The sequence below is a fragment of the Hyperolius riggenbachi genome, chromosome 5 (genome assembly GCF_040937935.1).
Source record: "Hyperolius riggenbachi isolate aHypRig1 chromosome 5, aHypRig1.pri, whole genome shotgun sequence".
NCBI lineage: Eukaryota > Metazoa > Chordata > Amphibia > Anura > Hyperoliidae > Hyperolius > Hyperolius riggenbachi.
This window is the reverse complement of record NC_090650.1, coordinates 26,704,460-26,765,407: the sequence shown is the minus strand read 5'-3', so window position 1 is coordinate 26,765,407 and position 60,948 is coordinate 26,704,460. Positions and strand designations below refer to the sequence as shown.

The following is a 60,948-nucleotide window of genomic DNA, read 5'->3' as shown; positions in this document are numbered from 1 at the left end:
AGGAAATACATGACATATGTATATGTTTTCTTCTGGTCTTCCACCTTCCCTCCCTGTCTCAGCACCATAAAATGGGATCAAACTGTACATTGTTGGGGAAGGTTTAGAGCTGCAACCACACAGGGGCATAACCATCCTGTACAACCACCCAAAATTGCAGTACAACCCCCCCCTCATGGTGCTATGGTTGCGCTGTCCATTAACCCCCCCCTCCTCCCCTTTCTTGCAGATCAGCACTCCGCAACTACTCTGCACCCCAGGACCAGCCACTTCAGCCCGGCAACCACATACATCCTTCAGTTGTGTATCCCTTATTTGGGAATATGCATTTATTTTTTTTTCTTCAAAATCTTATGTACATATATACATATCAGGGAATATCCACTGCACTAGTCTGTTTGGGAATATAACAGTCACCAGCTCAGTGGGAGGGCTTACTCAGATTTCCATCAGTAAGCCCTCCCCTCAATGATTACAACATCCTCAGGAAGGGGTGGAGCCATGAAAGTGGCAGTGGTACAGATGGTGGTGCCTCATGTGACAGACGTCACTGTGGAGCATCTAAAGCCTAAGGCACAAGCTAAGCGCAGAGGTCTTTGGTAAGAGATGGATTGCTAGCTCTTTGGGCCAAGGCAGTTCATGCCGACCCACTGTCCATCCCCATCAGTCACAGTGTTTTGTCCGTATGGAGGATGCCTGGTCTAGTCAGAATCTTCATCCTCCTGCTTCGCAGACTCCACAGCGGTCGCAAGTTGCTCCTCCTGTCCCTTCAAGCGCTCCCCTGTGGCCACAAGACAAACACCAGATTAGATCTACTGGAAGCTATGACAGCAAGTTACAGGATACTTTACAATCCTTGCTGTCCCTATTCCTACGCACATACATGTATATATCAAGGCGCTGGGAAATTTAGTTGCATGTTAACCTATTTTAGTTCCTGGACGTAGAAACTACGTCTAGGAACCATGCGCACTCCCGGCCCGCGGTTCGTTAGCCAGGCAATCAGTGAATCAGGCTATGGTGCCCGGTCACTAATTCCTCTTCCCCCGCTGAAAAAGCGACAGCTTCTCTTGGAAGCTGCGCCTTTTCTGGCTGTTACCTCCCCAATGCGTCTCTCTAAGCATATATTACGCTTAGAGTGAAGTCATGTAAACAAACTCATGGCCGCCATCTTGTGGCCAAAAAGTAAAACTACAACTAAAAGTAAAAAAATAAAATAAAACTCAAGACACATTTACATTATAAAACTATTGTTTACATCCCACCCTCCCAAAAATAAAAATACCCAAATAAAATGTTTAATATAAAAAAAAAATACATTACAATAAAAAAAATGTAAATATTTACCTAAGGGTCTAAACTTTTTAAATATCAATGTAAAGATGAAATATTTCTATATCTTTTTTATTTTAAACTTGTAAATAGTGATCGATGCAAAACGGAAAAAATGCACCTTTATTTCCAAATAAAATGTCGCCATACATTGAGATAGGGACATAATTTTAACGGTGTAATAACCAGGACATATGGGCAAATACAATATGCGAGTTTTAATTATGGAGGCATGTATTATTTTAAAACTATAATGGCTGAAAACTAAGAAAATTTTTTCCGTTTTTTTTCTTATTCTTCCTGTTAAAATGCATTTACAGTAAAGTGGCTCTTAGCAAAATGTACCCCCCAAAGAAAGCCTAATTGGTGGCGGGAAAAACAAGATATAGATCAGTTCATGGTGATAAGTAGTGATAAAGTTATAGGCTAATGAATGGGAGGTAAACATTTCTCAAGTGAAAACAACGGAACGCGAATGGGTTAAAGACGAAAAACTTCTCGCCCTGGTCCTGGAAAAGTCCTGGCAGCGTTATTAATTACTATTGACACTGGAGTAAGACGTAGTTCGCCTTCCAGCTGTTGCTGTCGGCCGAATTATGCTGTTTTATTGTAATAACTGAGCGGTGTTATAGCCGTAATTTACATTACAAGTTATGGCGGCGCCGGCCAAACTCAGCGCCGTTTTTGCCTGACTCATTCTTATGCACACGTACGTGTATAATTACTGCCTACCATCACGGCGATATGTAACGACTCACGTATTAGTTCTGCAATGGCTCGCTGCGTCCTCTTCTCCAACTTCTCCAGTTTCTTGGCTACGTCCCTCTTCAGGTCCCTGCGAGGAAGGAGGAGAGAAGAATTACTGTGCTTCCCTGAAAATAACACACGGTCTTATATTAATTTTATCGCCAAAAGATTATTTTCAGGGAGGGCTTTTATTTGAGTGATATAAAATCTTGTCATCAATGTGCGCCGGGGACACATTAGCACACGCACATTGATTCAGGGCTGTGGAGTCGGTACAAAAAGCATCCGACTCTTCATTTTATGAAATCACCGACTCCAGGTACCCAAAATTGCTCCGACAGACTCCTCGACTCCGAAGTCTAATTTTTACGGAGGCTATGGATTTGGTTCAAAAATCATCAGACTCCCCAGTTTACTAAAACGAACGACTCAGACTCCAGCTACCCAAAATTGCTCCGACTCCACAACCCTGCATTGAATATGACAAGAAGGGAGTGCAGTCACTAAGGAGCAGCATACAGCGCATGTGTGGTGATTGGGTCAAAGGGATTTTCTACCCATATACAGCTAAGGCTTATTTTCGGGGGAAACAGTAGTAAAGTCTGTTTTACTGCTCAGATTTCTCCCAGTCCGGAGAATCATGTTTCTGCTTCACAAATAAACTTTCCTCACCAACTTCTACCAGGGCCGCTGTAATCCCCTTCACACCATTATATTTTTGTTCTACAAAACTCTGCGTTAGAGAGGCCCTGTATTGACATATAGCAGAATGCAGTCAATTATTCGGGATACCCACTTCTACAGTAATTATCCTGGTTTAAGCATCAGAAACACTTCCTGTATCTACCGTATATATTGCAATGTAGCCCCCGCCCACCCTGTGATGCTTAGCCTAGGCTGTTTAGCTATGTAGAATTCTCCTCCTAGAGCATTCTGGGAGACCAGGTATATTTTACTGGCTTCAGAATTCCCAGAAACAAACATTCCCAGAGATCACCTGACAGGTCTAAATTATGTTGCCAGCTGTGATAAATTTCATAATGTAAATCAGGGAGAGCAAAGATTTTACAATGGGCTGACACTGACTAGATCATTTATAAACGAACATTGTAAAACAAATAAGCAATTCACTTATTTCTACTACAGTTCCCTTTTAACAAAACAACCAAGAGCCAATCAGAATCCATGTTGCACTGCTCTGACTTCTATAAAATGTAATGTAACTGGACATGGTGGACATTTGCCCTGTGTCCCTCGCACTGTATTATGTAAGAGCCTAGATCACCATGCAGCTGTGTGTGCTGTATACAACAATCTGCTCCCACTGTTGTGACAATGGTGGGAGAAGGACCCATCATCTCCAGTTTTCAATCCAGTCTAGGGAATAAAGTCGGCATCTGATTGGCTGTAAGAAGCCTATCCATAGTGTATATAGTGTGGAATATATTCAGCTGTAAATATTTACCAGTCAGGTTTTCTTGGAGCCAGATTGGTTAGATCCTGCAAAGAAAACATAGATGATTAGTGGCATGAAATGTAAAACCTTCCCTTCTCTGCAAGCTGGACACCAAGGGGAATAAGGCCAGTTCACGCCAAGTCCCCCACCAGGCTGCTGATAATGGTGGAGTACTGCGATGATTCACTATGGTCAGTTCACGCTATGTCCCCCACCAGGCTACTGATAATGGTGGTGTACTGCCACGATACACTATGGTCAGTTCACGCTATGTCCCCCACCAGGCTACTGATAATGGTGGTGTACTGCCATGATTCACTATAGTCAGTTCACGCTACGTCCCCCACCAGGCTACTGATAATGGTGGTGTACTGCCATGATACACTATGGTCAGTTCACGCTACGTCCCCCACCAGGCTACTGATAATGGTGGTGTACTGCCATGATTCACTATGGTCAGTTCACGCTATGCCCCCCACCAGGCTACTGATAATGGTGGTGTACTGCCATGATTCACTATGGTCAGTTCACGCTATGTCCCCCACCAGGCTACTGATAATGGTGGAGTACTGCCATGATTCACTATGGGCCAGTTCACACTAGGTACCCCACCGGGCTACAGACCATTATCAGCAGAAAAATCACTTTATTCACAAAAATAATCCATCCAAAAATGCAACGCGTTTCACAGGTCTATGCCTGCTTCATCAGGCTATAACAGGAGCAACTGTTGTAGAATCTTGGCCAGCAAAAGTGCCTGTTTTTAAACGGTTTTAAAATACAGTATTTTACTCTATGTTGGCTCCTCTGTTCAAATAGTAATTCAGTATTCCTAGTTCACCCTTGGTGGAGGGGTGTTACCGCTTATCCTATCTACAGTGAGAGAATGTTAACCCCATTGGTGTCAGATTCAATCTCCCCACCTGCCGATACAGTAGTAGCCTCAGGGGGTAACCCACCTTTTGCGAATACCTTTCTGATAGGCCCCGTTCACGTCTGAACGTTTGGCCGGCGATTTCGGCAAAAACGCTCAAGCGCTAGCCCTTACTATATAAGATACACTTCGGTACTGAAATGACTACACTATCAAGGTCTCTCAACCTTTTTTCCTTTGTATTTTTCAAGTTCCCTCAACATATGTACATTTTTGGGGGATCCATTTAAGGGGCCAGAGCTGCACCATCCAGGAAAGGTTAAATCAAATGAACTACTGGGTAAGCGGATGAAGTTGGCCGCATACATTTTACTTTCTAATTCTTGGAGGTGGGAAGGATTGGTTTGATGCACATGGTATGGAGGCCTGGAGCTGCCATTTGGATGTATACATGTAAAGCTTTGCTTGATGCCCCCTACAAAGAGCTTTACAAACATATTTGGGCAATTATAAATGCAGCATAATACTTACAACTTCTTCAATGATGGGCTCTGGCTTGGCTGCTTCAAGCTGTTCTTTTACTTTTTCCTCCACTAGATGGCACAATGGAACAAGACAAAATGTCACTCATTAGCTGGATAGGCCGTTGGATTAGGAAGTGGCAGATATCACTTTGATCAGTACTGTGCAGCGGACGTTTACTAGTGAATCAGATAGAAGAAAACCACATGCACAGATCCCAGATAACATTCACACACAGAGCATACAGGGGAGGAAGCGTGCTGACACTCCCGACTGGCACATCACAGATGACGCCAACTATAGACCATACTGCTGCCTTTCACAAACGAATAATCTTCATTGGCACGAGACAGCGTGGACGTATACCAAATGGGCAGCCCCCTTCCTCACACAACCACCCACCCCAATCTGCTCCTCTGCACAGGCTATGCGCTTGTCTGGACTACTGTATTACACAATGTGAACAATAAGATGCTAATTTTCAGAGCTGATGCAAATTTAATGCAGCATCCCTGGCCTCCAATGCATCCTGGGAGATGTAGTGTCCCCGGCCGCTGCAATGCATGCTGGGAGATGTAGTCATTCTTGAGCCGGCTGTGAGATGTAAACACATGACTGACTACATTTCCCAGCATGCACTAGCGACCAGGTCCTCTAAAGTACAATACAATGCCATTTGTAAAGAACTTTTCTCCCATGGGACTCAAATGCTTGCTGCCCCCCACAAAACACACATCATTCACAACCCTCCCTTAGGTGGAGATTAGTTTTACATATTTTGATGTAGGAGGAGCTCAGTTCACTTTAATGGACAACTGAAGCGAGAGGAATATGGAGGCTGCCATATTTATTTCCCTTTAAACAATACCAGTTGCCTGGCAGCCCTGCTGATCTATTTGGCTGCAGTAGTGTTTGAATCACACCAGAAACAAACATGCAGCTAATCTAGTCAGATCGAACAATGTCAGAAACGATCTGCTGCATGCTTATGCAGGGTCTATGGCTGAAAGTATTAGAGGCAGAGGATCAGCAGGGATGCCCGGCAACTAGTATTGCTTAAAAGGAAAGAAAAAAATATGGCAGCCTCCATATCCCTCTTGCTACAGTTGTCATTTAACATCTCACTGAGCATCCCCAGTTATGACTAGCGATCATTATATATTGGAGAAGTGACAGGTTCTCTTGGCTCTATAATCCATATAATACCTGAAATGGGTTTGGCTTGGGGCACCTGTCGCACCTTCAGCACCTCATCCTGCGGGGTGTAATTCCTCAGCTTCAACTCCCTGTTGAACAAACAAAAGTCACATTACCGATCACAATGACTCAAGTCCAATGCCACCATTTAGTTTTTTGCAATAAACTATGCCTCCCCCCCCCCCCCACACACACACTGACTGACACCTGTGAGGGACTCCATGCCAGTCCATGGAGCTGAAACACCTTCAGGCCATTTTTTCTCAAAGTTACTTGACTTCTCTAACCCCCCCCCCCCCCCCCCCAACATGCATCCCCCAACATCACACCACCACTGCTTGACATACAGCCCCAACCAATCAGCTGCAAAGACTGGGAGACTAGCACAACTGCCATATCCCCTCTCAGGTGATGAAATGGGAGACCAGGCCACTGTGACGTAGAACCAGTCAACCTCCAGAAGATGGAAAAAGAGGATGGAAGATGAAGCATACTACCACTGATGGATGGAGGAGATGGGGGTACGTATAACGGCAGCGATCAAACAAGAGCGAAGGGACTTGGGGGACAATGGTAGCTAGCGAAGGGCTAGCTACAAAGGCTAAAGCAAATTTCATTTAAAAAAATCCCCCCCTGGGCAGAGAAATCCTCTGCGGTGGTTTTTATTGTTCCTCTGAGCTTCAGTTTAGCGTTTTTGTTTACATTCCATTTTTGCTTCTCAGCAGAAAAAAAATGGACACCTTTTTGCTTTTTCTGCATATTGCACATGTATGAATAATATTTTCAAAGTGCTTGTAAAACTCAAACAAAATCCCAACTGCAAAACGCCAAAGAAACAAATCATCCACAATATTGTAGGACAAAAACGTGCACTCTCCCTACATTTTTTATTTTAAAGGGAAGTGGATTTTCCCTTTAAAGGGGACCTGAACTCTTGCACAGGGCAGAAGGAAACCAGAGAGAAATGCACCCTGTATGTATTTAGAGAGTTTAGCCCCTAATATCTGACTAAAGTAGCTGGCTGCCTTGGCACAGCAGCTAATTGGTAAACACAGGATGTTATCCCTATGTCTGCTTCCATGAAAGCAGGAAGTAGACACTGGATATTTATTGCAGGATTTGCATCAGCTGTAACAAAGAAATGTTTTTCTTTAAAGGTTACTAGCGGACCCGCGGCATAGCATACGCCGCATAAGAGGGTAGCGGGCAGGAAGGGGTTATTAGGCACAGCGGCGGGGAGGAGGGGGGGTGTCGGATCCGCCCCCTCCCTCACCTGGGTCCCCCATCCGCGCTCCCCCTCTAGCTAAAGTTCAGCAGCAGCCGCTGCTATTAGTAAGAGGCAGTGGGCGGGGATGACTCACCTCTTCCGCGTTCCAGCGAGTATTCCACGCTCGTCACTTCCTGCAATGCTGTCCACTTACAATACAGTGGGCGGCATTGCAGGAAGTGACGACAGTGGAACGCGTAAGAGGCGAGCCATCCTTGCCCACTGCCTCTTACTAATAGTGGACTTAACCAGTTCACCCCCAAGGGTTTTTACTCTAACGGACGAGAGCAATTTTCACTTGTCAGTGCTCCTCCCTTTTATCCCCTAATAACTTTATTACTACTTATCACAAGAAAATGATCTATACCTCGTTTTTTTCACCACCAATTAGGCTTTCTGTGGGTAGTACATTTTTCTATTCTAAGTGCATTTTAATGAGAAAAAAAAAACAAAAAAAAAAATCGAAAAAAAAATCATTATTTCTCAGTTTTCAGCCATTATAGTTTTAAAATTAAACATTCTCCTGTGGATAAAACAAACACATTGTATTTGCTCAGTTGTCCCGATTATTAAACCATTTAAATTATGTCCCTATCACAATGTATGGCGACAGTATATTATTTTGAAATATAGGTGTTATTTTTCTGTTCTGTTTTTTTTGTTCTGGCCATAACTACAAGCCCCAATGTAATAAATTAAAATTAATTTCCCCCCATAAAATATAGATTAAAAAAAGCTGAGTCCCTAAGGCAAGTATTTATTTATTTATTTTAAGCTGATTTTTTTTTTACAAGTGTTTTCTTTTGGAGGGGGAGTGTTGGAAGTAGAATTTTATTAATTTTATTACTCATGTGTATGTACTTGTATAATAGGGTAAAGCATGACGTATTAATGCGTTAGGATGCCACTAAATGGTTAAGCTAGAGGGGGAGCGCAGATGGGGGACCCAGGTGAGGGGGGGTCCGATCCCCCTCCCTGCCGCTGTGCCCAATACCCCCTTCCTGCCCGCTACCCCCTCCAGCTCGGCGGCAAGTGTAGGACCGCCCCTGGGGGCAGGGCACTGCTACTTCTTGCTTGGACCGGCCCCTTCTTGCTTGGACCGGCCCTGGGGGCAAGGCACTACTTCTTTTTGCTTGAAGGTTGAGGCTGTTGCGTATCTTAGAGCAGAGAGGAAGTTCTGAGTTCAGGTCCGCTTTGAGCAGGCGCCAGCTATATTGTCAGCCTCGCCCGTGTGTGATCTGCGGTCAGTCATCCAGCACAATGCACTTCTCTATGAGGAGGTGTGGAAGTGTTCTATAGGAGGAGGAGTCACACCCTCTAGGTGAGGTTTTACAGGATCACTCATGTGATGACCTCACAGAATAAGGTTTATGTGTTTCCTGGAGAGAAGATACAATTCAGGAATAGAGAGAAGTTACATCCGTAACTAATGCCAAATAACACTAACCCACAAAGCTTTACGGGAAGATAAAGCAGAAGAACAAGTTGGACTGATTCTTACGGAACTAAGTCAAACTAATTATACAAAATAAATCTATAAAAGTTCATATAAAGGATTCGTTTTATCTGCAGTGTTACTCATCCGCTTGTGAGTCGCACAGCCCTGCCACAAGTTCCGGCCAGCTTTTAAGAGACATGTTACTTTTGTTTAAGGGAATCTGAAGTAAGAGAGATATAGCAGCTGACATTTCCTTTTGAAGGGAACCCAAGGTGGGAGACCACATTTTATTTCCTTTTGAACAATACAAGTTGCCTGGCTGTCCTTCTGGTCAGACTAACCAGCAAGCTCATGGTGACCCAGAACTCATAGGAGTGTGTGAGGGACTACAATGGTCCTAAAAGCCCCCTTACTAAGATGTTAAAAAAACAAAAGTTTGCTTTCTTAAAACAGAAAGCATTTGCGATAATTCAGGTTGGAGTGAGCTTGAGATGTCTCCCAGGGCATGACTGCTGAATATATGCAAATTAACCATTCTACCCTTAGAAGCTAACACACACCTCCAGAACCGCTGGAATGCAATGATGTGTCAGTTAATTCGTACAGAGCCATAATAATCCAACATGCATACAGACATGTTTGTTTGCATACAGATTGTTTGATCCTCATCAGTGCATGGCATGGATTAATTTGGCCAAATTAATCCATGCCATGCACTGATGAGGATCAAAACAATCCGAAACAGTCTGTATGCTTCTGGTCAGTAGAGTCTAAATAACACACCTGAAACAAACATGCAGCTAATCTGGTCAGACATCTGATCTGCATGCTTGGTTAGGGGTCTATGGCTTAAAGAGACTCCGTAACAAAAATTGCATCCTGTTTTTTATCATCCTACAAGTTCCAAAAGCTATTCTAATGTGTTCTGGCTTACTGCAGCACTTTCTGCTATCACAGTCTCTGTAATAAATCAATGTATCTTTCCTCTGTCAGACTTGTCAGCCTGTGTCTGGAAGGCTGCCAAGTTCTTCAGTGTTGTGGTTCTGCTATGAACTCCCCCTTTCAGGCCCCTCTCTGCACACTGCCTGTGTGATATTTAGGATTAGAGCAGCTTCTCTCTTCTCTCTTACAAGCTGGATAAGTAGTCCTCTGAGCTGGCTGGGCTTTCACATACTGAAGAATTATAGACAAGGGCAAAGCTGTTTGCAGGAAGAAAAGAGCAGCCTGAAACTTCAGTGCATGAGAACAGGGGGAAAGAAACACACAAATGATCTCTTGAGATTCAAAAGGAAGGCTGTATACAGCCTGCTTGTGTATGGATGTATTTTCTATGTGTGGACATACTGTACATCAACCTACTTCCTGTTTTGGTGGCCATTTTGTTTGTTTATAAACAAACTTTTTAAAACTGTTTTTAACCACTTTTAATGCGGCGAGGAGCGGCGAAATTGTGACAGAGGGCAATAGGAGATGTCCCCTAACGCACTGGTATGTTTACTTTTGTGCGATTTTAACAATACAGATTCTCTTTAAAGTATTACAGGTAGATGATCAGCAGCACAGCCAGGCAATGTGCATTATTTAAAAGGGAAATAAACCTGTCATGCTCCACATCCTTCTCCTCTTGGATTCCCTTTAAACAATGCAAATTGCCTGGCTGTCCTGCTGAACCTCGGCCGCATCACACAAAAAGACAAAACAAAAAAAAACAAACAAAAAAAACCCTAAACCCAAACATACTACCTGCTCCACGATGCATCCTCGCCGCTCTCCGTGGCCACGTTCACCCTCCAACCACCAGACAAATTAAAAATGGCCACGACCCGGAAGTACTTCTGGTGTCACGGCTTACTGCAGATTGTGGGAGCGATGCAGGGGAGGCGGGGTAAGAATTTTGATTGGCAGCAGGTAAATAGCAGGCTAGCGACGATTAGATTGTCGCTAGTCTGCCGCTCATTTGGGGGGGGGGGGGGGGGGGCACAGCAGAGCCCGGGGGGGGGGGGGGGGGGCTGGCAGCGGCACCAGAAGAACACGGGCATGTCACTGAGCAGAGAACATGCCTCTGTGTCCTGTAATTTATTGTGCGATCCGCCTCGATTACTCTTAAAGGTATAGTTCCCACTCTTAAAGGATACCCGAAGTGACATGTGACATGATGAGAAAGACATGTGTATGTACAGTGCCTAGCACACAAATAACTATGCAATGCTTCTTTTTTTCTTTCTCTGTCTGAAAGAGTTAAATATCAGGTATGTAAGTGGCTGACTCAGACAGGAAGTGACTGCAGTATGACCCTCACTGATAAGAAATCCCCCTTTTTAATCTCTTTCTTGCTCTCAGAAGCCATTTTCTGCTAAGAAAGTGTTTTATAGTTGGAATTTCTTATCAGTCAGGGTCATACTGTATTCACTTCCTGGCTGAGTCAGCCACTTACATACCTGATATTTAACTCTTTCAGACAGAGAAAGAAAAAAGAAGAAGCACAGCATAGTTATTTGTGTGCTAGGCACTGTACATACACGTCTTTCGCATGTCACTTCAGGTATCATTTAATGGGTTGGTTTAGCACAGAGCAGAGCAAACAGTTCAGTCTCCACTCCGTTTTCACATCACTTGAGATGAATGCATTAGCACAATAGGTAGCGATGACAATGAATCCGCTTGTCTTAAAAACGGAGCCGGTCGGGACTCTGCGTTCCGTTTGTAGCAATCCATTTTTAGTTTACTGAGTAAAATTGGAAACAACACGACAGCTTAATGATTGTTTCACGACCTGGCATAAGAAAGCTAAGAAACTGACACTTCACAACCATTGCAAGAGAACAAAAGAAATAAACAATTCCAGCAATCTCAGGTAATGCTATTATGTGGCAGACGAAGATACATCTCATGGTGCGTACACACCTTTGACGGATGTCGCCCATCTGGGATTGGCATTGCAGGGGGTGAGTAGATCTGCCAGGCAGATCGCTTGTAGAGCCAGAATATTGGCCACTTCAGCAGACTTAAGTCAGGCGTATGTACGCACTTTTACAAACTATAAACACACAAATAGTTTCAGAACCCTATAAGGATTCCAATCTGACCAGTAAATGAATCCATTTTTAATTACAAGTAGAAGCAGACCCCATTTTTAATAATAGGATTCTTGCATTGCTTGGCTCTGCAGAAAACTTACTGAATGGGTACATTTACTGCTCAAGTGGGAACAGCGTCTAATACTTACAGACTTCCCTACTGCAGCAAAGGTGTGACAATAGCCACACAGCACCACCATCCCTGTATGTCACGTGACACGCAGGGGAGAGAGATGCATGGAGCTGTCCGCAGTACAGCACCACCATCCCTGTATGTCACGTGACACGCAGGGAAGAGACGCATGGAGCTGTCCGCAGTACAGCACCACCATCCCTGTATGTCACGTGACACGCAAGGGAGAGACGCATGGAGCTGTCCGCAGTACAGCACCACCATCCCGGTATGTCACGTGACACGCAGGGGAGAGACGCATGGAGCTGTCCGCAGTACAGCACCACCATCCCGGTATGTCACGTGACACGCAGGGGAGAGAGACGCATGGTGCTGTGCGCAGTACAGCACCACCATCCCTGTATGTCACGTGACACGCAGGGGAGAGACGCATGGAGCTGTCCGCAGTACAGCACCACCATCCCTGTATGTCACGTGACACGCAGGGGAGAGACGCATGGAGCTGTCCGCAGTACAGCACCACCATCCCGGTATGTCACGTGACACGCAGGGGAGAGACGCATGGAGCTGTCCGCAGTACAGCACCACCATCCCTGTATGTCACGTGACACGCAGGGGAGAGACGCATGGAGCTGTCCGCAGTACAGCACCACCATCCCTGTATGTCACGTGACACGCAGGGGAGAGAGACGCATGGTGCTGTCCGCAGTACAGCACCACCATCCCTGTATGTCACGTGACACGCAGGGGAGAGAGACGCATGGTGCTGTCCGCAGTACAGCACCACCATCCCTGTATGTCACGTGACACGCAAGGGAGAGACGCATGGAGCTGTCCGCAGTACAGCACCACCATCCCTGTATGTCACGTGACACGCAGGGGAGAGACGCACGGTGCTGTCCGCAGTACAGCACCACCATCCCTGTATGTCACGTGACACGCAGGGGAGAGACGCACGGTGCTGTCCGCAGTACAGCACCACCATCCCTGTATGTCACGTGACACGCAAGGGAGAGACGCATGGAGCTGTCCGCAGTACAGCACCACCATCCCGGTATGTCACGTGACACGCAGGGGAGAGACGCATGGAGCTGTCCGCAGTACAGCACCACCATCCCGGTATGTCACGTGACACGCAGGGGAGAGAGACGCATGGTGCTGTCCGCAGTACAGCACCACCATCCCTGTATGTCACGTGACACGCAGGGGAGAGAGACGCATGGTGCTGTCCGCAGTACAGCACCACCATCCCTGTATGTCACGTGACACGCAGGGGAGAGACGCACGGTGCTGTCCGCAGTACAGCACCACTATCGATGTATGTCATGTGACACGCGGGGGGGGGGGGGGGGACGCATGGTGCTGTCCACCCATCTCTAGTGATGAGAAAGCAAAATATATGGAGTTTGTCTTTAGGAGCAAGCTCCTCCCCAGCCCCCCCAACAATACCTACTGACCTGTGCTTCTCCTCTTGAACATCCGCTTCAACATCTTCTCTGGCCTGCAAGACAAAAACACACATTGGTCACTTTATCAGTTACCCGCCAGTGCTGGAGCAAAGTGTAAAGAAGACCTGTCACCACTAGTGAAGATTTCACATTTTCACATTGCCACGAAGAAAAACTGAGGCCAACAAAGTCAGCAGCTGCTTATAAATAAGATGGAAACTCACTCATTAATAAGCAGCTACATGCATCCATAACCTAAATTGAACAGGTTAGATATCTAGGCGATTTCAACTTGAGATTTATTTAGATTGTCCTATTTAGCGTCAAGGTGTAACCCTGAAAAAAAAATGTTAAACAGTGTAGAATAAAGCACCTCAATGAAAATATTCATTTTGGCGTTCAGAAGATTGTCTTGACCAGAACCACACCCCTAAATGCATTGAAGCAACTGCCATGTGATTGGTTGATTAGATAATTGCATTCATGAGAAATTGAACAGGTGTTCCTAATAATCCTTTAGGTGAGTGTAGTTCTGCATTTTTAATATGACTTATGTGTGAGGTTACATAGTTACTATGTAACTATGTAACCTCACACATAAGTCATATTAAAAATGTAACTATGTAACCTCACACATAAGTCATATTAAAAATGCAGAACTACACTCACCTAAAGGATTATTAGGAACACCTGTTCAATTTCTCATGAATGCAATTATCTAATCAACCAATCACATGGCAGTTGCTTCAATGCATTTAGGGGTGTGGTTCTGGTCAAGACAATCTTCTGAACGCCAAAATGAATATCAGAATGGGAAAGAACAGTGATTTAACCACTTCAGGACCACAGTCTTTTCGCCCCTTAAGGACCAGAGCCTTTTTCTCCATTCAGACCACTGCAGCTTTCACGGTTTATTGCTCGGTCATACAACCTACCACCTAAATGAATTTTACCTCCTTTTCTTGTCACTTATACAGCTTTCTTTTGCTGCTATTTGATTGCTGCTGCGAGTTTTAGTTATTATATTCATCAAAAAAGACATGAATTTTGGCAAAAAAATGACTTTAACTTGCTGTGCTGACATTTTTCAAATAAAGTAAAATTTCCTATACATTTGAGCGCGAAAGTTATTCTGCTACATGTCTTTGATAAAAAAAAAAACATTCAGTGTATATTTATTGGATTGGGTAAAAGTTATAGCGTTTACAAACTATGGTGCCAAAAGTGAATTTTCCCATTTTCAAGCATCTCTGACTTTTCTGCGCACCTGTCAGGTTTCATGAGGGGCTAAAATTCCAGGATAGTACAAATACCCCCCAAATGACCCCATTTTGGAAAGAAGACATCCCAAAGTATTCAGTGAGAGGCATGGTGAGTTCATAGAAGATTTTATTTTTTGTGACAAGTTAGCGGAAAATGACACTTTCTGACAAAAAAAAGAAAAAAAAAAAAAAAAGTTTCCATTTCTTCTAACTTGCGACAAAAAAAAATGAAATCTGCCACGGACTCACTATGCTCCTCTCTGAATACCTTGAAGTGTCTACTTTCCAAAATGGGGTCATTTGTGGGGTGTGTTCACTGTCCTGGCATTTTGGAGGGTGCCTAATTGTAAGCACCCCTGTAAAGCCTAAAGATGCTCATTGGACTTTTGGCCCCTTAGCGCAGTTAGGCTGCAAAAAAGTGCCACACATGTGGTATTGCCGTACTCAGGAGAAGTAGTATAATGTGTTTTGGGGTGTATTTTTACACATACCCATGCTGGGTGGGAGAAATATCTCCGTAAATGACAATTGTTTTATTTTTTTTTTACACACAATTGTCTATTTATAGAGATATTTCTCCCACTTAGCATGGGTATGTGGAAAAATACACCCCAAAACACATTATACTACTTCTCCTGAGTACGGCGATACCACATGTGTGGCACTTTTTTTGCACCCTAACTGCGCTAAGGGGCCCAAAGTTCAATGAGTACCTTTAGGATTTCACAGGTCATTTTGAGAAATTTCGTTTCAAGACTACTCCTCACGCTTTAGGGCCCCTAAAATGCCAGGACAGTATAGGAACCCCACAAATTACCCTATTTTAAAAAGAAGACACCCCAAGGTATTCCGTTAGGAGGATGGTGAGTTCATAGAAGATTTTTTTTTTTTGTCACAAGTTAGCGGAAATTGATTTTATTTGTTTTTTTTCACAAAGTGTCATTTTCCGCTAACTTGTGACAAAAAATAAAATCTTCTATGAACTCACCATACTCCTAACGGAATACCTTGGGGTGTCTTCTTTCTAAAATGGGGTCATTTGTGGGGTTCCTATACTGCCCTGGCAATTTAGGGGCCCTAAACCGTGAGGAGTAGTCTTGAAACCAAATGTCGCAAAATGACCTGTGAAATCCTAAAGGTACTCATTGGACTTTGGGCCTCTTAGCGCACTTAGGGTGCAAAAAAGTGCCACACATGTGGTACCGCCGTACTCAGGAGAAGTAGTATAATGTGTTTTGGGGTGTATTTTTACACATACCCATGCTGGGTGGGAGAAATATCTCTGTAAATGACAATTGTTTGATTTTTTTTTACACACAATTGTCCTTTTACAGAGATATTTCTCCCACCCAGCATGGGTATGTGTAAAAATACACCCCAAAACACAATATACTACTTCTTTTGAGTACGGCGATACCACATGTGTGACACTTTTTTGCAACCTAGGTGCGCTAAGGGGCCTAACGTCCTATTCACAGGTCATTTTGAGGCATTTGGATTCTAGACTACTGCTCACGGTTTAGGGCCCCTAAAATGCCAGGGCAGTATAGGAACCCCACAAGTGACCCCATTTTAGAAAGAAGACACCCCAAGGTATTCTGTTAGGAGTATGGTGAGTTCATAGAAGATTTTTTTTTTTTTGTCACAAGTTAGCGGAAAATGACACTTTGTGAAAAAAAAAAACAATACATATCAATTTCCGCTAACTTGTGACAAAAAATAAAATCTTCTATGAACTCATCATACACCTAACAGAATACCTTGGGGTGTCTTCTTTCTAAAATGGGGTCACTTGTGGGGTTCCTATACTGCCCTGGCATTTTAGGGGCCCTAAACCGTGAGGAGTAGTCTTGAACCCAAATGTCTCAAAATGACCTGTGAAATCCTAAAGGTACTCATTGGACTTTGGGCCCCTTAGCACAGTTAGGCTGCAAAAAAGTGTCACACATGTGGTATCGCCGTACTCAGAAGAAGTAGTATAATGTGTTTTGTGGTGTATTTTTACATATAACCATGCTGGGTGGGAGAAATATCTCTGTAAATGACACATTTTTGATTTTTTTTTTTACACACAATTGTCCATTTACAGAGAGATTTCTCCCACCCAGCATGGGTATGTGTAAAAATACACCACAAAACACATTATACTACTTCTCCTGAGTATGGCGATACCACATGTGTGACACTTTTTTGCAGCCTAGGTGCGCTAAGGGGCCCAACGTCCTATTCACAGGTCATTTTAAGGCATTTGTTTTCTAGACTACTCCTCACGGTTTAGGGCCCCTAAAATGCCAGGGCAGTATAGGAACCCCACAAGTGACCCCATTTTAGAAAGAAGACACCCCAAGGTATTATGTTAGGTGTATGATGAGTTCATAGAAGATTTTATTTTTTGTCAAAAGTTAGTGGAAATTGGATTTTTATTGTTTTTTTCACAAACTTTTGACAAAAAATAAAATCTTCTATGAACTCATCATACACCTAACAGAATACCTTGGGGTGTCTTCTTTCTAAAATGGGGTCACTTGTGGGGTTCCTATACTGCCCTGGCATTTTACGGGCCCAAAACTGTGAGTAGTCTGGAAACCAAATTTCTCAAAATGACTGATCAGGGGTATAAGCATCTGCAAATTTTGATGACAGGTGGTCTATGAGGGGGCAAATTTTGTGGAACCGGTCATAAGCAGGGTGGCCTCTTAGATGACAGGATGTTTTGGGCCTGATCTGATGGATAGGAGTGCTAGGGGGGTGACAGGAGGTGATTGATGGGTGTCTCAGGGGGCGGTTAGAGGGGAAAATAGATGCAATCAATGCACTGGGGAGGTGATCGGAAGGGGGTCTGAGGGGGATCTGAGGGTTTGGCCGAGTGATCAGGAGCCCACACGGGGCAAATTAGGGCCTGATCTGATGGGTAGGTGTGCTAGGGGGTGACAGGAGGTGATTGATGGGTGTCTCAAGGTGTGATTAGAGGGGGAAAATAGATGCAAGCAATGCACTAGCGAGGTGATCAGGGCTGGGGTCTGAGGACGTTCTGAGGTGTGGGCGGGTGATTGGGTGCCCGCAAGGGGCAGATTAGGGTCTTATCTGATGGGTAACCGTGACAGGTGGTGATAGGGGGTGATTGATGGGTAATTAGTGGGTGTTTAGAGGAGAGAAGAGATGTAAACACTGCACTTGGGAGGTGATCTGATGTCGGATCTGCGGGCGATCTATTGGTGTGGGTGGGTGATCAGATTGCCCGCAAGGGGCAAGTTAGGGGCTGATTGATGGGTGGCAGTGACAGGGGGTGATTGATGGGTGGCAGTGACAGGGGGTGATTGACAGATGATCAGTGGGTTATTACAGGGAATAACAGATGTAAATATTGCACTGGCGAATTGATAAAGGGGGGTCTGAGGGCAATCTGAGTGTGTGGGCGGGTGATTGGGTGCCCGCAAGGGGCAGATTAGGGTCTAATCTGATGGATAACAGTGACAGGTGGTGATAGGGGGTGATTGATGGGTAATTAGTGGGTGTTTAGAGGAGAGAAGAGATGTAAACGATGGATTTGGGAGGTGATCTGATGTCGGATCTGCGGGCGATCTATTGGTGTGGGTGGGTGATCAGATTGCCCGCAAGGGGCAGGTTAGGGGCTGATTGATGGGTGGCAGTGACGGGGTGATTGATGGGTGGCAGTGACAGGGGGTGATTGATAGGTGATTGACAGGTGATCAGTGGGTTATTACAGGGAATAACAGATGTAAATATTGCACTGGCGAATTGATAAAGGGGGGTCTGAGGGCAATCTGAGCGTGTGGGCGGGTGATTGGGTGCCCGCAAGGGGTAGATTAGGGTCTAATCTGATGGGTAACAGTGACAGGTGGTGATAGGGGGTGATTGATGGGTAATTAGTGGGTGTTTAGAGGAGAGAAGAGATGTAAACACTGCACTTGGGAGGTGATCTGATGTCGGATCTGCGGGCGATCTATTGGTGTGGGTGGGTGATCAGATTGCCTGCAAGGGGCAGGTTAGGGGCTGATTGATGGGTAGCAGTGACAGGGGGTGATTGACGGGTGATCAGGGGGGATAGATGCATACAGTACACGGGGGGAGGGGGGGTCTGGGGAGAATCTGAGGGGTGGGGGGTGATCAGGAGGGGGCAGTGGGGGGATAAAAAAAAAAAAATAGCGTTGACAGATAGTGACAGGGAGTGATTGATGGGTGATTAGGGGGGTGACTGGGTGCAAACAGTGGTCTGGGGGGGGGGGTCTGAGGGGTGCTGTGGGCGATCAGGGGGCAGGGGGGGGGGGAAATCAGTGTGCTTTGGTGCAGACTAGGGTGGCTGCAGCCTGCCCTGGTGGTCCCTCGGACACTGGGACCACCAGGGCAGGAGGCAGCCAGTATAATAGGCTTTGTATACATTACAAAGCCTATTATACTATGTACATGCGGCGATCCGGGTGCTAGTAACCCGCCGGCGCTTCCGAACGGCCGGCGGGTTACTACGAGCGGTGGGCGGAGCCAGTCCCCGGCGGCTGATCGCGTCACGAATGACGCGATCGCCGCATAGCCACTCCCGCAGCCGCCCCCGCTGATGGGCGTATTGCGGTCGTTTGGGCCCAGTCTTTGCCGCCGCCCATCGGCTGGGGGCGGTCCTCTAGTGGTTAAAGTGAACCTTAAGGCAGAAAAAAAAAAATGAGTTTTACTCACCTGGGGCTTCTACCAGCCCCCTGCAGCAGTCCTGTGCCCTTGCAGCCACTCACTAATCCTCTGGTCCCCCGCTGCCAGCTAGTTTAATTTTTGCCGACAGGCCCATCAGGACTGGCCACGCGTAGCTTTTTTCGCATTCCCGACTGTAATTAGAGCTATTGCGGGGCGCAATGTGTACAAAATACGCGTTGCTACATATCTATGCGTTCATAATGCGGCAACGCGTATTTTTGTACGCGTTGCGGCCCGCAACAGCGCTAATTACAGTCGGGAATGCGGAAAAAGCTACGTGTGGCCAGTCCTGCCGGCAAAAACAAAACTAGCTGGCAGCGGGGGACCAGAGGATTAGTGAGGGGCTGTGAGGGCACAGGACTGCTGCAGGGGGCTAGTAGAAGCCCCAGGTGAGTAAAAAAATTTTCTGGCTTAAGTGTCCCTTTAAGCAATTTTGAGCGTGACATGGTTGTTGGTGCTAGATAGGCCGGTCCTAATATTTCACAATCTGCTCAGTTACTTGGATTTTCACACACAACCATTTCTAGGGTTTACAAAGAATGATGTGAAAAGGGAAAACATTCAGCAGTCCTGTGGGCAAAAATACCTTGTTGATGCTAGAGGTCAGAGGAGAATGGGCCGACTGATTCAAGCTGATAGAAGAGCAATGTTGACTGAAAAAGCCACTCATTACAACCGAGGTATGCAGCAAAGCATTTGTGAAGTCACAACACGCACAACCTTGAGGCGGATTGGCTACAACAGCAGAAGACCCCACCGGGTACCACTCATCTCCACTACAAATAGGAAAATAGAGGCTACAATTTGCACGAGCTCACCAAAATCGGACAGTTGAAGACTGGAAAAATGTTGCTGGTCTGATGAGTCTCGAGAGAGTCAGAATTTGGCGTAAACAGAATGAGAACATGGATCAATCATGCCTTGTTACCACTGTGCAGGCTGGTGTAATGGTGGTGGTGTAATGGTGTGGGGAAGGTTTTCTTGGTACACTTTAGGCCCCTTAGTGCCAACTGGGCATCATTTAAATGCCACGGGCTACCTGAGCATTGTTTCTGACCATGTCCATTCCTTTATGACCACCATGTAACCATCCTCTGATGGCTACTTCCAGCAGGATAATGCACCATGTCACAAAGCTCGAATCATTTCAAATTGGTTTCTTGACATGACAATGAGATCACTGTACTAAAATGGCCCCCACAGTCACCAGATCTCAACAAAATAGAGCATCTTTACGATGTGATGGAATGGGAGCTTCATGCCCTGGATGTGCAGCCCACAAATCTCCATCAACTGCAAGATGCTATCCTATCAATATTTGCCAACATTTCTAAAGAATGCTCCCAGCACCTTGTTGAATCAATGCCACATAGAATAAAGGCAGTTCTGAAAGCGAAAGGAGGTCAAACACTGTATTAGTATGGTGCTCCTAATAATCCGTTAGTTGAGTGGAAGTGTGACATAATTCTATGTCTGCAACATCTAAATACTCCATTCAATGTTTAACTATTTAAATAAAGTGACTGTGCATATGCTTGGCAAATTCACACAGATGTGCTAGAGTAAAAATCGCCTCCACAAAGTTTCTATCAAGTGTGTTTCTACTTGTCTCAGACCAAGGCAATTGTCTGTTCATGCCTCTGGCCAACCACTGGGCCACCCTGCTTCATCTTTATATTGTGGCTTGACAGGAGGAGGCATAGGTAGCAACATAACCTGAGCAGCAGAGAAAAATGCCTCAGCTTTATTACCACTGTCCTGCAAAAGACTCTTTTTTTGAGTTGGGAAAACACATTAGAGCTGGAAAGGGCTTCACTATAAAGCTCCAACCAACCAAAAGTGATTCTTTATCAGGGTGTGGCTAACTGGCTACACGGTGATGTCATTCCAGTTATACTGTATATGTTAAGACTTTGCCTGTCAAGGTTATTATTTATGCTACAAAGTTCCACGAAGCTATAGGTGGATCTTTCACTGACCTTAAAGGTAACCTGAAGTGAGAGAGATATGGAGGCTTCCATATTTATTTCCTTTTAAACCATGCACATTGCCTGGCTGTCCTGCTGATCCTTCTGGCTGCAGTAGTGGCTGAATCACACACCTGAAACAAGCATGCAGCTAATGTAGTCAGACTTCAGTCAGAGCACCTGATCTGCATGCTTGTTCAGGTTCTATGGCTCAAAGTATTATGGGCAGAGAATCAGCAGGGTGCCAGACGGTGTGTATTATTTATAAGGAAATAAATGTGTCAGCCTCCATATCCCTCTCACGTCAGGTGTGCATTTTTATATCTGCGTAACCTTGCCAAGCATCTACAGGTCTACACACAGCAGCCCAGGCTATGAGGCCCAGCCGGCCCCGCCTCCCCAGGGACTCACCCGCTTCTTCCTCAGCTGCAGAAGCCGCTCCTTTCTCTTCAAAGCTTCCTCCTCCAATCTACCCACACTATCCGCCATCTTCCCAGCCTGCACTGCACCCGGCACGGACTTTTCTCGTCACTTCCTTCTAACCCCGCAGCTTCATTCTGCGTCTCGTCCCGCCCCCTCTAGCTTTCCACACGGCCGGTGACATCATCAGCCCGCGCCTGGATCAAATCTTCTGCTGGTCAGGTTACCATAGCGACGGGTTTCCAGTCACGCCCCTTTTCTGGCTCTCCACCTGGTGGTTGTAACTGTTGCCCCGACCTTAGGAAAGGAAATCAGCCCACTAGCGAGGAAAGAAGAGAAACGCCCCGCCCACAGCGTCTCTGTCTGAAAGCTGGAGCAGGCAGTGGAGCTTGTTGCTAGGACACAGAGTGGTGTCAGTTAGGTGTGTGTCAGGGGTTTCAGTTTGGTCTTATCATGTCACTGAGCGGCTTCCTAAAGGGCCAGGTGTCTTTAGATTCCTCTCTTCACCTCATGTCAGAGACAGAGCTTATGGGAGGGAAACCAACTGCGGTATGTTCCAATGTGATGCCTCACAATGAGCAATTTAGCGCTTTTCTTTTTTGTGGCAGTGTACGCTATGCCCTGCTGATCTTTTCAATTTATCAGTCAGGGTCCTTTTAGGGCTGCTTCACACTAAGTGTGCTTTCTGAACGCTTTCAAAAGCGCTAGAGTTTCGAAAAGCGCTTGGCTAATGTGTTTTTATAGGTAAGGGCCCGTTTCCACTACATGCAGTGCAATGCGGCTACATAGCCGCATTGCACCGCAGCCGAACTGAAACCAAAGCACGGCAACAGAACAGTTTCCATTGCGTGCTGGCTTTCCGGAGTGGTGAGGAGCAATCAGAGAATCTGCAGCATCTCCTCCATTCGGGGGATGTGGAAGTGACGCGAATGGGTGCGAAAGTGATGCGTAGCCGCATCGCATCCCTTCGGCTCCCATTCGCAAATGGAAATAGGCCCTTAGCTCACACCAGAGAGATGGGATTTTTTTTTTTCCCCAAACGCAAATGTGGGTCCGGTAGCATTTCGGAGGTAATTACGCCTATAGAAAAACTGTAAAAACACTTTAAAAATCGCTGAATTTTCAAAGTGTTTTTTTTTTACCCAAAAGCTGTTCACTTCCAGGTCAAAGAGTTCAAAAACTACAAAATCGCTAAACTCAAAGTCCCAAAATTGCTAGGCATAAAATAGGAAATCGCTAGGCGCATGCCCGGAATCGCTACTGCAAATCACTGCAAAACAGCGCTAAGCTTTTGCGATTAAGCGTAGCAATTTGTGGTGTGAATTGGGCTTTACACTTACCGCATTGTGTTGCGGTAATCTCGCCTACCGCAGCTTGTTGCATTGCCCATTACAGGCTATGGAACATGATGCACTGCCTGCGATGCAATGCAACGGAAGTGCTCCGGGAACGCAGAAGCTGCCATGCATCCCGGAAGTGCCATGTTAATCTTTTTTTTCCGCACCGCAGCTATAATACGTGGTTTGACTTTTCAGCTGCGGTGCGATTGTTCCAAATCACACTGCCCTGTACCAAGTGTAAAAAGACCACATAGTTATCAGGCAGAATAGATAATCTTTTCATGCTGTTCATGGACAGAATTGCCATCAATATTGCAGGCAGTCTATCGTTCTGATTGATTTCCTGATCAGCGATTGGTCAGACGGTAATGCCATATGAGAACACTTTTGTAGGGGGAAGCCAATTAAATTAAATCTGTATGTTTTGGGGATGCGGGAGGAAACCACATTGCCCAGACGAAACACACACAGATACGGGGAGAACATACAAACTCCTTCTGTGCTGCTAATTTTTATGTTTCTTATATACACCTGTTCATGGCATCCTTAGGTTTCACAGCGCCCTGAGCAAAACTAGATAATAATTGGAAGAGACACACCCAACTGCGGTGGGGGGTCCCCCTAGCACCAACCCACCCCCACAGCAAAATCCCCACCCACGGCCCTCCAGCTGAATGCCAGGCCCCATTCTCAGTCACACAATATAAGGTGTCCATCATATGTCCCCAAAAGCATTGTTCGGGATCCCCATTATTCCCTTTCTCTTTCACCCTACACATGCAGAGTGTACACAGAGTAGAGTCTAATGCAGGCAGGACGTAGGAGGCAGCTCTATGCTCTGGACTTCATCTCTTCCTTGTTCCCTGCAGGCATGTATAGGGTCACCATAGCTGTAGAGAAGGGGGGAGACACCTTGGGGGGGGGGGCCCTACAGGCTCTGGGGCCCTGTGGCAAATGCCCCCTTTGCCACTATGGAAGCGCCAGGCCCTGAGCCAAGCGCTGGGGCTTAGTTTGGGTGTCCCAAGATTTGGCTACAGCAGACGTTTGGCCATAGGATAGCTGAGCACGGGTGGGAGCAGAAAAGCATATGACAACCTTCGGCGGCGCTTCCCGTTGTTCGGTCATTGCGGCATATTTGATCTCTGCGGGGGGACACGGAAGTGCCAAGAGTCGCCGATCCTGGATGCTACATAGCGTCCAGGACGAAATGAGATGTTGGGATTGCACACGGCCTTTGTGCAAACGCCAGGAAGCAATGGTACCGACGTTTAAAGCCTCAGGGACAGCCATAATATCCCCGGAAAAAAAAACAACAACACATATATAAGTAGATAAATACTTTATGTATTGTACTGTCCACATGTTGATTTCAGTCAATTTTATATAGTAAATAAACAGAAAACTATTTCAGGCATTTTCCATCTTTTCTGCCTCTGACTGAAGCCAGTCCTGATGTCATTTCCTCCCCTATTCTTTTTTTTCCTCCTAGAAACTGCACTGTCATATGTAGCTTGCTTTTGTAAACACATGAGCACAGGATAGATTGTATTTCCGCAGCTTCTGCAGAGGCATGAGGTGTTTTTACCCTTCTCAGCCTGTCACAGGTCACAGTGAACTACCCTCAGACAATCAGAGAGGAGCATGAATGTGAGAGGAGAGACAACAAGCTTCCCTCTCCCCGGCAGTGTGCCAGAACAGAGCAAGGCTGACTGAAATAAGATTTATTACAGCAGAAACATTTATGATTAAATCGGAATGCTTGCAATGCAGGGTCAGGTTGTAGACTGCATAATAAACACAGAGCAGTGGGTAAATGGAATTTGAAATTATGGCTGACAATCCCGCTTTAACAAGTGCAGTCCATTCATTTTAATGGACAGCGCTTGAGCAATGAACGCTGCGACCGTCGTTTAATGCTCGTGTGAACCGGCCCTAAGCCTGGTCCTCTGGCTTCAGCCCTTTGTGGGAACAGGAATGCAGATCTGGTGTTCTGACACCCCTTTCCATCATGCTTGTTCCAGGGTGACCCAGACAGTAATGCAGCTGGAGAACAAGCCTGACGTATGCAGAGAAGTCACATTTTCTGGAGGTCAGCGGTGACCGTTCCCAGACGTCTCCGGTGACTGACGTTGTGGAAGGTAAGTGGAGCTGACTTTTGGCGTAGTCGCAGTGCTTCTTGGAATGTTTTAGAAGTTCTCTGTTGGATTTTACTCGCTGTCTGAACTTGCCCTTTCACTAACTGGAAATACGGGTTCCTCGCCCTGCGGAGAGCACAGCCGGTCAAACATTTCTAATCCTATCACTGAGAACATTGTGTAGCCGCAGGACACCAACTCACCTATCTGCAACATGTTCTGTCTGTGCTGCGAATGTGCTGGGACCAGAGCTGTGACCAGTTCACATGGGATCCTGACATCATTGTGTCATCATAGCTGCACTGCTTAGGCTCTGTTCACATCTGAGCGAGAATCGCGCGATTCCCGCTCAAGACAAACCGCTAGCACATGTAACACTATGGCAGTGTTCTCACTGCTGCGTTTGCGGTTAGCGTTAACCGCAAACGTGTTACATGCAGCTGTTTGACGGCGACGAGCGCTCGCGATTAGCATGCATAGCACCGGTAATCGCGATCGCTCCTAAAACGCTGCAGTGTCCAGTGATTTTTCCGTGGTAATCACAGAAAAATCACTCCAGCAAAACGCTAGCAGTAATCGCCGGCGTTTTGTGGTTTTAGGTGTGAACGGGCCTTAAGGTCATTGGGAATGGTATAAAAATAAAATACCTAAGGAGAGGGAAGGCTCTTGGTCCTATAGAGCCTCCCCTCCCCTCTCCCGGTCCCTTTGTTGCAGCAGCAGCTCCTCCATTTAAATCCTCCGCCGCGGTGGACTTTGGAAGTCTTCAGGAGCCGAGTCCCCCGCTCCATACTGCGTCTGCGGGATCACACGACAGAGGGCGTTCGCGTGTGCGCAGTTTGGAGGGACCGTCTTTGGGAGCACTCGGGCTCCTGAAGACGTCTGAAGCCTCCTTTCGGCAGCAGAGAAAGTAGTATTTGACCAAATTGGTCAAATACTGGTACCAGGGAGCCAGCGCTGAAACGGGGACCAGGAGAGGAGCGGGGAAGCTCTATAAGACCCACAGCCTTCCCTCTCCTTAGGTAAGTATCTGGCTTAATTTTTTTTACATCGACTTCCATTTACTTTAAAGGGTAAATGTAGTCTGGGTCCATCCAGAGCAGGGGTAGGGAACCTATGGCTCAGGACCAGATGTGGCTCTTTTGATGGCTAAATCTGGCTCACAGACAAATCAGTAGGGGTTGATTCACTAAGCTACACTGCTCAAGCAGCACAGCTTAGTGTTGCAGCGCAGCTTAGTGTGGCAGCGCAAGTAACATTTTCAAAGTAGGCACGTTACTGCTGTAGCATGCACTACTACTAACTTACTCACGCTACCCCCAAAACAAACGGCTGCTCCAATTATCCCACCTTGCACCCTGTCAGGTCCAGTGACTTTGTAGGACGAAACCACATTTTAATTGGCCCAATAGGCTTTCTGTCACTTGCCAGGCAGCCTATTGAGCCAAAGTGCGGGGATCTCGTCCTACAAAGTGAATCAACCCCCAAGTCAGCTAGCTAATTGTACAAGCTGTTAGTCGGTATTTCTCCTGTCTGGCTCTCGGGGAAATTGCTAATGTTGCTGATACCCAAGAGAATCTCAAGACGTATCTGAGACTTCCGCTGCCCGGAGCATCAACTGTATACACATCACTATGGCAACAGGGAAGGGAGCCCTCTGCTGCGCATGCGCACTGTGCCAGTTTGAAACATATTGTATGGCTCTCACAGGATTACATTTTAAAATATGTGGCGTTTATGGCTCCCTCAGCCAAAAAGGTTTCTGACCCCCGATCCAGAGGCTTCCCTGGTCTCTCTAGCCCCCTCTGTTGCTGGTTAGGGACCCTCTGTACGATATTTGACATTGATGTGAAATATTGCTTGCGGCCACCCTTCCCTTTGTTTATGAGTGTGGCCGCACTGCACAATAGAGCGGATCTGCTTGTGTGCAGGATTTTTCTCCATGCATGAGCGGCTCCGTGCTACCGTGCAGGCAGGAACCCACTAGCGCCTGCGCCGTGCAGCCACATTCATACAGTATGATCCAGGGCAGATCTATAAATTTTAGCCTCCCTAATACCTGACACTTTTTCCCCCAGAGGTTACGTCAGTGCCTGTATTACAGTGTGAATGATAGTTTATGTTCTGCAATGCTCTATAAACATTCTGCTACTGCTGCTCAGATTAATGACGTCAATGTGTGACGTCTGGTGAGCCTGTCCCACGTGCCCCTCCTATCTGCCTGCCATTTACACAACTCCTGACCTGCATACGACTCCCCTGCATCGGGGGAGCGGTGCAGTCACTCCTTTATGACAGCAGTGTCTGGGGTATGATGCGGGTCTCTGAGTCATTCCACCTGCCTGATGACATTTACTTATTTCCAAACACTTCTTCATGCTTTGTAAAAACCAGGCACATGTGCAGAGAGTCTATATTTAGCTCCAGCAGGGGTTAACTAGAGGGACTGAGGGGGCCCAGAGCTGTGGGGGGCCTCTACTATCAACCTTCCTTTCCTCTGATACAGGGGTCCATCCTCGAGATCTGGTGTTTTTGTGGCTACATTTATTACGAGTGTGAAGGTCACTCTTGTTTCATGACCCTTGTAAGATGGGCTCCCAGCCTTTGAAGTACACAAAGGGGAGGCAAGGAAAGAGGTGTGAACCCTATCATGGGGGGGGGGGGGGGTGTCTTGCGGGGGGACCACATAAGTTGTAGTTACGCCTCTCCAGCATGCCACCAAGGCAAGTCAAATAACATTTATATCGCGCTTTTCTCCTGGCGGACTCAAGGCGCCAGAGCTGCAGCCACTAGAGTGCGCTCTATAGGCAGTAGCAGTGTTAGGGAGACTTGCCAAAGGTCTCCTACTGAATAGGTGCTCGCTTACTGAACAGGCAGAGCTGAGATTCGAACCCTGGTCTCCTGTGTCAGAGGCAGAGCCCTTAACCATTACACCACCAGTCTTTCTCTTCACTATATGTAATTTTGCCTTCTTAAAGCAGAAGGTATTTACGTTAATTCAGCTTTAATGTGTACCAGAGCTGTGGATAAAAGAAGATTTAATACTCACCCGCGACTTCCTCCTGCTTCATAAACACATCTGTGTCCCACGCCATCCTCCCGTGGTCTGCTGTTCAGCCCCGATCAGCCCCGGTAACAGAATCAGTTGGGTCCAGTCTGGGTCTTCTGAGCATGCGCAGTAGACCCAGACTGACGCGACTGAGCAACTTACTAGAGCTGATTGCGGCTGATTGGCAGACCGCAGGAGGACGGCGTGGGACACAGATGGATTTATGCAGCAGGAGGAAGCTGCGGGTGAGTATCAAATCTCTTTTATCCACAGCTCTGGTACACTTTAAGTGAGCAAATGTGGTTTCCCACGATGCATCACTCTCAAATATGCAAATCATCTATGCTTATGAGAGCCAGGGTCATATCCAGAACCATTAGTGAATAGTGTGCCTGTAGCTAATATATTTTAACCTCCTTGCCGGTTATCCCGAACTCAGTTCGGGGTAACCTGCGCAGGAGGATTTCTCAGGCCCCGCTGGGCCGATTTGCATAATTTTTTTTTGTTACAAGCAGCTAGCACTTTGCTAGCTGCTTGTAACTTCCGATCGCCGCTGCTCGCCGCCGATCCGCCGCAATCCGCCGCGCCGAGTCGCTCCCCCCGCCCCAGACCCCTGCGCTGCCTGGCCAATCAGCTGCCAGGCAGCGTTGAGGGGCGGATCGGGATTCCCTATGACGTCCCGACGTCCATGACGTCGGTGACGTCATCCCGCCCCGTCGCCATGGCGACCGGGGAAGCCCTGCAGGAAATCCCGTTCTGAACGGGATTTTCTTGCTTACTCTTATCGCCGAAGGCGATCGGAGTGGGTGGGGGGATGCTGCCGCTCAGCGGCTATCATGTAGCGAGCCCTCGGCTCGCTACATGATTTAAAAAAACAAAACAAAACAAAAAAACCTCCTGCGCTGCCTCCTTGCCGGAGGAATTGAACCGGCAAGGAGGTTAAAGAGCCACATCAATCCAACATGTAGACAGCCTGTATCAGACTTGTGCATGGCAGGGATTGATATGGATCTATGGGACAGGGCTTGGACCAGTACTAAGGAATACCCAGACAGCTCCTGGTGACCCAGTACCATCTGTAATGCCTGGTACACACCACGCAATTTCCTGAAAGACGGACGGGTCGCATCGAATATTTCGAACAGGTCCGATCTGATTTCCGATCATTTTTTAAAATCAATTTTGTATAGAAGTGATTGGAAAATCGTTCAGAAAATGATCGGAAATCAGATCGGACCTGTCGCAAATTTTTTTTTTCACTATTAAGGTTTTTAGCAAAACCAAGCAAATATACATCTAAAAAGTACACAAGGTAACACTTAACCTCCTATGTGGTAACCCCGAGTCAGGCTCGGGACAGAAATTTGTAGCTCATAGTGGTAATCCTGAGTTGGATCCAAGGCAGGTGTGTAATGTGCAGGGCTGCCACAGATCTATCTAGCAGCACGATTTTTAGGGTCTAAAAGCTTGTGCAAACATTGCAAACATTTACCGGTAAACAATAAAATCTGGAAGAAATCATACAGCCAGGGAGGTTAAGGGAAAGCGAACAGAGTACAGCAGACACATCACTTTACAACTGACCCTCTGAAATAAGGCATTGAGACTGAGAAAGGTCATTACATAATGAAACATGAACATAATGAGTCTGCTAGGTTATATTAGAATAAGTCAGATAACATACAGCAGATTAAACATTTAATCATTTATATCCCATGTGCCACGGAGAGGAGGAGTAAAGGAAAAGGAGAATAAGTAAGAAGGAGGATGGGAAAGAGCGTCCCAGGCAAGATCAGTGAGACATTATTTCTTTATATTCATCCGAGCATTGGAACTCTGTATAAACAGACCATGTGATAGCATATTGATCTGACCGATCAGTAGACAAGAGTATCATTCTTTCCATGGTGTCAATTAAATCAACTTTCTGCACCCACACTTTGATAGAGGGGAGGGGGGGGGGGGGGTTGGGGATTTCCAATTTAATGGAATGAGGGCCCTCGCCGCATTCGAAGGGTGGATTATCAAGGATTTCCTGTTGCAAAAATTCGATTCAACTCGTGTGTCTGACGGGAAATTGCATGGTGTGTACCAGACATCTATATATATAAAATCAGATGTGTGTATGTATGTGTGTGTGTATGTGTGTGTGTGTGTATGTGCCGCGATCACGCGAAAACGGCTTGACCGATTTGAACGAAACTTGGTACACAGATCCCTTACTACCTGGGATGATATGTTCTGGGGGTCTCGCGGCCCCCCTGCACACGTGGGCGGAGCTACAAACAGCAAATCAGATTCCACCCATTCAAGTCAATGGAAAAAATGTAAAAGGCTGCCATTCTCACAGTAATCAAGCCAGAGTCCCCACACATGGCACAGTTGGTCACTTGGTGACTGAGGTTACAAATCCAGGAAAAGTGGGTGGAGCATAAAACAGCCAATCAAATTTCAGCCGTTCATTTTAAATGGGAAAATGTAAACTGCAGCCATTCTTAGGCTGTTAATCGCAGGGTTCTCAAACTTGCCACAGTTGGTCACTGGGTGAATGCGATTAAGATTCAAGAAAATGGGTGGAGCCTACAACAGCCAATCAAAATTCACCTATTGATTTTCAAGGGGAATATTTAAACTGCTGCTATTCTTACACTTTTAATGGCAGAGGCTTCAAACTTGCTACAGTCGGTCATTGGGTGACTGGGGTCCACATTCACTAAAGGGGCGGGGCCACATACAGCCAATCAGATTTCCTTGGTGGATAAACTGCTTCCATTCACACATTTTTGATGCCAGGAACCTGACAGCTCACAAACTTGGTCATTGAGTGACTGTGTGTTGAGGTTACAAAAAGTGGGCGGAGCCAAAACAACTTTTACTGGGAAAATATAAACTGCAGCCATTCTTACACCGTTTATGGCAGGGTTCTCAAACTTTGCACAGTTGGTCATTGGGTGACAGATTAAGATTTTGGAAGGTGGGTGGAGCCTACAACAGCCAATAAAAATTCCCCATTTTATTTTCAAAGGGAATATTTCATCTGCTACCATTCTCTTATACTGTTAATAGCAGATGCCTCAAACTTGGTACAGTTGGTCACTGGGTGACTGGGGCCCAAATTCAGGAAGGGGGCGGAGCCACAAACAGCCAGATTTGTTTATTTTTCAATGGGAATATACAAAGTATTGATACCAAGGATCCCAAAGCTGATAAACTTGATAATTGAGTGACTGTATGTCAAGGTTAGAAAAAGTGGGCAGTGCCAACAACTTCATTTTTTACATTGCAGGGTTCTCATACTTTACACAATTGGCCACTGGGTGACTGGGATGAATATTCAGAAATGTGGGTGGAGCCTACAACAGCCAATCAAAATGTACCTATTGATTTTCAAGGGGAATATTCACATTGCTACCATTCTTACACTGTTAGTGGCAGAGGCCTCAAACCTGATACAGTCAGTCATTGGGTGACTGGGGTCCAAATTCACTAAAGGGGTGGAGCCACAAACAGCCAATCAGATTTGTTAGATTGATTTCAGCCATTCTGTTATTGGCAGGGTTCTCAAACGTGACACAGTTGGCCACTGGGTGACTGGGACTAATGTTCAGAAAAGTGGGTGGAGCCTACAGCAGCCAATCAAAATTCACCTTTTTATTTTCAAGGGGAATATTTACATTATTTACATTTACATTATTTACATTGCTGCCATTCATACACTCTTAATGGCAGAGGCCTAACATCTGCTACAGTCAGTCACTGGGAGACTGGGGTTTAAATTCTGAAGGGAGCGGGCCAAAAACAGCCAATCAGATTTGTTTAATTTCAAAGGTAAAATGCAACTTATTGATGCCAAAGACCCCAAAGCTCATAAACTTGGTCATTAGGTGACTGTATGTCAAGATTAGAAATAGTGGGCGGAGCCAAAAATAACTAACTTTTTGCATGGGGAAATGTAAACTGCAGCTTTTCTTACACGGTTAATGGCCGGGTCCTCAAACTTCACACAGTTGGTCACTGGGTGACTAGGATTAATATTTGGAAAAGTAGGTGGAGCCTACAAGAGCCAATCAAAATTCACCTATTGATTTTCAAGGGGAATATTGAAACTGCAGCCATTCTCACACTGTTAATAGCAGAGGCCTCAAACCTGCTACAGTTGGTTGTTAAGTGTTTGGGGTTCAAATTCAGTAAAGGGGCGGAGCCAAAAAGAACCAGATTTCTTTGCTGGATAAACTGCTTCCATTAGCACAATTTTGATGCCAGGAACCCAAAAGCTCACAAACTTGGTCATTGAGTAGTGACTGTGTCAAGGTTACAAAAAGTGGGTGGAGTTTAAAAGATTTTTCTGGGAAATTGTAAACTGCAGCCCTTCTTCACTGTTAATGGCAGGGTTCTCAAACTTAGCATAGCTGGTTACTAGGTGACTGGGATTAATATTCAGAAAAGTGGGTGGAGCCTAAAAATGCCAATCAAAAATCACATGTCACTTTTCAAGGAGAATATTAAAACTGCTGCAATTCTTGCATTGTTAATGGCACAAGCCTCAAACCTGGTACAGTTGGTCATTGGGTCACTGAGGTTAAAATTCAGAAAAGGGGACAGAGCCACAAACAGTGAATCAGATTTGTTTCATTTCATGGGAAAGTACAAATTATCGATGCCAAGGACCCCAAAGGTCACAAAATTGGTTATTGAGTGACTTTGTGTCCAGGTTACAAATAGTGGGCGGAACCAAAACCAAATTTCACTGGGAAAATATAAACTGCAGCCATTCTTACACTGTTAATGGCAGGGTTCTCAAACTCTGCCCAGATGGTCACTGGGTGACTGAGATTAATATTCAGGGAAGTGGGTGGAGCCTATAATAGCCAATCAAAATTCACCTGTTGATTTTCAAGTGGAATATTTAAATTGCTGCCATTTTTACACTGTTAATAGCAGATGCCTCAAACCTGCTACAGTTGGTCATTGGGTGACTGGGGTTTGAATGCTGGAGAGGGGCGGAGCCACAAACAGCCTATCTGATTTGTTTCTTTTCTATGGGAATATGCAAATTATTGATGACAAGGACCCCAAAGCTCACAAACTTGGTCATTGAGTGTTTGTGCGTTAGGGTTAGAAAGTGGCCGGAGCCAACACCAGTCAAATACATACCCGGGCAATGCCGGGTCATCAGTGGGTGGAGACAAATACAAATTTCACTGGGAAAATGTAAACTGCAGCCATTCTTACACTGTTAATGCCAGGGTTTTTAAACTTTGCACAGTTGGTTACTGGGATTAATATTCAGAAAAGTGGGTGGAGCCTACAAAAGTGAATCAAACTTCACCTGTTGCTTTTCAAGGGGAATATTTAATTGCTACCATTCTTGAACTGTTAATGGCACAGGCCTCAAACCTGGTACAGTTGGTTATTGTGTGACTGGGGTTCAAATTCAGAAAAGGGGCGGAGCCACACACAGCCAATCAGATTTGTTTCATTTCAATGCAGATTATTGATACCAAAGACCGCAAAGCTCACAAACTTGGTCAGTGAGTAATTATGTGTTAGGGTTAGAAAAATTATGCAGAGTCAACACCAGCCAAATACATACCCGGGCAACCCCGGGCAATCAGCTAGTCTATATATATAAAATCGGATGTATGTATGTATGTATGTATGTGTGTATGTGCCGCGATCACGCGAAAACGGCTTGACCGATTTGAACGAGACTTGGTATACAGATCCCTTACTACCTGGGATGATATGTTCTGGGGGTCTCGCGGCCCCCCTGCACACGTGGGCGGAGCTACAAATAGCAAATCAGATTTCACCCATTCAAGTCAATGGAAAAAATGTAAAAGGCTGCCATTCTGCAAGTAATCAAGCCAGAGTCCCCACACTTGGCACAGTTGGTCACTTGGTGAACGAGGTTACAAATCTAGGAAAAGTGGGCGGAGCATAAAACAGCCAATCAAATTTCAGCCGTTCATTTTCAATGGGAAAATGTAAACTGCAGCCATTCTTACACTGTTAATCGCAGGGTTCTCAAACTTGCCACAGTTGGTCACTGGGTGAATGCGATTATGATTTAAGAAAGTGGGTGGAGCCTAAAAAAGCCAATCAAAATTCACCTATTGATTTTCAAGGGGAATATTTAAACTGCTGTCATTCTTACACTGTTAATGGCAGAGGCTTCAAACTTCCTACAGTGTGTCTTTGGGTAACTGGGGTCCTAATTCACTAAATGGGCGGGGCCACCAACAGCCAATCAGATTTCCTTGGTGAATAAACTGCTTCCATTCACACATTTTGGATGCCAGGAACCTGAAAGCTCACAAACTTGGTCATTGAGTGAATGTGTGTCCAGGTTACAAAAAGTGGGCGGAGCCAAAAACAAATTTGACTAGGAAAATATAAACTGTAGGCATTCTTACACCGTTAATGCCAGGGTTCTCAAACTTTGCACAGTTGGTCACTGGGTGAATGAGATTAAGAATTTGGAAGGTAGGTGGAGCCTACAACAGCCAATAGAAATTCACCTTTCGATTTTCAAAGGGAATATTTACGCTGCTACCATTCTTATACTGTTAATAGCAGATGCCTCAAACCTGGTACAGTCGGTCACTGGGTGATTAGGGTTCAAATTCAGAAAGGGGGGGGGGAGCCACAAACAGCCAATCAGATTTGTTTATTTTTCAATGGGAATATACAAAGTATTGATACCAAGGACCCCAAAGCTGATAAACTTGATAGAGTGACTGTATGTCAAGGTTAGAAAAATTGTGCGGCGTCAACAACTTAATTTTTTACATGGCAGGGTTCCCAAACTTGACACAACTGGCCACTGGGTGACTGGGATTTATTTTCAAAAATGTGGGTGGAGCCTAAAAACAGCCAATCAAAATGTACCTATTGATTTTCAAGGGGGAACATTTACATTACATTTTACTCCGTCTAATCTGGGCTGCGTGTGTGTTCCAATACACCAAGCGTCACATGCTAATCATGTGACGCTTGGTTTAATGGAGCGCACACGCAGCCCAGATAAGACGGAGAGGACAGTGTGCTTCTGAGCCGAAAGCTATGCGCCAGCCAGAAGTGAAGAGGGAAGAAATATGTTCAGGTCAAGGGTCAAGCAAGTCGCCGGGACACCGGCATGATTAGTGCACGAACAGCAGCAGACGGAGGGGGCAGGAGGTGGTCACAGTATGTACTTTTGACCCCCCACACACTGGAGTTATCTGTTTATTCAGCTGTGGTATCCTTCAATGGCAGAGGTCTCAAACCTGATACAGTCAGTTATTGGGTGACTGGGGTCCAAATTCACTAAAGTGGGTGGAGCCACAAACAGCCAATCAGATTTTTTAAATTGATTTCAGCCATTCTGTTATTGGCAGGGTTCTCAAACTTGACACAGTTTGCCACTGGGTGACTGGGATTAATATTCAGGAAAGTGGGTGTAGCCTACAACAGCCAATCAAAATTCACCTTTTGATTTTCAAGGGGAATAATTACATTGCTGCTATTCATACACTCTTAATGGCAGAGGCCTCAAATCTGGTACAGTCAGTCACTGGGAGACTGGGGATTAAATTCTGAAAAGGGAGTGGGCCAAAAACAGCCAATCAGATTTGTTGAATTTCAATTGTAACAAGCAACTTAGTGATGCCAAAGACCACAAAGCTCATAAACTTGGTCAGTGAGTGACTGTATGTCAAGGTTAGTGGGCAGAGCCAAAAACAACTTTTTACATGGGAAAATATAAATTGCAGCTATTCTTACACTGTTAATGGCAGGGATCTCAAACTTGACGCAGTTGGTCACTGGGGGACTAGGATTAATATACGGAAAAGTAGGTGGAGCCTACAAGAGCCAATCAAAATTCACCTATTGATTTTCAAGGGGAATATTGAAACTGCTGTCATTCTTACACTGTTAATGGCAGAGGCCTCAAACCTGCTACAGTCGATCATCAAGTGACTGTGGTTCAAATTCACTAAAGGGGAGGAGCCACAAAAATCCAATCAGATTTGCTTTTTTGGATAAACTGCTTCCATTCACACAATTTTGATGCCTGGAACCCAAAAGCTCACAAACTTGGTCGACTGTGTGTCAAGGTTACAAAAAAGTAGGTGGATTTAAAAACAGATTTTCTGGGAAATTGTAAACTGCAGCCCTTCTTCACTGTTAATGGCAGGGTTCTCAAACTTTGCACAATTGGTTACTGGGTGACTGGGATTAAGATTCATAAAAGTCGGTGGAGCCTAAAAAGCCAATCAAAATCACCTGTTGATTTTCAAGGGGGATATTAAAATTTCTGCCATTCTTGCACTGTTAATGGCACAAGCCTCAAACCTGGTACAGTTAGTCATTGGGGTTCAATTTCAGAAAAGGGGACAGAGCCACAAACAGTTTCATTTCTTGGAAAATACAAATTATTGATGCCAAGGACCCCAAAGCTCATAAACTTGGTCATTGAGTGACTGTATGTCCAGGTGACAAAAATAATGCAGAGCCAAAACCACATTTCACTGGGAAAATGTAGACTGCAGGCCTTCTTACACTGTTAATGGCAGGGTTCCCAAGCTTTACCCAGATGGTCACTGGGTGACTGAGATTAATATTCAGGGAAGTGGGTGGAGCATATAATAGCCAATCAAAATTCACCTGTAGATTTTCTGGGGGAATATTTAAATTGCTGCCATTTTTACACTGGTAATAGCAGATGCCTCAAACCTGCTACAGTTGGTCATTGGGTGACTGGGGTTCAAATGCTGGAGAGGAGCAGAGCCACAAGCAGCCAATCTGATTTGTTTAATTTCTATGGGAATATACAAATTATTGATGATAAAGACCCCAAAGCTCACAAACTTGGTCATTGAGTGTTTGTGTGTTAGGGTTAGAAGAAGTGGGCGGAACCAACACCTGTCAAATACATACCCGGGCAATGCCGGGTCATCAGTGGGTGGAGACAAATACAAATTTCACTGGGAAAATGTAAACTGCAGCCATTCCTACACTGTTAATTGGAGGGTTCTTAAACTTTGCACTGTTGCTCACTCAGTGAATGGGATTAATATTCAGAAAAGTGGGTGGAGCCTACAATAGTGTATAAAGCTTCACCTATTGCTTTTCAAGTGGAATATTTAATTGCTACCATTCTTGCACTGTTAATGGCACAGGCCTCAAACCTCGTACAGTTGGTCATTGGGTGACTGGGGTTCAAATTCAGAAAAGGGGGTGGAGCCACAAACAACCCATCAGATTTTTTCATTTCAATACAAATTATTGATGCCAAAGACCACAAAGCTCACAAACTTGGTCATTGATCAATTGTTAGGGTTAGAAAAAGTGGGTGGAGCCGACACCAGCCAAATATATTCCCGGGCAACGCCGGGCAATCAGCTAGTAAGGTATAAAGGGCTTAAAGTGGACCCAAATTAAAAATACAAGATTTCAGAAATAAAATCTATCTTCTAAATTATAATAATACATCACAGCCTTTTTTCAGCTGCATGATGACAAATATATAATATTTTACATTTATTGGAGGAACCCCTTCCTTCCTTATTTCCAGGACAGAATCCAGTAGACTGGTGGAGTAGGAGGTGTCCGGCAAAGGAGAAATTGCTAATGGCTGCCACCTGTATAACCCTAGTTATGCAAAGAGGAGGGTGGAAAGCATGCACTAAAATGCTCATAGGCTTGATGGTGTGTTTATTTATCTTTGTATGTGTCAGAGTGGTGCAACTAAATATTTTGAATTAAAAAATTTTTTGGTTTGGGTCCGCTTTAAAGGGACACTTAAGTCAGAAAAAAAAATGAGTTTTACTCACCTGGGGCTTCCAATAGCCCCCTGCAGCTGTCCGGTGTCCTCGCCGTCTCCCTCCGATCCTCCAGGCCCTGCCGGCAGCCACTTCCTGTTTCGGTGACAGGAGCTGACAGGCTGGGGACGCGAGTGATTCTTCGCGTTTCTGGCCACAATAGCGCCATCTATGCTGCTATAGCATATATCATATACCATATAGCAGCATAGAGAGTGCTAATGTGTCTGGGAACGCGAAGAATCACTAGCGTCCCCACCCTGTCAGCTCCTGTCACCGAAACAGGAAGTGGCTGCCGGCGGGGCCAGGAGGATTGGAGGGAGATGGCGAGGGCACCGGACAGCTGCAGGGGGCTATTGGAAGCCCTAGGTGAGTAAAACTCTTTTTTTTTTGTTTGACTTAAGTGTCCCTTTAAAGAGACCAAAAAGTCCTCTAATAAAAAGCAATGCTAAATGACATTGAATAGCAATGATAAGGGGGGAGGGGTTATGTCTGGTGGGAGGAGCACAAAGTAACCCAGAATGCAACAGTCTGATCTAAACAAAGATTATGGCCGGTGAACAGGGGCTGCCAGCAGCTCTTCATGGCAAAGCTGGATCATACGCAGTGAGAGGTTTAATACTTGCCTGCTCCAGTGCTGCAGGTCTCTTTCTTTACACCCGCCCACTTTCTGCTGACAATCTCTGGCTCCTGAGCACATGATCGATGGGAGTCATGTTAATATTACTCACTTCCTTGCGCAACTCTGCAGTGGCATTGGGGCAAAGTGTGTGCATAGGAGAAAGGATACTGCAGGGAGGAGCTTTGGATGCCAGGGGTCCCCATGACAATTTTGCAGGGGGGACCCCTGGGCAGTTGTTACCCCTGCAATGCACCATGCAACGCCATGATGGGCTGGCACTCCTAGAAATCCATAGACTAGTTTGCTGCTAGGTGCCACCGGGCAAGGAAAGAGTTTAGGCAGAGGCTGAGGAGAGTGGCAGACACAGTCCAAGTTCAGGATGAGGTCAAGGCAGGTGACAGGCAAGGTCTAGGCTCAGTCATGGGTCATGGCAAGCAGAAATTAGGCAAGGTTAAGGTGCCAGCAAAGGTGGACAATATGATCAGATGGCACGGTCAGATAATCCAGGTCGGTAATGAAGAAAGCAATGTTGGGGGAAAGCAGGTTATGTACACTTAAATATAAAACATATAGCATAAATAGTCCATGCTTTTGACCCTCAGATAGGTCCTGCAGAAACTTCCTCATTGAAATCACTGGCTACTGGCTAAAAAGCATGTGTTGAAACGCACACAAAACAACCATATTGAGCAGCAAAACACTTGCAGGGTTTCTGCAGACACAGGTGCGATCCCTCCGTAATGCTGGGCATACGATTGTTTCGCTGCTCAATTCCGCAGTCAGTTCTCTTACCTTCCTCTCATTTTTCTTATCTTTTTCCATTCACTTCAATCCGGAATCGAGCAGCGAAACGGGCGGGAGATCGGACAGGTCGGAAATGATCTACTGAGTCATCCTAATGGCTCAAAATCGAGCCGTGTATTCCCAGCATGAGGCCTGGAACCCACTACAAAAAACAATCGCTAATTGCAATCACTAGTGTTTTTAACGAGCGTTTTGTAGGTGATTTCATGAGCGTTTTCTGTCGATTTTGGTAGCAATTTTAAAAAGTATATTTTTTTATTCTGATTGGCCCTTTCAATTAATTTAATTTTTTTGCAGTGTGCAGTAATTTAAAAACACTAGCAAATCGTTCTGTGTAGGTTTTGATGAGCGATTTTGCCAGCGGTTTTATACTTTACATTGCAGAAACGCCAACGCAAAACGCAAAAAATGTTGCATGTCTTGCGTTCGCAATTTTGGTGATCGCAATCGCTCCAGTGGAATTTGGCCCATCCATTACCATTAGCTGAGCGTTTAGGGAAATCGATAGCCTTTTCAATCGCTTCCTAAACGCTCAAAAAATCGCTCTAGTGGGTTCCAGCCCCAAGGCTGGGGGCACGTGGGTTTGAATCTCTTGTGTTTCCCGAGGCACAGGAAACGCACGTGAAATCGCACATAATGAAAGTCTATGGACAGCACTGAAAATCAGAGCAGGGACAAGGTCCTCCAGCACCCAAGGCTGAGACACCAAAGTGCGCCCCTCCATCCCTCCCACCCCAGCCGTCACACACTGATTGCTACTAGACTAAGATCCGCCCCAGGGCCCCCAACCTCCCTAATACCTTAATCTCTAGTTATCTGGCTTGCAGTCACTTCCATGTATCTCCTTTTCTTATTTCTTTCTGCTTCATACACAATTGGGAATGACAGCTGAATGAATTGTGCTCCCCCTCCTACACTGCGCCCTGAGGCTGGAGCCTCTCTCGCCTCTGCCCTGCACCCCCTCCTACACTGCGCCCTGAGGCTGGAGCCTCTCCAGCCTATGCCTCGGCCCGGCCCTGCTGAAAATCTATCTGTGGTTTGCAAAGTATCGTTTAAAAACACACAACATGTAGCCTCTTTACGCATACTGTATGGGAGCCGCATGCAATTTGCAAACTGCTTTCCTATTGGGGGGATGAACAGGTTGCACAGGTTTTTTTTGCAAAATAAATTGAAAAGGGGAGATAATTTGAAAAAACAGAAACACCTGAGAATCACCAACACACACAAAAATGCAGAACCAAAAACGCAAAACACAGAGAAAAAGGCAGAAAGTTTGTGGTTTTCCGCACAGACAGGTGCGTGCTCCCAGCCTGAAAGAAAGGAGCTGTCACTTGGGAGAGGAGAGAAGAAAGAGTACACTCCCACACAGAAGCTTACTGCACTCTGTGGAGAGGTGCTTTTGTCATTTTAGAGTACCATTTTTTCATCAATTTGAAATATGCCTGATTTGCCTTACAGAGTGGTAGAGGGGAGCAGCTAGTAATCTCTTCATACACTCATGCCACAGAAAGCTGCTGTTTGCATTCCCCTCCAGCTGCTGGTATGTCCTCCAGAAGGATGGAACTTGCACTGTCAACTGAACATTCGTGCAATTATCACTGCAAAGCCTTTAATTGCACAACTCTGCCGGCTGCACCTGCCCAGAGCTGTGAATCACACAGAGCTGTCACGGACTGCAGTCCTCTGAGCTGGATGTATACTGAGCACATCGGGCAGAGCAGCTACAGGACTACCTTCCCTGCTTCTATACCGCTCTGATGGACTAATGATTCCCTCCACTCCGCTAGTGACGGATCCACGCCTGGCCAGACCCAGCAGACATGTGGACTAATGAGGTCAGTGGCAGCCATGGAATGCTATAAGATTTAGAATGCTAAGTTCACTCTGTGTGTGTTGCAAGATGCCAGTCGCAGGGCCATCATGCTTCTCTTTTTGCTGTTGCAGTGTGTGACAGTCTGCCTGCATACTTGTTCCAAGTGTGAGACGCATCTGCGTATGCGTGGGCAGTAGTCTGCGCAGGGGCAGTAGTCTGCGCAGGCGCAGTATGCACCTCATGACGTGGACGTGTGCGGGAGCTCTCATGCACAGGATTGCCGGCCTGCCGATGGGTCGGTGATGCTTAAGGGCGACCAATGGGACGTCGGGGAGGACCGGAGCTGTGGCAAGGCACCAAAATGACTTCTAAGGTCTGGGAAAAGCCACAGATAAATAAAGATAGATTTATGGTTTTGCCTCGGGAGTCCTTTAAAACATCTTGCATGTGTATACATCAATCAGGGAGTGTAATTAGTGTACTGCTTCACACTGACACACCAAACAGCTGTGTTGTGACGGCTGTGCTGGACTGGTGCGCACCATGGCCAGAGTGCAGGCGATAGCGGTTTCCAAGCCCATATGGTCGGGCTGAGGTAGCTCAATGATAGAACAGTGACTGTCCAGCTGATCAAATTTGGTCTGTCCACAATGAAGCAACGACCTTATTATCGTGGGTGTGCCCGCCCCCCCCGGTCACACTCATATAGCCGTCGGTCATTGCTTCATTGTGATACGCAAGCCCCTTCACCGTGGCAAGGTAGTGATCACGAAGGGGAATTGACACATGTACATGCCTTTTGTTTTGTTGTTGCAGCTGCAGTGCAGCCAGAAAAATTAGGCAGGCATGTACAAGCACCAGAAAAATTATTATAGCGGCCGCTACTAGCAGCGGCCTTAAAAATTCAGGAATCCACCTGGAGTCCTGGACCCTGTTGGTGGTGGCGGAGAAGGCAGTCAACCGGCCTGCGGGCAGAGATGCTGTGTGTAGGGACTGACTTATCCTGGACCCTGTTGGTGGTGGCGGAGAAGGCAGTCAACCGGCCTGCGGGCAGAGATGCTGTGTGTAGGGACTGACTTAGTCTTCGGGCAGGCCTGAGCATGCTTTGCAGACCAGGCATCCGTATCCGTGGTCAGATGGACCCTTGACCCAACGCTGTGTGCCAGAGATGTCACCACTTGCCTTTCAACATCATGGTACAATTTAGGTATCGCCTTTTTTGAGAAAAAATTGCGGCTTGGTATCTTCCACTGCGGTGTGTGGCTTTGCTTTTGTGTGCTGCTTTTCCTCAGATGGTCATCCCATTGCAGTTTGTGCTTTGTAATCATGTGCCTTTGTAAGGTAGTTGTCCATACGCGGATCTTGGTCTTTCCACGGCTCAATTTTCGGTGGTAGAGAGTACAGATGGCATTGCTCTCATCTGAGGCAGACACACAAAAAAATTTCCACACCGCTGAGCCCTGGGGTGATGGGACTTTGGTGGTGGCGCCCGACTGAGTGTTAAGTGGTGTGCCAGAATCAGAGCGGGAGGAAGAAGATATGTCACACTTCCGTGCGGAAGCTGAGAAAGATGAGGTGTTCTGTGTTAAATAGTCAACTAAGTCCTGACAATATTGGGGGTTGATGGCACGTGCCTTCTTCTGAACACTGTACTTTGGTCGAGGGCCGCACAAAATCACGACAGCGCAACCTCGAACAGACCTGCCAGGTGGCCTGCCTCTGCCTTTTGTTTTGTCCGTATTCGGGGGGATGAAGTGAAAGGTATGCACTGACTTGACTAATACAATGTGCAGTCACACAGGTGCAGTTAACAGGTATGCACGGAGTGGTATATCACACTGCATGCACTCACGTAGGTAGGTGGGTGCACTGAACACAACAGGTAGGTATATGCAGTAATGGGTATTACAATGTGCACCTGTCACACACAGACAGGTACCGGACAGGCACAGTGACACTGCGTGCTCTCACGTCGATAGGTGGGTGCACATTGAACAACAGGTAGGTAGATATATGCAGTATTGGGTATTACAATGTGCACTTGTCACACACAGACAGGTAGCGGACAGGCACAGTGACACTGCATACGCTCACGTAGGTAGGTGGGTGCACAGTGAACAACAGGTAGGTATATGCAGTTCAACAACTACATAGATTACTGCGGGATATCGACCAATTAAATAATTGACCACTCTGCCTCACCTATTGACTTAGTACAATTTCAGCAAACACATATAGGGAGCTGAGATGTCACATTAACATATTTATTAATCAATTAGCATATATCAAAAGCACATAATCGTATCCACATAATTAAAATCAATTAAAAATCATGACCTATAGGACAACCTACGCAGGATATAGATTTAGTGCACCAACTATACCGGTATATGCATATATATATATATATCTCTCTTCGGGCCCCTTTATAATCCTGTTCAGTTGTACTATAGAACGTCATCCAAGAAAGCAGTATCTTTAATCCACCTTGCATAAACTTATTAATAACCAGCCTCTTATTCCATTCGTAAGGTACGCCCCCATTACATGTAGCCAGCGGCTACAAAACCTTGCTCGCCTTAGACTACCACCAGAACCTTAAGGGAAAAAATTAACTTTCAAGCGGATTATTTAGGCTGCAACAAAGATTGCTTTTGTTGATTGATCAGAATTGCATAGCATTAGGTCGGGTCGGCCAGTCAAGCCTGGTACTCACGTGCCCTGTCATGTTAGCAGGGACTTGGTCATTGCTGTAGCGCTATTCCGGAATGTCCCCGTTCCCCTTGCGGCTGGACGCCAGGTTCAGGCGCGCACGAGGTGTCCGGGAGTCAGGCTGAGCTAAGGAAGAGGGGCGGAGGCAGAAGGTGGGTTGCTGCGGCCAGCGTGGTGGTGGGATGACGTAACGTGTTGTGATTTTTAATTGATTTTAATTATGTGGATACGATTATGTGCTTTTGATATATGCTAATTGATTAATAAATATGTTAATGTGACATCTCAGCTCCCTATATGTGTTTGCTGAGGTATATGCAGTGATGGGTATTACAATGTGCACCTGTCACACACACAGGTAGTCACTGAATGTGCTCGGCCTGGCAGTGGCACACACAGTAGGAATTACCAAGGCTGTCTATGCAACACAAGTGTCAGTGGGACACACAAAAAAAATAATAGATCACAAGAACAAGATTAGCTCTCAAAAGAGCTGTTGTGTGGTGCTTTTTTAGCAATAAGAATCAGCAAGGAGCAAGCTAACAAGCCTACAAGAGCCTAACTAAGCTTTCCCTATGAGAGTCTGCAGCAGCTCTCCCTTCTCTAATGCAGGCACACAAGTGAGTCCAAAGCCTGATGCTGCCTGCCTTTTATAAGGGAAGGGGGGGGGGGGGGGGGTGGCTCCAGGAGGGAGTGTAGCCTGATTGGCTACAATGTGCCTGCTGACTGTGATGTAGAGGGTCAAAGTTGACCCTCCCGATGCACTATGGGGGCAAACCGAACTTCCGGAAAAGTTCGCGTTTGCTGACGAACCGTTCGCGCCATCTCTAGCGATAACTGAAGTCTACACACTGGCAGGGATAACAGGTCCCGAAACACGGCGTAGATGTCAATTACCATGGTCCGGAAGTGGTTGGAACTGCAGTGAAATTAACATAGTGAATAAAATTGCTCATTGTTTACAATCTTCATTTATAGATTATTAATCAGTGTTTGCACATTGTAAATTCTTTCTTCTCTCTGATTTACATTCTGAGATTTATCACTGGCGGTAACATCTTTAGTTCTGCCAGGTGATCTGAACGGAATGTTCGTTAGGGCTCAAACCCACTAGCAGCTTTTTCTAAGGCTAATGATTTAAAAAAGCTCTTGCTAATGCAATGCTATGGGGGATTTTTATAAAATAACATTGCTCAAGTGGGATCACACCCATAGCATTACATTGGCAAGAGCTTTTCATATCACAAAGTGCTCAGAAAAGTGCTCCTAGTGGGTTCCAGGCCTACTGAGAATTCTATGCACAGAGGGAGATACTGCTTGCTTGGCAGTTGGAAAAAGCAGTTATTTTCCACAATTAAACGAGATTCACTGACAGCAAACTGTCAGAACCATGGTCATGACATCACACTGTGGGAGGGGTTTCACTTGTGTTAAGGGGGTTCTGTGGGGGAGGGGGGGGGATTTGAAAATAAAAACGGACACTTACATGGAGCTTCTACCGGCCCCCTGCAGCTGTAATGTCCTGCGCCGTCCTCCTACGATCTTCGGTTCCCCGCCGCCAGTCCCGGTGTGATATTCATCTAACAAGACTAATAGTGCTCGCTCCCACGTGCGTCATCGGGAGCTTACTGTGCAAACGCAGTACAAAGTTTACTTGTAGCTCCCGATGACGCGCGCAGGAGCTAGCACGCCCGCGGCCGCAGTCTTGTTAGAATCGTAATTAGACCGGGACCGGCGGAGGGGAACAGAGGATAGTTGGAGGATGGCGTGGGACATTACAGCTGCAGGGGGGCGGTAGAAGCCCCAGGTAAGTGTCCATTTTTATTTTCAAACCCCCCCAGAACCCCTTTAAAGGAGTTATCAGGCTAAAATCGCTAAAATTAGCTTTACTCACCTGGGGCTTTCTCAAGCCCCTTGCAGCCAACTGTCCCACGCCGACCACTCCGCTCCCCGCCGCTGTCCGGGTCCCCGTGCTCGGTATTCAGACCGACTGCGGGGTCGGCCTTACTGCGGCTGCGTGAAGCGTCGCTGTCAATCATGGCCACATGGACCGCAGCAAACTGCGCAGGTGCAGAACTACTGAATACCTATACTGGGGCACCTGTATCTTGCTGGCCTATACTGGGGCACCAGCTATACCAGGCTACCTATACTGGGGGCAACTACACCAGGCTACCTATACTGGGGCACCACTTATAGCGGGCTACTTATACTGGGGGAAACCACAACTGGCTACCTATACTGGGGGCACCTATGCCTGGATACCTATACTGGGAACACCCATACCTGTTTAGGACAGGGGGACGAGCTGAGACAGAAGGGGACAAGAGGTAACACGGGAATAAAAGAGGCACAGGGGGAACAGAGGCGGACAAAAAAGACAAACTGAGGTGAGACAGAGGGGGACAAAAGAGGCAAAGGAAGAAAAGAGGGGGACAAAAGTGAACGGATAAAAGATAACAACGGACCTACAAGTCCCTATCTCATTTGTTAACCGGGGACTACCTGTATTTTGCTAGTATTTGGCTCCACCCACAGCATGCCATGGCCATGCCCACTTTTGCCGCATCACGCTGTGCATGCCGCTTTCTTCAGTGTCGGAGCCATGCACATTTTTCGCCACAGCGCACTTCGCACACGCAACCAGTGGGTGGGCCCAGGGAAGGGGGGGGGCAGGCCTGATGATGTGTGAGGGCCCCAAAAGTTCTGATGGCGGCCCTGGCTGGCAGCCATACCATCTCAGAAACAACCCCCCCCCCCCCCCCCATATATAAGTAGATAAATACTTGCTTTACTTCAGTGGCGTACAGTGGTGTAGCTAAGGAGCTGTGGGCCCAGATGCAAGTTTTACAATTGGGCCCCCCAAGCAATCTATACATAACAATTGATATGATGCGCCTAAACCTGCCAATGGCAACTACAGTGTCAGAGGTGCAAGAAGGGGATGGGGAGCAGTTTGTTAATGATTACCACTAATCAAAGTATCTATAGAAGTGATTATTATGAGCACAGGACCAATAGAGAGCTAATACTGTAGTTGATGCGGTCGCAACCTCTGCAACCCCTATTGCTACGCCCCTGCTCTACTTACATAACAGATGTGTTGCACTGTCCACGTTTTGATTTTAGTGATTTTTCTACAGTAAAAAGAGAGAAAACCCTTCTTAGCATTTCCCATTTTAACAGTGGCTATTTTGAAGCCAATCCTGATGTAATTTCCTCCCTTAAGCCCCATCTACACGATACGATTCTTTGTACGAGTCGATTACGATTCAATTTACGATCCGATTAAATCCAACATGTCCGATCGGGCTTCGATTCGATTCCATTCAATTTGCCTTTGCAAAACAATGGAAAATCGAATTGAATCGAATCCCGATCGGACATGTAGGATTTAATCGGATCGTAAATAGAATCGTAATCGAATCGTATGAAGAATCATATCGTGTAGATGGGGCTTAAGTCTCCTCTGCCTGATTGTGTATGCATAGCCCGCCCTTCACTATAGAAAATGCATTGTCTCAGCATGAGAAATATTGGCCAATCAGAGAGGAACAAAGGTGTGGGGAGGGGAAACAGGAGGGAAAGAGGCTTCAGCCAGTCAGGCTGCATTAGATAAGTCTGAGGGGAAGTAGAGAAGCAAAAAAGGACAACCCAGCATGCTCGGCTGCAACTTTCTTTTTGTGTACCAAATTATGTGTGTACCAAATAAGAGTCAGGTAAACTAGGGAATGATCATTTATCAACAAGAAAAGTAATAGCGATTTTAAATTTTGGACTACCTGGTTAGCATCCATATTACTTGTTGTTTACCAGATAAAAATAAAGAAATGATTTCTGATTTTATGCCCGACAGTTACACTTGAAGCTGGCAACAAATTTGTAATAAACACAAAAACTAGCATTGATCCTATTTAGCCATGGATTGTAGAAGACCGAGAAGGAACTTTTTTTCAGAAAACTTACCAGAACATTCACTTCTATTCTCCACACACGATGACACCATTATCATACAATGCCTGAGGAAGAGAACGAAGTGTTCTCAAAACCGGACTTTTGGAGTTATATTTAGTCACCCTATAAAAGGTATCGCCTGCAACCACAAATCTGTGAAGATCATTCGCTGGACAAGCCCTGTTCCCCCAAAGGGCATATATATGACAAATATAGAAGATAAACACCCACAAAAATGGCACATTGCAAATCGGTGTGTGTGTTTACTAAGGTGCTCAACAGGTTTCAGCTCATACGTGATTCCAGTCACTTTGTTCCCCAGATTTAAGGCGTGAATAATATCACCCTTAAAGTGGACCTGAACTCTTGCACAGGACAGAAGGAAAACGGAGAGAAATGCACCCTGTATGTACTTAGAGAGTTTAGCCTGTCTAATTCCCCCTTATATCACCGCAGTAACTTGATCTCTCTGCTGTATCAGCTCAGGAATCTCCTCTGGCATGGCAGAGCAGCGAATTTGTGAACACAGGATGTTAACAATATGTCTGCTTCCATGAAAGCAGGAAGTAGACACTGCAGATTTATTGCAGCAATTGTATCAGCAGAAAAGTTTTTCTTTAAAGGTTATTATGCTGCTGCTTATGTTTAAGAGCAGAGAGGAAGTTCAGGTGCACTTTAAGGCTGCTTTTACACTTGGTGCGATGGGATGTTTAACAATAGCACCACACTGCTCCCGAGAACTCGCACAGCGCGTTATAGCTACGGTGCGACCAAATCAGTGAGGCATACTTTACATTACCTCACTTCTGGGATATACGTGCAAGTTGGCGAGTAACACATGGCCACACACCGTGTTCAATGGGATAGCCTCATGGGGCTATCACTACTTCTACGAAGTACTACTTCTGTTTTTGACGAAGAGACGGACTGTGTATAGAGTAAAAGGTGCCTTAAAGGATAACTGAAGTGAGAGGTCTGTGGAGGCTGCGGGGTTGTTGGAGAACTCTGCATAGCTAAAAGGTCTAGGCTGTGACATCACTGGGAGCATGGCTCCCAACTGTCCCTCTTTCTGAGGGACAGTCCCTCTTTGGGAGCCCTGTCCCTCTTTCCTCCTCATTTGTCCCGTTTTCAGGACTTTGCCCCTCTTTTTATGTAAATATATATATTTCTCTACTAAAAATGTGTTTGGTTGACTCTAAACTTTATTCCCATCCTTTAAATTGATATATTGCGAATTTTAAAAGGTTAATATGAAGGAAAATGAACCAGGATAGAAAGGACCAGTGTGGTTTGAATTATAAAACAACATATTTTTCTTTTGAAATCTTTATGGTATGGGTGACAAGGGGCGTGGTGGGGGCGTGATCAGGGGTGTGGCATGGGCGTGGCTTAAGTGTCCCTCTTTCTCATCTCAAAAATTTGGGAGGTATGCTGGGAGGGCGGGATTACATACCAATATAAAGCTGTAGGAGGGGTTTCTTGTGCTGAAATCGGGAAAGTTACTGCGTAAAAGTGGGTATCCTGAATAATTTCCTGCATTCTACAGTGTCTCTATAAGCCTGGTACACACGTATGAAGACTGCCTCCCAGCAGGGATCTACTGACGCCATCCCTTGGGCGAAAGTTCAATGCCAAGTCTGATATAATGCTAGTCTGCAGGCTAGTGACATGTTCTATCACGTGTAACACTGTACTAAAATTACCAATGAGAGTGTAGACAATGGTGGTACGCTTATCTCATGCAATAAGTCCTGCCCACTTGGAGGAGGAGAACAACAGGCAGAGGAGGCCTCATAATTGCCCCAGATGCGCTGTGAACCCAATCTTACAGAGGACCAGTATTTAAGGGTAAGTGCTCCATCTTGAGGGTGTGGTGGCAGTGAACACAGATTGAAGCCAACCTGTCATTGTCTCCTCTTCTGGGATATACTAGGGACTTGATTGGTGCTGATATCCAAGTGTGCAGTACTTTTATTGCATGTGCGCGTTGATTAATTTTATGTAGTGACGTGTTCTGTTGCTATGGAGGGGGGATAAGGGCTGAACATGTGGCGTATGCGTGTGTACGCGGTAGAGTCTAGCGCAGGCGCAGCACGGAGTGGGCTGTCTTTGGGAGCACTCGGGCTAAAGCCTTCTGAAGCAGCAGAGAGCAGTATTCGATGATCGGTTGGATACTGATACCGGGGGTGACAGCGCTGGAAGGAGGGGGGGGGGGGGGACCAGGAGAGGAACGGGAAGGCTCTATAGGACCCAGAGCTCTCCCTCTCCATAGGTGAGTATCTGTTTTGTTTTTAATTCCGGTTTACATTAAAAGTAAATAAATATGGCAGCCTCCATATCCCTCTCGCTTCAATTGTTTACAGCGGAACTGTAAATTGCTAAAAAGGAAACAGTTTCACTTACCTGGGGCTCCCTCAAGCCCCCAGCAGCCGTCCTGTCCTGCGCCGGTCCTGCATGATCCTCTCTTCTCCCGCCCCCAGCTAGTTTTGTTACCGTCATCTTGTAAGTCAATGGCAACTGTCCCCCGGGCCACGCAAAGCTTTCTCCGTGTTCCAGCCCACAATAGTGTCCTGCGCAAATAGTGCAGGACGCTATTGCGGACTGGAATGCAAAGAAAGCTTTGCGTAGCCCGGGGTGCGCAGGCGCAGTTGCCATCGACTTACAAGTCGAAGGTAACAAAACTAGCTGGGGGCGGGAGAACAGAGGATCATGCAGGACCGGCGCGGGACAGGACGGCTGCCGGGGTCTTGAAGGAGCCCCAGGTAAGTGAAACTGTTTGCTTTTTAGCAATTTACAGTTCCGCTTGCAGTCTCTGTGCTGGATGGATACGAAATGCTTCCAATATAAAGAGCGGACCTGATTTGGCCATTATTACTTCTACACAATGATTGCAGTTGCAGGGTGTGTATCCTGGCCATCCAGTGTCGGCATTTCAGATGAGTTGGATTTTTGCTAACTTTGAGCCGCAGTGATTTAGGGCAATTCCTCTCTCACATTAGGGAATGATGAAGAGATGGACGGTGATTGCAGCTCTACCTGACATTCCAATACCAGGTAATCCTGATGTCAGCTTCTCCACCCACCACACAGACGCTGCTAATCACTGCCTCAATCATAACTCACCTGAACACCCGACAGGGGATCCGGGACACGCCCATCATAAAAGGTCATCAGTAATCCTTCCAGGTGCAGCCCTGGCCAATCAGTGACCTCTGCTCCATCACTAACCCCCACTGACATTGAACACCCCCCCCCCCCCTCATGTCAAGTACTGCAGCTCCAATTTCCATTCACTTTCCCCTTGTTTTTCACTAATATTATTATTATGTATTTATATAGAGCTGACATCTTCTGCAGCACTTTACAGAGTACATAGTCATGTCACTGACTGTCCTCAGAGGAGCTCAGTGTAATCCTACTATAGCCATAGTCTAATGTCCTACCATATTATTATTTATTTATATAGCACTGACATCTTCTGCAGCACTTTACAGAGTACATAGTCATGTCACTGACTGTCCTCAGAGGAGCTCACAATCTAATCCTTATCATAGTCATAGTCTAATGTCCTACCATATTATTAGTTTGTATTTATATAGCACTGACATCTTCTGCAGCACTTTATCGAGTACATAGTCATGTCACTGACTGTCCTCGGAGGAACTCACAATCTAATCCCTACCATAGTCCTAGTCTAACGTCCTACCATATGATTATTGTGTATTTATATAAAGCTGACATCTCTTGCAGCACATTACAGAGTACATAGTCATGTCACTGACTGTCCTCAGAGGAGCTCACAATCTAATCCTACCATAGTCATAGTCTAATGTTCTACCATATTATTATTATTATTATTATTATTATTATGTATTTAGCACCGACATCTTCTGCAGCACTTTACAGAGTACATAGTCATGTCACTGACAGTCCTTAGAGGAGCTCACAATTTAATCTTACCATAGTCATAGTCTAATGTCCTACCACATTATTATTATTATGTACTAGCTGATTGCCCGGCGTTGCCCGGGAATATATTTGGCTGGTGTCGGCTCCACCCACTTTTTCTAACCCTAACAAATTAATCAATGACCAAGTTTGTGAGCTTTGTGGTCTTTGGCATCAATAATTTGTATTGAAATGAAAAAATCTGATGGGTTGTTTGTGGCTCCACCCCCTTTTCTGAATTTGAACCCTAGTCACCCAATGACCAACTGTACCAGGTTTGAGGCCTGTGCCATTAACAGTGCAAGAATGGTAGCAATTAAATATTCCACTTGAAAAGCAATAGGTGAAGCTTTATACACTATTGTAGGCTCCACCCACTTTTCTGAATATTAATCCCATTCACTGAGTGAGCAACAGTGCAAAGTTTAAGAACCCCCCCAATTAACAGTGTAAGAATGGCTGCAGTTTACATTTTCCCAGTGAAATTTGTATTTGTCTCCACCCACTGATGACCCGGCATTGCCCGGGTATGTATTTGACAGGTGTTGGTTCCGCCCACTTCTTCTAACCCTAACGCACAAACACTCAATGACCAAGTTTGTGAGCTTTGGGGTCTTTAGCATCAATAATTTGTATATTCCCATAGAAATTAAACAAATCAGATTGGCTGCTTGTGGCTCTGCTCCTCTCCAGCATTTGAACCCCAGTCACTCAATGACCAACTGTAGCAGGTTTGAGGCATCTGCTATTACCAGTGTAAAAATGGCAGCAATTTAAATATTCCCCTTGAAAATCGACAGGTGAATTTTGATTGGCTATTATATGCTCCACCCACTTCCCTGAATATTAATCTCAGTTACCCAGTGACCATCTGGGTAAAGCTTGGGAACCCTGCCATTAACAGTGTAAGAAGGCCTGCAGTCTACATTTTCCCAGTGAAATTTGGTTTTGGCTCTGCCTTCTTTTTGTCACCTGGACATACAGTCACTCAATGACCAAGTTTATGAGCTTTGGGGTCCTTGGCATCAATAATTTGTATTTTCCAAGAAATGAAACTGTTTGTGGCTCTGTCCCCTTTTCTGAATTTGAACCCCAATGACTAACTGTACCAGGTTTGAGGCTTGTGCCATTAACAGTGCAAGAATGGCAGAAATTTTAATATTCCCCTTGAAAATCAACAGGTGATTTTGATTGGCTTTTTTAGGCTCCACCCACTTTTATGAATCTTAATCCCAGTCACCCAGTAACCAATTGTGCAAAGTTTGAGAACCCTGCCATTAACAGTGAAGAAGAGCTGCAGTTTACAATTTCCCAGAAAATCTGTTTTTGACTCCACCTACTTTTTGTAACCTTGACACACAGTCGACCAAGTTTGTGAGCTTTTGGGTTCCAGGCATCAAAATTGTGTGAATGGAAGCAGTTTATCCAAAAAAAGCAAATCTAATTGGATTAGTGAATTTGAACCACAGTCACTTAATGATCGACTGTAGCAGGTTTGAGGCCTGTGCCATTAACAGTGTAAGAATGACAGCAGTTTCAATATTCCCCTTGAAAATCAATAGGTGAATTTTGATTGGCTCTTGTAGGCTCCACCTATGTTTTTGGCCCACTCCCTTTTCAGAATTTAAACCCCAGTCTCCCAGTGACTGACTGTACCAGATTTGAGGCCTGTGCCATTAAGAGTGTATGAATAGCAGCAATGTAATTATTCCCCTTGAAAATCAAAAGGTGAATTTTGATTGGCTGTTGTAGGCTACACCCACTTTCCTGAATATTAGTCCCAGTCACCCAGTGGCAAACTGTGTCAAGTTTGAGAACCCTGCCAATAACAGAATGGCTGAAATCAATTTAAAAAATCTGATTGGCTGTTTGTGGCTCCACCCACTTTAGTGAATTTGGACCCCAGTCACCCAATAACTGACTGTATCAGGTTTGAGACCTCTGCCATTAAAGTATACCACAGCTGAATAAACAGATAACTCCAGTGTGTGGGGGGTCAAAAGTACATACTGTGACCTCCTCCTGCCCCCTCCGTCTGCCGCTGTTCGTGCACTATTCATGCCGGTGTCCCGGCGACTTGCTTGACCCTTGACCTGAACATATTTCTTCCCTCTTCACTTCTGACCGGCGCACAGCTTTCGGCTCAGAAGCACGCTGTCCTCTCCGTCTAATCTGGGCTGCGTGTGCGCTCCATTACACCAAGCGTCACATGATTAGCATGTGACGCTTAGTGTATTGGAACACACACGCAGCCCAGATTAGACGGAGTAAAATGTAATGTAAATGTTCCCCCTTGAAAATCAATAGGTACATTTTGATTGGCTGTTTTTAGGCTCCACCCACATTTCTGAATATTAATCCCAGTCACCCAGTGGCCAATTGTGTCAAGTTTGGGAAACCTGCCATGTAAAAAATTAAGTTGTTGGCGCCGCACACTTTTTCTAACCTTGACATACAGTCACTCTATCAAGTTTATCAGCTTTGGGGTCCTTGGTATCAATACTTTGTATATTCCTATTGAAAAATAAACAAATCTGATTGGCTGTGTGTGGCTCCGCCCCCTTTCTGAATTTGAACCCTAATCACCCAGTGACCGACTGTACCAGGTTTGAGGCATCTGCTATTAACAGTATAAGAATGGTAGCAGCTTAAATATTCCCTTTGAAAATCGAAAGGTGAATTTCTATTGGCTGTTGTAGGCTCCACCTACCTTCCAAATTCTTAATCTCATTCACCCAGTGACCAACTGTGCAAAGTTTGAGAACCCTGCCATTAACGGTGTAAGAATGCCTACAGTTTATATTTTCCTAGTCAAATTTGTTTTTGGCTCCGCCCACTTTTTGTAACCTGGACACACAGTCACTCAATGACCAAGTTTGTGAGCTTTCAGGTTCCTGGCATCAAAAATGTGTGAATGAAAGCAGTTTATCCACCAAGGAAATCTGATTGGCTGTTTGTGGCCCCGCCCCTTTAGTGAATTTGGACCCCAGTTCCCAAAGACACACTGTAGGAAGTTTGAAGCCTCTGCCATTAACAGTGTAAGAATGACAGCAGTTTAAATATTCCCCTTGAAAATCAATAGGTGAATTTTGATTGGGTTTTTAGGCTCCACCCACTTTCTTGAATCTTAATCGCATTCACCCAGTGATCAGCTGTGGCAAGTTTGAGAACCCTGCGATTAACAGTGTAAGAATGGTTGCAGTTTACATTTTCCCATTTAAAATGAATGGCTGAAATTTGTTTGGCTGTGGTATGCTCCTCCCACTTTTCCTAGATTTGTAACCTCGGTCACCAAGTGACCAACTGTGCCAAGTGTGGGGACTCTGGCTTGATTACTTGCAGAATGGCAGCCTTTTACATTTTTTCCATTGACTTGAATGGGTGAAATATGATTCGCTGTTTGTAGCTCCGCCCACGTGTGCAGGGGGGCCGCGAGACCCCCAGAACATATCATCCCAGGTAGTAAGGGATCTGTATACCAAGTTTCGTTCAAATCGGTCAAGCCGTTTTCGTGTGATCGCGGCACATACACACATACATACATACATACATACATACATACATCCGATTTTATATATATAGATTTAGCACCTACATCTTGTGCAGCACTTTACAGAGTACATAGTCATGGCACTGACTGTCCTCAGAGGAGCTCACCATCTAATCCTACCATAGTCATAGCCTATTGTCCTACCACATTATTATTATGTATTTGGCACTGACATCTTCTGGTGCACCGTGCAGAGTACATAGTCATGTCACTGACTGTTCTTACCATAGTCATACTGTATGTCCATCGTAGTCTAGGCCCAATTTAGAGGGAAGCCAATAAATTATCTATATGTTTTTGTGATGTGAGATAGTAGCAAAAAAGTTTCTGTACCGTGTTAGCCAAACAAATTTTATAGGTAGAAAAAACAAAGTTTTGTAAAAAATAATACATTTTAATGGCTAACTGATAGAGTTAAATGATGCAAGCTTTCTGGGATCTAGTCCCCTTCTTCAGGCATATTTCCAGATACGTCAGCTAGCATCTGGAAATATGCCTGATGGAAATATGCCTGAAGAAGGGGACTAGATCTCAGAAAACTTGCATCATTTAACGCTATCAGTTAGCCATTGAAAGGTATTATTTTTTACAAAACTTTGTTTTTTCAACCTATATGGCATGTGAGATGAAACCGGAGGTCCCAGAGGAAACCCACGCAGACGCGGGGAGAACATACAAACTCCCTGCAGATAGTGCCCCGGCTGGGATTGGAACAGCCTGAGAGTGTTATCCACTTCATATTAGAAGAACACCAAGATTCCCGATGATTGTGATCAGCGCTTGCACTGTACTGCGATTACTCGAAAAACGCTGCTAAATGCTGCAGCTAGCACGTTTTGCGATTGCCGATAATCATGAAACGCCCGCGAGCGGCGGGAATCGCAGCAGTGAGATCGCTGACATAGGGTTATAATTGTGCTAGCGCTTTGGCGATTAGCGGGAATCGCCTGCTAATCGGCCTTGTGTGTATGGGCCTTTACGACTCCCTTTTACACTTGCAGACTAAGCCTGCGTTGTGTTAATCTATTTTGCTTTAAGGGGCTGTCAAAGCAATGATGTCTACTCTAGACTATATACTCCTTGAAAACAGACAAAACACTTGTTTTGATGAAAACTATAAAAGAATTGCAACTTGTTCATCACAAAGAAGTGAAGGGGTATTCTCAGCTCATTTGTTCCAGCAGATGACACTAGAGACTTCATCAGTAGAATGTATCTGAAAATATAGCCTTGTCTTTACTGAGTCCCCTCCAGCGATCTCTGTGAGCTCAGCTGGCCGGTGGGAACACCATGTTCAGCTACTCTTTGAAATTATACCTAAAAACGTTTCTCTGCACTTTCAGCTTAAAGGTCAACTCCACCCAAAACTAATATTTAAACCTTGCGTGGAATGTGGCTGTGTGACTCTCATGTTGAAGTTTTATATCTCTTGTGGCTCATACACACGGGGCACAACTGTCGCCACAAATACGTGTTACGGCGACAGGTCCCCCGTGTGTATGAGGCACGCGCCACGAACCGTCGCCAGTCAGAGCTGTCGCCAGGCGATTGACATGGCCAATCGCCGGCAACAGCTGTCGCCGCAACTGTCGCTAGTCCGCCACGCGTACTGCGTGTGTATGCGGACTAGGAACAGCAACCCACACACCATGCACGGAGCTTCCGGCGGGGGGGAGGAACCTTCTGCGACAGCTTCCGCCGCATCTCTGTCCCTCTGTGCGCCGTGTGTGCGGCTGCTGCACATAGAGACCTGGCGACGAACTGTCGCTGCTTTTTTTTTTTTGTCTCTTGTGAGTATGAGGCTTTGGGGTCTCCAGGGGTGATATCTAACCTCTGGAGCTGTTGATGAGGGTGTGTGTGTGTGTGTGGGGGGGGGGGGGGGTACTAGCGCTGGATCAGTGGACACGAGTGGGATGGAGGAGGCCTCCAGGTTATCCAAAGGCTTCCCTCTACTGAGTTATCTTAATGGGGCACTTTTTTTCTTACAGATACACTTTAACAGTGTACTGTGCTTAAAGAGGAACTCTAACCCAGGATTAAACATCATGCCAGTCAGTAGCTGATACCACCTTTCCCACGAGAAATCTTTACCTTTTCTCAAACGGATCGTCAGGGATGTCTGTATGGCTGATATTGTGGTGAAACCCCTCCCACAGTGTGATGTCATGACCATGGTCCTGACAGTTTGCGGTCTGTGACCCTTCTTGCATTGTGGGAAGTAACAGCGTTTTTCAGCTGCCAGCAAACAGTATCTCCCTCTGTGCATAGAAATCTCAGTAATGAACATTCTGTACAGATCACCTGGCAGAACTAAAGATGTCACCACCAGTGGTAAATGTCAGAATGTAAATCAGGGAGAGGAAAGATTTTACAATAGGCAAACTCTGACTAAATAATCTGACTAAATAATCTATAAATAAATATTGTAAACAATAAGCAATATCATTAATTATTTCATTTTCTCTACAGTTCCTCTTTAAGATTGTTGATGTTTACTTACTTGGGGTTTCTTCCGTCCTCTGGGTCTCCTCCATTCTCCCGCTGGCAGCTCTGTAAGATGGTCAAGACTCCAATTGCACGGACTGTGCATGCGCAGCCCTGAGATCGCACTCTCGTACATTCACATTGACACATTGGCAGTGCAGTGCGATTGAATCTGTTGGCAGTACTGCATGTGTTACACTGACTGAATGCCTCAGGCTGTAATCTAATAAATTAAGGCTGGATTTATACTTTTTGTGCCCCTAGGCCAAGTATGTTTTGACTCCCCTTTCTTGTGATGCAGCGCCCCTCTCATTCCATGTGCAGCCCTCTCTTCCATGTGTATCATTCCTGTACTGCAGCCCCCTCCCATTCTATGTGCAGCCCCCTCTTCCATGTGTATCATCCCTGTACAGCAGACCCCTCCCATTCCATGTGCAGCCCCCTCTTCCATGTGTATCATCCATGTACAGCAGACCCCTCCCATTCCATGTGCAGCCTCTCTTCCATGTGTATCATCCATGTACAGCAGCCCCCTCCCATTCCATGTGCAACCCCCTCTTCCGTGTGTATCATCCATGTACTGCAGCCCCTCCCATTCCATGTACAGCCCCCTCTTCCATGAGTATCATCCATGTACAGCAGCCCCTCCCATTCCATGTGCAGCCCCTCTTCCATGTGCATCATCCATGTACAGCAGCCCCCCTCCCATTCCATGTGCAGCCCCCTCTTCCATGTGTATCATCCATGTACAGCAGCCCCCTCCCATTCCACATGCAGCCCCCTCTTCCATGTGTATCATCCATGTGTAGCAGCCCCCTCCCATTTCATGTGCAGCCTCCTCTTCCATGTGTATCATCCATGTACAGCAGCCCCCTCCCATTCCATGTGCTGCCCCCTCTTCCATGTGTATCATCCATGTGTAGCAGCCCCCTCCCATTTCATGTGCAGCCTCCTCTTCCATGTGTATCATCCATGTACAGCAGCCCCTCCCATCCCATGTGCAGCTCCCTCTTCCATGTGTATCATCCATGTACTGCAGACCCCTCCCATTCCATGTGCAGCCCACTCTTCCATGTGTACCATCCATGTACAGCAGTCCCTCCCATTCCATGTGCAGCCCCCTCTTCCATGTGTATCATCCATGTACAGCAGTCCCTCCCATTCCATGTGCAGCCCCCTCTTCCATGTGTATCATCCATGTACAGCAGCCCCCTCCCATTCCTTGTGCAGCCTCCTATTCCATGTGCATCATCCATTTAAAGCAGTCCCTCCCATTCCATGTACAGCAGCCCCTCCCATACCATGTACAGCAGCCCCTCTCTTTCTTCCTTGGGCATCAGTTTCCTTTCTCCTGTGTTGCTTCCCATTTTCAGCCTCCTCTTTCAACCATAGAAGATGTTGGCACTATGTGAATCAATAATAATAATAATAATAATAATAATAATAATTAGCAACTCCTCCGTCATGTCCAGATGCACCAAGGCCCGGGGCTTTGTGGCGCTTCGAGTCCGCCAGGAGAAAAGCGCGATATCAATGTTCTGTGTTTGTTTTCAGAAATCCACCCCGCCCATGTTATATATAATCTACTATAGAATAACAGGACAGGCACATATATCTGGTATAAACAAGTCATAATCTGGTGGTGAAAAAGAATAAATCATAATGTGAATAATAGGATAAGCTGTAATCTAATAGAGTATTGGCAGGTAACAGCCTGATAAGATAACCGGATAGCGAGGAGTACAGAGAAGATAGAGGCAGGTTACTGAAAAACAAATGGACCCTGAGCAGTAGATAGGAATAAAAACGGTACCTACCTGGGGCTTCCTCCAGTCCACCGTAGCCCGTGAGGTCCCCCGGCATCTTCCTGGCTCCTCTCCTGGTCCCGCTGGCATCTTCATTACCGGCGACACCCAGGCCTACTGTCGGCCCAAAAAGGGCTAGATTTACCACAAGGCACTGTAGGCACGTGCCTACAGGCGCCTGATGATGGAGGGACGGGCTCACTCCCTTCTGAGTGCCTCCCTCCCTGCTTCCCTATGCAGAGGCCCGAGCAGAGCGTAAATGGCAGGTTGTTCACCTGGCTCTCTGGAGTCTCCTGACGAGATCTCCCTTCAGTTGGGGGCACCTCAGGTTACCTAATATTGAGGATATTTCTTGTTACCTAGTACCAAGAGGTACCTGTGGCTGTCTACGCTGGGCAGGGGAAGTAGGGGGAGGTGAAAGCTGGGCCGGCCACTAGGCCTGAACGATTTTAGGAAAAAATTTGAATTGAGTGATTTCTGTCTGAAATTGCGATTTCGATTCGATTTCCTTCAAATCAAGCTTTGTTTCTCCTCTTTGTCTGTTTGTCCCCCCTCTGTTCCCGTCTCTCTTTGTGCCCCCTTTGCCTCTTTATGCCTCCTCTGGGTCTCTCTCTTGCCCCCTATGTGTCTCTGTGCCCGCTCTGTGTCTCCTGTTTCTCTCTGTGCCCGCTCTGTCTCTGTGTCTCTCTGTGTCCCCTCTGTCCCCCAAGCTGCATCAGTTCTGGACATAGCTTCAAGCACAAGTCCAGCAATGCCGTCTATCCACTTTGCCTCCTGCAGGTTCTAATGCACAGAATACTTCCTTTATGTCATGTGACATACAGGCACCTGGAGTTTTGCCAAGCACAAGACCAGACAGTCGGAGATAGAGGACGGACAGCGTTTCCACTTGTGCGGAAGGTATGTCCAACGCTGCGGGCATCAAGCATCGGGACTTTGGGGAAATTTTAAGCCACTTCTTCAAACTTCTCCCATGTGGAAATGACATGATCACGATTATTGCCGCTTTGACGATTCCAAAATTGTGATATTAGTGATCGCGATTTCGGTGTGGTTCGGGTGCCAGGACACCTGTGCCTATAGGC

General features: G+C 45.9%; 1 protein-coding gene and 1 long non-coding RNA gene across 2 annotated transcripts; one reads left to right on the top strand and one right to left on the bottom strand.

Annotated features, from left to right (window-relative positions):
• Positions 1–295: 295 nt before the first annotated feature.
• On the bottom strand, positions 296–22,040 carry CCDC12 (coiled-coil domain containing 12). The gene is made up of 7 exons (XM_068235223.1): positions 21,833–22,040; positions 13,501–13,544; positions 6,138–6,217; positions 4,941–5,002; positions 3,545–3,579; positions 2,091–2,167; positions 296–781 (listed from the first exon to the last, which is right to left on the bottom strand). The coding sequence occupies exons 1-7, from the start codon at positions 21,908–21,910 to the stop codon at positions 702–704; spliced, it is 456 nt and encodes a 151-aa protein (XP_068091324.1). The 5' UTR covers positions 21,911–22,040; the 3' UTR covers positions 296–701.
• LOC137518037 (uncharacterized) lies at positions 22,033–58,293 on the top strand. Its single transcript, XR_011020729.1, has 3 exons — positions 22,033–22,262; positions 25,203–25,319; positions 58,044–58,293. It is a non-coding gene; the product is annotated as an uncharacterized lncRNA (long non-coding RNA).
• Positions 58,294–60,948: the final 2,655 nt, after the last annotated feature.

Excerpts from the sequence above, each read along its gene's own strand:
- CCDC12 (XM_068235223.1), bottom strand. The coding sequence starts at position 21,910 with ATGGCGGATAGTGTGGGTAGATTGGAGGAGGAAGCTTTGAAGAGAAAG. Across the intron at positions 2,168-3,544 it reads GCTCCAAGAAAACCTGACTG|GGACCTGAAGAGGGACGTAG; the intron begins GTAAATATTTAC and ends CCTTCCTCGCAG. Across the intron at positions 782-2,090 it reads AGCCATTGCAGAACTAATAC|GGGAGCGCTTGAAGGGACAG; the intron begins GTGAGTCGTTAC and ends TTGTGGCCACAG.